Raw genomic sequence first — 72,089 nt, forward strand, 5'->3', positions numbered from 1 at the left:
GAGACCAGGACGGGAAGAAAGTGTAATATTACAAACCAAGTTTAAAAAAACAACATTATAAAGCATATTTCTGTATAATTTGTTAAAAAAACACCATTGATTGCAAATGAAAGACATGTATGTATACAATATATGCTTTAAAATGAATAAAAAAAGAAAAAAAAGAAAGTGGTCCGCTAGCCAGGCTGTAGCGCAAGCCGAGAGCCGCCTGCGACACAAAAACATTGTGGGAACAACGGCAGTGGGAACACAAGATCTGGGCTCTGCGGAGTCGAGGAGCTGGAAGAAGGCGGACAGTAGGACAAGGAGGGAGATGGTCCAGGCAGAGGTACGTCTGGCCGAAGAAGAAGATCGAGGCATAAGGGCAGTGGCAATGGGGTGCCAGGGTGCTTGGACAAAGTGGCAGACTACAGGAAAGAAGATGACATGGGCGGATATCTGGCGTAGCGACCCTCTGCGCATCAGTTTCCTGCTCAGGTCAGTCTACGACCTTCTACCTTCACCAGCAAACCTGCACAGATGGGGAAAACGTGACGACTCAACCTGCCAACATTGCGGAAAGATGGGCACGCTAGAACATACACTATCATCTTGCCAGACAGCCCTTACATAAGGAAGATACAGGTGGAGACACGACAAGGTCCTCCAAGAACTGGCAGACATAGTGGAAAGGGAGAGGCGAAAGAAGAGGACTGTGAAAGAGACCGGGAAGATGCAGTTTGTAAAGGAAGGGGAAACCATCAAGAAGCAGCAGACGCAAGCAGCATCGATCCTAGCATCGTGCGCAGTCATGGGAGATGGTTGTTGACCTGAAACGAAGGCTGGTTTTCCCAAGTGTAGTCCAGACAACACAACGCCCCGACATGGTGATCTGGTCGGCAAAGGACAAGTGTCTGGTGATGGTTGAACTCACATTTCCTTGGCAGTCGCGCTGTGATGAGGCGATGGAGAGGAAAACGGCAAAATATGCTGATCTGCAGAGAGAATGCAAGTAGAAGGGGTGGCACACGTGGCTATTCCCAGTGGAGGTCGAGGTCCGAGGCTTTCTGTCAAAGTCTCTCTGGAGACTTATCACTGCATTTGGCCTTACAGGAAGAGACAGAAAGCGAGCGGTTAACAGACTTGGGGATGCAGCGGAGAGAGCATCGAGATGGCTTTGGCTAAGGAAAGAAGAGAGGAGCTGGCAGCCGTCTACTGACACGTAGGGATTGATCAACCCCTGCGGACCCACCACCAGGAGAATGTATCGAGATTAATGGGTCGAAACATTCAGTGATCGGTGGCTCTTGACTGAGGATGTCAGTAGTCCAGGCAGTTTAACGACTGTTCACATCTCATTAATTCGTCCATCGGTCGAAGGACGAAAAAGACGAAAATTAATGTCTATCGAATAATAATGGTTTCACAGTATTCTACGGATTTTTTTTCGCACACATTGAAAAGTTATTTTCATGTTCATCTTGTTGCAAAATGCTGTTATCCCTTTACCAAATGACAAATTTCAATCGTCCCAAATTTTATGCGGATGCAGATTGGGAATGAAATTGAATAAATTAGGTCATCCTCTAATATATAATTAAAACTCATTCTATATACTCAAGTCATCAAAGATTGGAGACTATAAGGAATGCGTCGAATTCGGATATTGCAAGTGTTTCACTTTGTGTTTGTCCATAATAATAATATTGATTTTAAAAATACAAATGTAATTTACTAGTATATTGACACACGTTACGAGTCTAAAAAACAGCATTGTCACATTGAAGTTGCATTAACTCAGTTATCGTGATTCGAATGTAGATTGTTAATAATAGTAATTGACAGTTCATGAGCTCCAACCGGGGATTGAATCAGGGTCTTCCGAGTGGTAACGTCAAACTTTAACCGCGTCGCTAAACAGCTAGCTTAACAGCAAGGCTGTTGGAAGTTACCTTATTTAACAACAATAGAAAATATATTTTCTTACAACACTTTATTTCACTCCTTTACTTATGGTAAAATGGTTGACCGTTTAAGTGGATCGCGAAAGTATATAACAATATCAAAATAATATTTTACTTGCAGATGTGTGTGTGTATTTGCTGTTACCCAGTCTTCTTTTGTATGCTAGTCATTGGGTAATTTACTTTTTCAGAAAATAACTAACTCTGCTGCTTAAATTGTGATATTCAAAGATACAGCAGTAGTATTTTCTCATTATTTATAGTGACACCGGAAGTAGGTATACTGTCCCGCACGAACGACAACTCTTGTCAAGACGGAATTACGAAATCAGGCATTGTTGTATACAAAGACCTATAAATATTTGGGTAGATTTTGGTATTTCATAGGTCTTTGTTGTATATTTACTCTTATTTGGTGATTATTGACTTATATCATTTATATGCTATTTTATTGTTATCCCCCGCCATATGCGGAGGGATATTGTTTTGGCGTTGTCCGTCCGTCCGTCCGTCTTTCCGTCCGTCCGTCCGGAGCAATTTCTTAGAAGTGCTTTGGCGGATTTCATTGAAACTTGGTATGAGTATATATATGTATAAGCGGATGATGTACGCCAAATGGCATTGGTACACCATCTGTTAATGACGGAGTTATGGCCCTTTGTATATTGAAAAAATGCTTTTTAATATAAGCTTAGAGCTTTATCCCCATTAACACATGAGCCAGAGCCTTGAAACTTGCCATAGTTGTTCTCAATCATCTGGGGGTGCTTCACATTCAACATCATAATCCTAGGGGCTAAGGTCAAGGTCACATATTGAGGTCAAAGGTCACAAATTTGATGAATTATTCATTATTTAATCATTTCTTTACTATGAATCAAGGGATTATGTGATAACTGTCCACAATTGTTCTCCATTATCTAGCTGTGTGTCAAATATAAGATCCAGATTGCTAGGGTCATAGTCAAAGTCACACACAAAGGTCAAAATCACACATTTTGATTCAATATTACTTTTTGGTAAGGATTCTACCATACTAAAATGAATTCTCAAAATGTCCGGATGCAATTGTTCTCAATAATCAGGCACAACCCTTCACTTATACCTTTTCTTTTAGTTCTACACCCATCCATAAACAAAATTTATTTGGCGGGGGATATTAATTCAACGAAATTGCTTGTTTAGCCTGTGATCTTATAGGTTAAAATTTGCTCTTAATGGTGAACATATACTCAAATTGGTGAATATTTGCTATTTTCGGTTAACAACTGCTCTTATTTGTGCAGATTCGCTCTAATTGTTGAACATTTTTTCTCATTGTTGAACATTTTGTCTTAATAGTAACCAGTTGCTCAAATTGGTTAGCATCGGGTCTATGTGTTGAAAAATAACTTGTATTAGTGAATTTTTGCTATTTTTGGATTTGCTTAACTGGTGGAAATTTGCTCTTATTTAGTAAACATTTGCTTTTTTAGTGAACGGTTGGTCTTATTTGTAAATAGCCTGTTAGTGCGGCAGCATTGTTAATAAATGAGAAGTCAACAGAAAATCATCGATGTACAGAATTTTCACATCGACTGATAAAATATGGCTGGGTTAACCAGGCTTTATGTACACATAATTACCTTGTCTTGCCTCTCGATATATTGCTCAATTTTTTTGTTGTTGTTTTTTGTTTGTTTTTTATACCAAATTTATATAGCGCCCTTTCCATACTCGAGATGTGCGTTCAAAGGCGCTTTACAGTTTTTCCCTGATCACTGGGTCATAAGTCGTCCGTTAAAGGGGCCTTTTCACTGATTTTGGCATGTTTTGAAGTTTGTCATTAAATGCTTTATATTGATAAATGTAAACATTACATTTTAAAAGCTCAAGCAAAAAAAAAAAGTAGCTTGTTGCAGGGCTCGAACGAGTGACCCCGGAATCATGAAGTAAAAACGCATAAGCCAACTGAGCTATCCTGCTAAGTATACATTAGATGCGTATTTTATACGTTATATAAGCAATCTTCGTAGTTTCACAAATTTAAACGACAACAACAGAACTCTCCAAATTATTCAATCGTTTCGCGTTGCAACGCTTTATAATTTTTAGATTTTTGTATCGTCAAAAGATGCATATAATGGCTATATTAGACCATGGCAAATGTTCAGTAATACTGTTTCCTCACAAATATCATAACTAAACCGAAAATTTGCGAATCTGAAATAACTTTTTTCAATTTTGTCAATTTACCAAACCGTGAAAAGATCCCTTTTACATCTTAGCGCAGTATGCATCCACGGAACATTGGCTTATTTCCCTCACAGGTACCGTACCCATTTATACACCTGGGTGGAGAGGAGCAGCTGTGGGATAAATTTCTTGCTCAAGGAAATTCCAGTGGTCAGGGCGGGATTCGAACCCGGGACCTTTCGATCCCTAAGCCAGCGTCCTACCATTAGACCACTGCTCCCAAGTTCATCAATTTCAAAGTAACATTGACAATCGGGACTGATAAATGTATGGGCACAGTTGACGAACAAAATGTGATCCTCACTGATAAATTAAATCCAATGATTCTAAGTTTTGTAACGATAAAAACCCAAAATGCACCATTTTATTATAATTTTATCAATTTCAAAACAATTATAACCACCATATTTACGGACAAGACCAAAAACACGGTTTATGACTTCCGCGTTATTGTACATTGCGAAATATACGCCTATAATAGGTCTGTTGCAAATATAAGGACCCGAATAACATACGGAAGAGCTGGGTCGGACGCCTAAAAGTCATTTGGTCGTTAAATGAGCAACCGGACGATTATAGGCATACGTATTCCCTGCTATACCAAAAGCGGGATTGACGTAGTGACTTTGGACGACAAGCTTCAGTCTTTGGTGTTGATCCCGTGTGGTTTAAACATTTAAACCCCAGACCCATAATTCGGAATTCCTCCACGATATGGCCATTTGTATATTAATATTCGGCTATCGGTCACTGTGCCTCGTTCGAATGTGGGGAAGATTAAATAGGTGTCTCTTTTATTAGGTACTTTTTCTCGCTTACCTAATGTTCATGGATGGTCATTCGCCCCTTTATCTGCTTTTGATTCTATGACTGTATCCGGAGCAGACGACAGTTTTCATGTGCATAGACTATTGTACAACTTTATATGTAGGAAAGTTATATGTATAGGTGCAGATCTCGTTAAAGATGTAAATCTGTGTACCCAAGTAATTTAGTGATATGTGTTTATACGAGTCTGAGAGACGTTGCTTTTGCAAGGGTAGCAACTGAGGAAGATTTAAAACAATGTTCTTTTTACAGTTGTCTTGCTTTTGGTGAACTATTCAAAAGTAGTTATTTTGTATCATGATTTGAAATGTTCGTTTAATAAAAACTCAATGTGCAACACATTAAATGGAATACCGAACAACTTTAGTGGGACGAATTAAAGACGATAATATTAAAACACATCCAATTTAAAGGTTGTAAAATAATAATAATATGCTTAATTGATTTATAACGTGTTTTGAACATCATACTTAAATTGTTGATGTTAATAGACATTATAAATTGCGTTCTTTAAAACGATGTATTATATCATATCATCTTCTTGCTATGGTATTTTCTAACACGACTTTATTTAAATTACACAAATATGTTTTTATTTTAGTATGTCTTTACAATAAACGTGTGAAAATGTACTAGTAGATTGCGAAATGCACTATTTTACATATAAACAATACTCTTAAAAGCACCTAATTAAATCTCTCCTTAAAGCATTAAGGCCCCCGTCCAACAGATGGTAAATTAACAATATTAACAAAAAGTTGTTTCAAATTCGCTAAATTTTCGTTTTAGTAATGATATTTTTGAGGAAATAGTAATACTGGCCATTTACCATGCTCTTAAATATCTATAATATGTATTTTTTGATGATTTGAAAACCTGAAAATTATAAAGCGTCGTGCGACGCGAAACGATTGAATAATTTGGAAAATTCTGTTGTTTTTGGGGGGGAATACTACGAGGATCGCATATAAAGGTATAAAATTCATCCGCTGCGAGTGGTCTAGGCAGGAGACTTTTTACTCCAGGACTCCAGGGGTTAGTGGTTCGAGCCCTGTTGAGGGTTACTTTGTTTCCTTGTTTTTAAATTGTATCCTTGTGTTTTTTACTGGAGTTTTTTTAGTTTAAATGTTTAAATTTATCAATATAAAGCATTTAATGACAAGCTTCAATACATGCCAAAATCTGTGAGAAGGCCCCTTTAAACCACAGTTCGATCCCTGGACTGACGGTAGTGGACAAGCGCTCTCGTTTTGAATTGTTAGTGAAATAATTGTTTACAAAAAATGTTTGTAATATTTGTTTATTAATTATGTCCCTTAAAACAGCTATAAGTTAGGAAAAAATATTGTTGAATTAGCATATTGCTTTGGAAATCTCCCTCTTATTTTGCAATAAAAAGAGAAGGATAAGAAGAAGACACAATACTTTCCATAGTAGTACCCACAGTTTTATCATAGTTTTTAGCATAGGTGCGTTTACGCACCTATGCTTATGGTATATACCACATTTCGAAAATCCACATCCATCGGTTGCCCTTTATGAAGCCTTACCTGATCAAAAATCAGACGAAATATCTATTTAATTTAGTATATGGTCATTCTTACAATTTTTTTTTTGGAAACGTTTTTCTAACGTTTTCTTCCAAGAATATTGCTGACACCGTTTTTAGTGAATTTTTCTAAGACCGTTTTATGTCAAAAAATCTTCTTATAACCTAAAACAAATTTCGTTCGTAAAACAATTCTATCTGCACTATAAATCTCAATCTCCTACGCAGTGGCCTCCCTTATACTAGAAGTTACTGACCGGGCGAAGCAAGGGAAGTAACTGCTGTGAGTAGTTTCTATAAAATCTGCATTCAGAAATCTGTATTCAGAACTCAATCTGTTGTGCACGTCTGCATCTAACGCTTACCACAAGTTTTACGACAAATTCTTGACGCAGACGAATAGGGTAGCGTCTATTTTCATTTGTGAAAAGAATAGAGAAAAGAATCGATACAGATCTGTTCGTGCTTAAATTTTGAAAGGCTTGGGTAATTATTTTTCATAAGCGTTTCAAACACTGATGTAAATGGAAAGATTATCTATTTAAATAGTCGGTAATTGTTTGAAATTATTGATTTGAGAAATTCGCGGATGGCGATATCGAACTACATTATACCACGTGACGCCATTCTTCCCTGTATCTTGCACCTATGCTTTTAACGCCATCGGCGCTCTCGTTATTATTGAAGTCAAAAGCTAATGTCAAGAACAACGCTCAGTAATTTATTCAAACTTATCAGATTTAACAGTCTTATTTATAGTTTATTTTCTTATAAGCATTTACCAGCATTCATTCCATCACTATGTCGACTGTTACTGTATAAAGAAGACACACCAAAAATATGAGAAAAGATTTAAATGTGATATTCGTTATCTTGTTAATAACGTATGTGGTATCTTTAAAAGTGCAAACGCTAACTAGTGAAACTATTCATGTTCTCCCTTTGCGGAGAACAAAATCCACTGTATTTCAACCTGAGTTTACGAAGAGCATCTATTTACTATACTAGTTTCACTAAGCATGGTAATTCAACTTAAGTACACGAATAACCTATATTTACTAAACTTTTATTCACTAGGCGTATATTAAGTGTTTGTAATTTTCAAAAGTTATTTTCACAGTAAAACAAGTGACATTAGTTTATTAATTTATAAAAATGATATAAACAAATGCAGAAAAGTACTTTCCTCATAACTCATACTGTCATCATGGAAGTTATTCTCAGCACCAACTCTAAAAAACTCTGCTATACTTTTATACGAAGAAAACTCCTCTAAGAGTACGATTCGTTGGGAATGCTACAAGCGTCGAAGTCTCCAGTATTTTGGTAAACTTGTTTTCGTCCTTAATGTGATTATCGATTTGTTGCATATTAACTTTAGTTGTAAAGAAATATTGTTTATGCCCCCTTTAGGAGGGCGTAAATATATCGGACTAATGCAATAGAGGGGCAAATGTCTGAAGGGGCAAATGTCCAACTTGAGAATTTGAGTGAAGGGGCAATTGTCCACCTTGAGAAATTGAGTGAAGGGGCAAATGTCCACCTTGAGAATTTGAGTGAAGGGGCAAATGTCCGTAAAGTCCTGATTTCATGAACGGGCAAATGTCCGAAGGGGCAAAATATCCGTATACCATGTCCACAAGACTAGCACAAATTTAAGGAATTAAATGTTATAATTTATGAGATTTACGGCCTTAAGTATGTATTGTACATCACTAGCGATATTTTTACTAACAGATGTCTTGACGAAACAAATGAACAGACAATATAACACTTTAATGTTATAAATGACTAAGAAATGAATAAAAAATCATTTAATATCGCAAAATATGCATGTATTTGCCAAAAAAACATATATTTTACAGATTGAGCATCTTCAATAAGAAATAAATCAATGTGAACTGGAATATGTGAATGAATAAACACGCGTTTATCATCTGGTTTGCCTATAAATCGTTTTAAATCATTTATGCCTAGCGTCTAGAAAAAAGGCGTGTCATTAGGGTCTACGCTGTTTGCTTTAAGGAATCTCTGTAAGAAATATTCTTATATATAGAAATAAATATACTAGACATCCCTAATTTTGGAAATAATTGATCCAATTTAGAAGGATGGCAGAGTCCACTAGGCATAAATGGGTAAAATCTAGATGCATCGATGTTCTGCTTATTACAATCACTATGATAACAAACAACTACATAAAGTATTTAGCACCCACATGCCCAGTATGGTGCCGCAGATGACACCTTTGATGTCACGTGCATGGAGGCGGCGCGCGCTCTGTCCACATTCCATGACCATACTGCCACCGTTTCTGATATCTTGTAGAAATTCTTTCTCTATCGCTTTCTTCTATCATGACTGCGTATACTAGTTATTGCAATTTCAGATGATACAATCACCCCGATTATTGCTGTACCGAATTCGACTCTACTACAAAAGAGTTATCGTATATATTATTTCATTATATACAATCGATATTTCACGCATATGTTCATATACATGTAAATGATTTAGTAGACGTAACTGTAATATTTACAGTTTTCATTAAAACTACTAGCCTTCTAGTTCTCTTAGCCTTCTAGTTCTCTTAGTGCATAAAATTTGTTCACAATTTTCTCTCACACAACATTACCTGTATTGAAACATTCACACGTTTAAAAATATTTTGATGTTTTATTATGTAAACTGTTTGTATGCAATATAATGTTTGCATATGGTACATTTAATACAAACAGACAAGAGATTCACGATTATCGAGGGGGGGGGGGGGTAAACTATAATAATTATAAATCATGTGTTTAAGCTTCTTATCGTGTAGCTTACTATTAGGCCTTGCTCTGTGAAAATGGTGTTTAATGCATTTCTTAGCAAAAATCCAGTGTAGGCGGAGACTGTCGTCCCTGATTAGTGCGGACTGCACAGGCTAATCTGGGACGACATTTACACACATGCATTAAACCCCTTTTTCACAGAGCAAGGCCCAATTGATTTTTATTAGAGATAAGAATATGACATATAACGTTTAAATTAGCCTGCCAAAAAGCATGCGTGGTAAAGCGGTAGCGTGTAAGCTTTTACTTCGAGATTTCCCGGGTTTGGTCATCAAGACAGGCATTTTAATTTAATAGAATTCCTTATAATTAATGAAAACTATTTCGAATATTTTACAGATTTGTTATTAAATTCGTTTAATGACATTTTTTTAAATACGAAAATCTGTTAAGTCCTTTTCAATCATTGAAACGGCCATGTGTTCCTATATGGGTTCCTCGCCCATGAGTTGGCAATTTCTTGCTCTGTGCACGTCATAGTAGTTAACAATAAGGGATTAGAATTTTGATGACGTTCATATATAATATATATATATATATATATATATATATATATATATATATATATATATATATATATATATATATATATATATATATATATATATATATATATATATATATATATATATATATATATATATATATATATATATATAGGTGGACACGTTTCATTATTGAAAATAAGCAAAAGAGTCTCGTTTAAAAAATGTAAATATAATTATTCTTAAAATTATCAAATGGATTTGACCTTAAAACTGCAGCCCAAGTTGGTTCACAAAGGGTTCCCGGAAGCATTATTTTCCGAATCGGGATGTATCTGGCTGTCTTAGCGACGATCTTGGACAACTAAACGTCTTATTGCTTCTGCGATCATCTGGAACGTGTCTCTATATGAATTGCTAATTAAAAACATATCTTTAAATTTACCCACTGCTATCTCAGTATTTAACTTATTATTAGTATGATATGCAGATTTATAAAATAACAGTTTACAAATAATAAAATAAACTGGGGATGATGGTTTACCTTGCCGTACACCCAAAACGGCAGTCATAATATATCATCCTTAAAATAACTTAACTTGTTACACACAATATACATTTTAAACAAAAGCTCACACAGTACATCATTCTTATGACTGTTGACATTCTTATGATTCTTCGTTCGTTTTCACCATTTGCGAATTTAACTATCCTTTGTTAAGTCTTCATATGCAAAGGCAAGCATCACTTACGGTATTTGCATTATGTATGTCTCTATGTAATGCTTTACATACTGTTCTGTACAGTACATACTGCACCAACCTTGGTGTTTTTAATGTTGAAGGTAATATTTATTTTAATTATTTTTATTTTTATTTTTCAGCAACATACACAAAAATGAAGACGACCTGGGACCAATAGCTACTTTTTTCAAAATGACATCTTTAGAGGAAGGAAATGCACTAAAAAGCGAGATTGCAATATTTGTCGCAGCGAGCCTCGACGATCGGACATGACAGCCACGTGACCTAACGAGCGCACCATCTGGCGTGTTGACAGAGACAGCATAGTAAATGCAGCAATTAGCAGCCTCTAAATTATTGAGAAGAAATTTCCAGCGGCAGTTATGTTGTTTTTCCAACGTAAATACGTCGTCACTTTTACAATCTATGCACAGCCGATTGCTTATAAATGAACCTTGCCTCGCCGTGGATGAGTTTAGCAGTTTCGCGTTATTTGTTTACAAGGGTTTTTGAGAAGTTGATACCATTTTACAGGCGAGATCACAGATTTATTAATGGTCCATTTAGCTCCAAAGGCACTTGTCGTAACGGAAAGTATTAATCAGAGGGATATACCGCTGTGAAAATATGTATGTCAGTAAATATCCCACACGCTTACCATAGCAAAAATTAATTTTCCTGTGCGTGTTTTATATTTTTACTAGGGTATTCACATGCATGAAAAGTTTTTGCAAATGTGAAGATGAAATGCGCGAGACAATCACAATTATAATTTATCGCAAAGACTTTGTGCAAATATTGTAATTTTTGTTAATTATTAAAAAACTTAATGAATATTCATAATTTGTAAAGTATTTGGCTTAAAAGATACATTACAACAATCTTCTTATATTTTAATAAAATGGCGTTTGTATAGTTTGTATTTATGTATTTATTTTAGTGTGGATTTGTAAATAAAATAATAAAGTGCAGAGTATTTTGTAATTATTTCATATATATCTTTGTATTCTAAAACATTTAGCGTTCTCCATCGCTATCAATAGAAATGTATGGAAATGACCTTGTGAAAACTATAATGAATAGAAGTATTTTTCCATTTACTTCGCTTAAATATAGCATAATACGTTGTTAAAAAAAAATATAATTGAGAACTGTCCGCGTGTTAATTAATAGATGAAATATTCACCAGTACTTACAGTAAAGTATTCTACAGATCTATTGTCGTTGTTGTTGTTGTTGTTTTCTTTTCATAAATTTAAGCTATGCAATATACCGTTCATGTGTCAATATCCGCTTGTCTTGTATACAGTAACTAATGATACCAATGAAATTCCCATAATGCACTGAAACAGAGACCATGCCATCATCGCAACGGTCAATTATCTGGAATTATAGTCCCCTGACACTGATTGGTCCGTTTATAAATGGCGTGGTGAAGTTCTGTTTACATTTCTGACATCACTGTCCGCCATGTTTATCTATCTTACATCGTGTCACGTGAAAAGTTAACGGAGCAGGCGAGGAAAAGCGAGATATGAATTTGAATATTGTTATAGGCCATGTGCGATATATCTAAATGGCGTCATCAATACATGTCTGTCCATGCAGATAAAAATAATGTTGATTCGAATGGTGCAAAACTGCAATTGTTAGAATGTCATGTAATTAATAACAAAGGAAATGGGATTGTGATGTTTTGCAATAATGTTGAATTTCTTTTAAATAAGTGATAAATTACGTTTTGAAAATAATCAAATAATTAAGGATTTCTCTGGCATTCCAAAGTGTCTACCTCAACCTTTTTCCGAATTGTTTCATAGCCATTACAATATCTACTTTAACCTAAATATTGCTAAAATAAAACTTGTTGGTCTATATTTATCCATACACGCATTAATATATACGAAATCATGTTCGCAAACAAGTTTAAACAATTGGAATAAAGACAATATTTTGATTTATTGTCTCACATCAAATAAAACCCAAAAAAACAAATGCAAATCTCTAGTCGTAAGTTATTTTACATATAAACAACTTACTTAATTAAAACAATAAAGGCCGACAGAAAATACAAAGATAGAGCATATTACTTTGTGTAGTATGTTTCACTGCCATACGTTCCAGCTTCATTTGCATGAGTACCAAGGTTTGAACAAATAAATATGCCATTATCATGCTGCAATTGAAAATTTTAGATGTTGCAAAAAATATTAAACATATCATTTATATATAAATCTATCTTTAGCTGCATCCAACTTTGAACAACATGTAATAAATATTTTGTTAATAAAATAAATCGTTCTCGCAATAGTCCATTTTGATCAGTTTATATATCTGGACTACGAATATATTTTCAGAATAACATTGTTCATAAAAGAATAAATGGTTCAACCTGTGAAAATGTATGTTTTAATATATACATTGATGGAAAGTCCATAGTCTGCTCTAATCGTACAAACAATTTGTTTGCACGGTTCCTACACAGATCCGGAAAGAATACTAACCAAAATATTGGCATTGAAAACATGTTTTATGTACATGTATAAGACAAGGGGAAATTTGACCAGGGAAATAAATGGACTTGTTCATTTTTTTCTTATGTCATTTAATTTATTTATTTACAACACTACACCATTTGGAATAGTATAAAATAAGTGCAAAACGCAAAAGAAAATCGTTGATACAAGATAAAATTAATAGTTTGACTACCGTGGGAATAAAAAACGGGAATTTCAATTCGAAAGCCTATGTTTTTGTCTCTTCTCCACGGAGGCATCTAGAATTGTAAGGGAATATAAGAAGATATATATTGTTTTGTTTTTGACCATTAACTACGCGAAGACCATACCCAATAATCCTTTCAGTTACAGCCAGTATTTTCATTATTTTATTTATTGGGTGTTGCTCTTTTCATATCATTTTGCTGTATCCAGTTATTTAGAGTTGGATCTTACACAAGATTGACATATACTGAATTATACTCCATGTAATGATATATTTATTTTTAAGCTATTTTATTGTTTTATACATGTAAGTGCAATGGACTAAAAAACTATAACAATTTTGTCTAGTACGACTAAAATCATAACTCAGTCTTGATAAAATATTGATAATTATATTACTTGTGTATCACTTTAAAACTCTACATATTCCTGCGGTGTTGACTTCCATTTTACCGAGTAAAAGAAAGGGCTTTAATTGTGTCATTCTTCTTAGAGTGAGCTTAGCATTTTAAACAATGCTGCTGGGAACCAGACACCAACGAGCGCATGTCGTAAACTACGAAATGCATAAAGTCGATAGCATCTTAATCTAACTTATATTTCACTGATTTCATATCACCAATTTGTTTCTGCCAAAACTTCGGCGTGATTTCGCCATAAACTGGGAAATAATTAAGACAACTTGCGCTGATTCTTGGCATATATCTGTTACGCGACCATAAAGCATGTAGCGAAATGAAGGCAGCCCCGCAATGCCATGATAAGCCACCTTGTTAATGGATCGTAAAGGGTCAATTAGAAATGTTCACTCGCTGTGAGCATGTATCAGAAATGGTTCGGAAAGTCATAAAGAAAGTCGCTTGCAACCAGCAATACGTTTAATTTCCTCCGTCATTATAGGGCTAGAACATTTTATGCATTTAAAGTTATAGTTCAGACTTGTTAAAAACACCATGCTAGACCCCAGGTACTGCTTATTTAAAAGCGGTTAGTCTTATAAGCTGCCGTTGCATTTGTATGCAACCATTTAAATCAATTTAAATCACTTCATACATTCATGGCTTTTGTAAAATTGTGTTCGGCGAACAATAGAACCCGGGACTCTTCAATTCGAACGTCTATGTGTGAAAGTTATTGGTTGGCATGCCTATATCAAGCAAAATTTTCATCCATAAAACTTGTATCCATATAAAATATTGGTCATACGACTTGCGTCAGAATATAACTTTCAAATTAAATTTGAAACTCGCATTTGTTACATTTGTTGTTGCCCATGAGTTATTACGCGCGATAACGCATATAAATAGGAAAAGTAAAATAATAGTATTAGTTTCCCATGTATAAAGTACCAGTATGTAATGATATCACATAAATGGAAAAAAAAACTTCCTGTGTGTGTATATGGAGGGACACATCGTGTTTGAGTTACATGGTGGCTAAGGAATAACGACTTTGATCTGATAAGCCAGTGAGGCGGAGCATCCGTGCCTGGCAGAATGTGATAGTGACGCTGACGTCTCAATATCAACATCAATGTCTCCTTCCAAAACACTTTATTCATCTCGACATGTCTTGAATATGGCGTTGTTTTAGCGTTCGTAATGTCTGTTGGTGTTAACATCATGTAGCTTAGGCTCTTTCAATATAGTATTGCTATTTATTTTCTTATTTATTTTCGTACGACGCGAATGAGCGGTTTCTGTGTAAAATATTAGCACAAATAAGTTAGTGGCAGTTATAAAACATGCGGACAAGGCCTGCAATCTTCGTTTATCCATTCGCTTAATTTCCCATACAGTGGTATGGAATGTTCAACTTTAAACTTTCACAAGGTTCAAACACATCGCAAAACAAACAAAATGGTTCAAACTGATATTTATACGGTTCCTAATAAATGTATTCACAGAAAGTCATGTGGCACGTCATTTATTCACCGTTCTGATACGCTGTCATATGTAAATACCAACGACGTTTCAACTTTTCAAACGGCAACCTCATCCGACCCATGACATTATTTACAAACAGGCATACAGAAACCACGTGCGGCAATTTCAAACATTATTTTTCAATCCCCATACCATGATCTAACATGAATCATCTTTCCTAAAACTAACATACAAAAATTTAACTCAATCGTAAAGGTATCGAAATTTACACAATATAAACATGAGTGGATTGTAACCAGTCTGAATTTTCTTAAAGGTTATTTGGGTCTTTTTCTGCTCATTTTTCACAGTCGCTTTTGCCAGATTTAATTTTATCTATATCCGTCGGCCATGTTTGATTGTTTACAATGTGGAAATTGTGTTTATATAACGTGCTAATTTGTGATGCCGTGGGCCCGTGGAAGCTCTGTCAGTCGGCTATCAGTGATGTGCCGTCGACAGATGCCTGAGACGTTACATATGCGCTTCCTGTCGGCCCTCGCTCCGCCCCTTGTACGCTTTACTTAGCGCAGGCTTGGAATACATGCTCTATCGCTCTTAATCCGTTTATGCCTGGTGGACTCTTCCATCCTTCTAAATTGGATCAATTTATTTCCAAAATTAGGGATGTCTAAATAATTATTTCTATATTAAGAATACTTCTTACAGAAATTCCTTTAAGCTAACAGCGCAGACCCCGATGAGACGCCGCATTATGCGGCGTCTCATCTGGGTATACGCTGTTTGCCAAGGCCTTTTTTTAGACGCATGGCATAAATGGGTTAACACGTTGTTGTTTTTTATTTAATGGTGAATATTCACACGCGGATACTGCTATTACAACAGTCCCTCATATGAAACGCAGTTTCTAGATACACTGAAACTACGAATTTTGTTCTGGACATGTTTGTTGTTGTTTTTTATTTAATCTTTGCAAAAACAAATCACGTATCGAACACATTTATCAAACTCGTTTATATTTAAATTTAACTTGCAACTAAACAACCTTAAAATTCACTGTATTTGCCAAATTAAACTAAGAATTTGAGTTGATCTACCTTATTTTTGACGTTCAGCTCAAAAAGGACGGCCATATTAACTTGGTTCTCGTTTGTATTCACATGAGTGGGTTTCAATGTTAACCAAATATTTAATCAAGTATAATAAAACAAAGACATGTTCTTTCTATTTTTTTCTGTATTGGGTTTTCAAATAAACTCTCATACACTGAAGAACCATTCTTATACTTTAATATTCTGCCTCCTCGACACGAACTTGGGGGGGGGGGGTATTTAACAAAAACGGGAATATATGTTTGGATGTTAATTTCAATTTGACGTTTGCTTTGTTCCGACAAAATAATTTATTCAAAGGAAGGAGTTAAAGCTTTAGAAATTTCACATTTTATTATTTGATCATCAATAATAAATATCAAAACATTCACCATGACGACGAGTGATCAGTGCAACAACATAACAAATAAGAAATCACTTACTAGTAATCCAGAACATCAACAATGCACTTTGTAGCATTGAAATAAATTAACACACAGTGGAATAAGAACATGACGACTATCTTAACAATAATGTAATAAACCCATTTATGTCTAGTGTACTCTCCCATCCTTCTAAATTGGATCAATTTATTTCCAAAATTAGGGATGTCTAGTATATTTATTTCTATATTTAGAATATTACTTACTGAAATTCCTTTAAGCAAACAGCGCAGACCCAGATGAGACGCGGCATCATGCGGCGTCTCATCTGCGTCTACGCTGTTTGCAATGTCCTTTTTTCAGGACGCTAGGCATGAATGGGTTAAGTATGAGCTACGTCATGCGTCTTATACAAAAGCCATGGTCTGGCCTGCCCTGGCCTGTGCGCTATTAGGTAACGTGGTATCATATGCGGAAAGGGTAGCTCCTGACCAGACTACGAGGATGAGTGAATTTCAGTGATTGACGTGTGAATAGAAATGATTGACCTATTTGAGTTACGCAGTTGCAATCGTGCTCATAACATTATATGAAAATAAAAATAACATATTTAAACAAATATCACGAAAATTAAAGAAACCAATGAATGTTAACCCATTTAGCATGTTCATAGTACAAGATTTAAAGAACAATCAATATGTTCTTACACACATTTAATTATATATGTGCTTTAAATAAAACAATGAAAATCTTTGTTAATTATAGCAACATTTCAGTTGTACTCTGTCAAAACAACAAACGAGTTCCTGTTTAAAAAACAAACTATTCAATAACACACATTTTACGTGTAAGTTTAACGATTTGCTCATTCAATGTACGTTTATTTTCTTAAACGGATGTAGATTTAAACATAACATGGTGTTTATATTATCAAGACGAAGTCTTATTTGTTAAGTTTCCATACAAGTTTATATCAATGATGTTTACCATTACAACATTTGATTGGTTTTGGAAAGAAAATGTCCAAGACAACAATCGCAATCTAAAGTCATGTTTCAAAATAATTGCAGACATGTATTGACTCATCTAAACACTAAACTAGATATTGTATCAAAACGGTTCTTGTGGTGCATCCAGTTAAATATTACGCTTCTGAAGCAACCAACGCATTAATCTCTTAATTGTAACCGCGTCATGCGAAAACTGGTATTCCGCCATATGCGGCCAGCGTAGCTCAAGACAAGCCCTCGAATCGTAATGAGACTTCGAAACCTTGCATGACTTTGTATAGCATATGTGGGAGCTCCAAACAAGACTGAGCAAGGTGGTCTGGGGTTGCGCTTGTCGCGTGTGGTATACAGCCCATTTTCGCATGATGTGGCTGATTTGTACGCGGGTACATAACACTTGTAACTTTGTGCAATACTTGATCACATTTTCAGGAACGAAATAGATTAAATTATCATTTATTTATTTAATGACGGACACTTGATTTTCGCGCATTTATTTTTAAAAGAACAAAACCTTCTTTCAACACGTCAATATTAAGGCAAATAGGAACATGTTTAAACAAACGTCATTTTACGAAATTCATGAAAAGTACTGCCTTAGGCGGTACATGTGGCAAGAACATTTTATTTTAAAAATCTGATTGGCAATGTAAAGCTTTAGGAGTTGCAATTATTTTGCCCAATATATTTGCTTTTGAAATGTGTTACAAAAATATAGTATAATTACGATAAAAAATACTTTTTATTGTTTGAACTCCTGTTTAGACACTTTTGTTCTTTGACTATGTAACAACAAGACTGAGCGATCGCAATAAAAAAAATAAAGTATTTTTATTAAATCTTCGATGTAACCAGAAGTGATCGGAAATAGCAAACTCAAAATATATATTGCGTACATATTTGCTGAACACGTAGACCAAACGGCATATTAAACGCTGCCATTTTGTACCATTAACTGTTTAACGAAGTATAAAAAAATTAACGCTGAGGAATTTGTAAACATTCCGCTATAAAATTAACAGATGCGGGGTAAAATGGACATTGACTATTAATTGTGAATGCTTGTATGATTTTATATATGAGCCGCGTTCTTAGAAAACTGGGCTTAGTGCATGTGCGTCAAGTGTCGTCCCAAATCAGCCTGTGCAGTCCGCACAGGCTAATCCGGGACGACACTTTCCGCTTTTATGATATTTTCAGTTTCAAGGAAGTCCCTTCTTACCAAAAATCAATTAGGCGGAAAGTGTCGTCCCTGATTAGCCTGTGCGAACTGCACAGGCTAATCTCGGACGACACTTTACGCACATGCATTATATTCAGTTTTCTCAGAACACGACACATATATTTCCATCTTATTGAAGGCAATCCCGCCAAGTCAAGTCTGCAATTATTGTCAAGGACGTAATATACTAGTATGTAATTTAAATCAACTTTTAATACAACTACAACTGGACCGACATCGCTAATGAAAATCGATGCCAATCTGAACACCTACATTCAATAAATGACTGTTCAGTTATAAATTCCGCAAAGGAAAAGTCCCAACATAACTTAAAAACGTTCGCTCGATTGCGGCCAACACTTATCCACTGCAACGCCTTGAGTACACCGCCATGTGAACTTTCGACACATACGTTGCAATATCCGAGTACACGACACTTGCGAGTCCGCGAAAGTGACACCGCGTCCGAAGAAGTTTGTCCGCTAAATTAATAAATAGGTATCCCATGGACAGTATTTCATCTTGCATCAAACGAATATCCAAAGCCAGCTGAAGTTTGGCCGTAAGGTATTTTTAAATTAGACGCTCTGTATGACGATGGATACTCCATAGGGCGGCTATACGGGGTGGGACGGGATTTAGTGGCCATCAAGTAAGTCTCGTGCGCGTACTGCGCATATGCAAAACTTTCTGCTGAAGGGTAAGACGCCTGAAGTCGCATCGACGGGTTGTAGTTCGGTGAGGTGAAACCGGAAGTGGCCATGGTATCCAGTTGTTGGCTATCCTTGATGTCGTCTTGGGCTGAAATAAAATTTACCAATGACCTAATTCTTCAAATCGGTGATTACAAAAATGAGAATAAATAAGTTGCATTCTGAGAAAACTGGGCATAATTCTTGTACGCAGAGTGTCGTCCCAGATAAGTCTGTGCAGTCCGCACAGGCTAATCAGAAACGACACTTTACGCATTTATGACATTTTCCGTTAAAATGAAGTCTCTTCTCAGCAAAAATCCAATTTGGGCGTAAAGTGTCGTCCTTGATTAGCCTGTGCGGACTGCACAGGCTTATCTGGGACGACACTTTACGAACATGCATTATGCCCAGAGCAGGACTCAATTGATTTATGTACACTATGGTAAACAGAAAACAAGAGCTAAATAGCCTTGTGGATACAAGAAATGTAACCGATCAACGTCAATAAATTAAGCTTAAGCCAACGTTAACAATACACCAAATAGATCTTAACTTTTTAATTTACATATATTTTGAATAGAACGATGTTGCACCTTTATATCAAACTGCATTTCGAATCAATCACACGAATGCATTTGGGTTTGCCGTACCTTTCGATGTAGGCGAGTCCTTCCTCGATGACGCCATCAAGAGGGAACTGGGGCGGCTGTGGTTGCGCTGTTGTTGTCCGTGTGGACTCATCTGTGACATCACGTCCGCCATCGTACTAAAGTGCGCCAAAACAAATGCGAGTTGGACGTGAGTTATCATAAGTTATTGGCAATACCAATATTCACAACATAAAAGGGGAATCATACACTCTAACATATATATTTGAAAACAAAAAACCGTGATTGAGTAACAACGACAGACTTTCAAAAATGTAAACCAATATACAGTAGTCTAGATTCAAATAGCCGAAGTTTTTACCGGGCTTTGCTACATATTCGAGATGTTTAATTATATTTAAGACGACGATTTAAAATATTAAACTCACCAATCGTTTGGATCTACATCTCTAAACCCTTTGGCGAATGGATTGCTGGCTATTTTCAATTGAGTTATCTGAAAGAGATGTTAGGCAAACCGATCAAGGTCAATACATTACTGTTGTTGTAGTGTGTTTTAGTATTTGTATACAAGTATAGATAAAGTAATGATGGTGTAACACGGTGATTTTTAGTAAATGTCTATACCGATCAACACATGTTGTTATTTGTTTTTTAACAAGTGCACCAAAGGCTCGTAGGCGTTCACCTGACACTCCATGTAACTTAACTGTGTCTTGTTCTGAGAAAACTGGGCATAATGCATGTGCGTAAAGTGTCGTCCCAGATTAGCCTGTGCAGTCCGCACAGGCTAATCAGGGACGACACTTTCCGCTTAAACTAAATTTTCGGTAAAAAAGAGACTTCCTTTAAACGAAAAGTACCATTAAAGCGGAAAGTGTCGTCCCTGATTAGCCTGTGCGGACGGCACATGCTAATCTGGGACGACACTTTACGCACATGGATTTTGCCCAATATTCACAGAACGAGACACATTACTATTCTGGGCATGTAATGGGGACTATGTTTCGTGAAACAACTTCCCCAAACAACTTGCAACCATGTTTTTTTAATAAATCACAATTTGTTTCCACCTAAGCCCAAATATCATTAAAAAACAACATTTTTGTCTGTTTATTCCCTGATCAAGTTTAAATAGTTTTACTACACCTTCAAAAGGAAAACTGCCCCGCTCCATTCCGTCAATCTTATTTTCACTTGACAAAGAAATCACAATAACACATGTTCAGACTAAGTTTCATTAAGTTTGACAATAAATGTGGCATAAATAGTGCCTACAAGTTTTTCTTAAATATGATCTATTGACCTAGTTATTTAAACCACGGTACCCAGTGACGTAACAGTTCGCGATAACATAGAGACGAAGGTTCTGACCAAGTATCATTATAATTTGGCAATAAATATGTCATATAGAGTGCTAACAATCGTTTTCTTTAAAATGACTGAATAACCTAATTTTAAAATTGATAGAACCACCATTGGGAAACGTATTTTGTGCAAATTTCACGAAAATGTGGCAAACCATAAGAAAAAGAGTATTCACAAGTGTTTCGTTAATTTGACCTCGTGACCTAGATGTTAATTTCACATGACCCAATTTCCAAGGTTCTGACTCAGTTTCTTGAAGATAAATAATAAAAGCTTTTCCCTCAATTTGACCTTGACACCTAGTATTTGACTTCAAGCGACCAAGATTTTAAGGTGCGTGAAGTTGGCACTGACATCGGCAATCGACATTCACCATTCGAATATCGAGCTGGGACTGACATCGACATTCGGCAAAAGTCCCGAATATCGAGTTGGCGCGAATGTCGAGCCAGCTCTGACATCGACATTCGGCAAAAGTCCCGTATATCGAGCTGGGGCGAATGTCGAGCCAGCTCTGACATCGGCATTCGGCAAAAAACCCGAATATCGAGCTGGGCCGAATGTCGATCCAGTTTTGACATCGACATTCGGCAATACTCGCGAATATCGAGCTGGGACGAATGTCGAGCCAGGTCTGACATCGACATTCTGCAAAAAAAACGAATATCGAGCTGGGGCGAATGTCGAGCCAGCTCCGACATCGACACCGACATCGACATTCGGCAAAAAACCCGAATATCGAGCTGGGGCGAATTTCGAGCCAGCTTTGACATCGACATTCGGCAAAAACACGAATATCGAGCTGGGGCGAATGTCGAGCCAGCTCTGACATCGACATTCGGCAATACTCGCGAATATCGAGCTGGGACGAATGTCGAGCCAGATCTGACATCGACATTCGGGAAAAAAAACGAATATCGAGCTGGGGCGAATGTCGAGTCAGCTCTTACATCGACATTCAGGCAATACTCGCGAATATCGAGCTGGGACGAATGTCGAGCCAGCTCAGGCATCGGCATTTGGCAAAAATAAAAAAATCGAGCTGGAGCGAATGTCGAGCCAGCTCTGACATCGACATTCGCCAAAAGTCCCGAATATCGAGCTGGGGCGAATGTCGAGCCAGCTCTGACATCGGCATTCGCCAAAAAACCCGAATGTCGAGCTGGGACGAATGTCGAGCCAGCTCTGACATCGACATTCGGCAAAACTCGCGAATATCGAGCTGGCACGAACGTCGAGCCAGCTCTGACATCGGCATTCGGCAAAAAACCCGAATGTCGAGCTGGGACGAATGTCGAGCCAGCTCTGACATCGACATTCGGCAAAACTCGCGAATATCGAGCTGGCACGAATGTCGAGCCAGGTCTGACATCGACATTCGGCAAAAAGAACGAATATCAAGCAGGAGCGAATGTCGAGCCAGCTCTGACATCGACATTCGGCAAAAAAAAACAACGAATATCGAGCTGGGGAGAATGTCGAGCCAGCTCTGACATCGACATTCGGCGAAAACGCCGAATATCGAGCTGGGGCGAATGTCGAGCCAGCTCTGACATCGACATTCGGCGAAAACGCCGAATATCGAGCTGGGGCGAATGTCTAGCCAGGTCTGACATCGACATTCGGCAAAAAAAACGAATATCGAGCTGGGGCGAATGTCGAGCATTATGTAACGATTGATCTAAATTTGTTTAAATTTTTAGTCTCAATATATTTTTTAATAAAAGATGTATTCATAAACAGTCTAATTATTTAGTCATGTGTTTAGACCAATGTAGACCGATTACTTTACTAATCGCAAGAACACCCATGCGCGGAAAACGTCGTACGTATGAACAAGAGGCGGTCACCGACGGCTAATGCCTGTTGTATAATCCCAAGAAACCAGGCTTTTCATGAGAACCTAGGTTCTCATTAGAAACTAGGTTTTTCATGAGAACATAGGTTCTCATGAGAAACAAGGTTAATAAAATCCCAAGAAACCAGGTTTTTCATAAGAACCTAGGTTCTCATTAGAAACTAGTTTTTTTCATGAGAACCTCGGTTATCATGAGAAACTAGGTTTTTCATGAGAACCTAGGTTCTCATTTGAAAACCTTAGTTTACGCTCGATAACCTAGGTACTCGTGAGAAACTAAGTTTTTCATGAGAACATAGGCTCTCATTTGAAAACCTTAGTTCTCGGTTGTACTATTAAATTAATTAGACCTAGGCAGTGCATACCAATTCATCGAATTTGCTTGTTAACAAAACGACAGTCGCTTTACGTACCCTTTGAGTCAAAAGAAAATTTACCCACTTTACCTTACTGATTAAAATAAAGAATGTTTTGTGAGTGTCCGAAAAATATAAAGTGTATCTTGGGGAAGGCTTAATGAACGCTACCAAGTCTCGAACCAAATTAATCTGTCCCCGACATTCACATAATATTTTTGTCTTAGTAGATCTCGATTGGTCATTGTCAGCTTTGGTACTTCTTACATGTACCCAGGGTACTCTTCAGTTTACTTACATGTACCCAGGGTACGGTAAATATACTAAAACGTACCCGGGAAATTTAACGCTAAATCGGTTGGTGTTGGCTATTTTTTTAATTGATTATATGCACATTTTGTCAATGTTCTGCAAAATGGCCTCTTATATTATCGAAACTCAAACTCAACAAGCATGTTGATGCAGTTTTTAAAAAAGAGAAGTTTGTGTAAGATAATCGGTAGCGCGTTTTATGACATTGGATTTTGGGCGAGAATACAACTCGGGTACAGTCTAATATCGACCGGGTACGATAAAGTATATTTACCGTACCCTGGGTACATGTAAGTATACTTAAGAGTACCTGGGGTTCATGTAAGTAGTACCTGAGCCCACCGTGACATATCGAGTCCTAGTATGTTATGACATAACCTATGTTTCATCAGTATCAAATTAGATCATCTGTTAAAAGGCTACTTAGTAGAAGCAACACGATTTCTTAGTTTTGATGCAATTAATGGACTAATTTATTTTGCAGGATCACAGCTTCTTGCAAAGGGCTGAGAACTGTGAACAGACAAATAACGCATTCTTCACCAGTATTGATTTTGAGGTTAGTTGAACTTGCTGTGTGCCAAAAACTGTGCCTGGATGCTCTTTTGAACAATTCTGAAATGTCCATTGATGGCCAGAGGTATAAACTTATTGGACTCACATTGCATCGTGAAAACCATTACGGTTCGATTGTGGTTTCCCAAGAGCATGGATTTTTGTGGTATGACGGGCTCATTGGTCGGTTACAACCGTTCAAGAAGACACAATCCGATTCCTGGACAACCGCGCATGCCATATATTGCTTAGAGTAAACAATAATGAAATGTACAAGTTTAGAGTCATGTAATACAACGTGATAAATTTCAAGACAAATGTACCGGTAGTGAATGTGGAAACAAGTATCCAGATTAGATACCACAAACTCGTGTATCCCTCAGTGATTCAGTCGAAAGAAGTGCAGATCACTTAGGAGTTCCCTTTCTCTTCAAAAACATTAAGACCATTTATTTCATCCGTTTTAGTTTTCATGTTTATTTATGAAATCCTAGGTCTATATGCAACATTTCAGTGCATTTACTGAGAATCGGGGCTTTGGTCGAAATATGAGTGTCCATCGCCAGTTATTCATGGGTGCCTGTATTCAAGTAATATGACATATTGTTTTTTATATTTCAATTTTCAACAGATGACATAATATCTTCAAACTGATACCAGGCTTGCATAGTCTGAAATAACGGAAATGCTCGAAAAATACTGCCTTGAATCATTGCCGTTTTATAATGGGACTCTTTGGGAATTGGAATTCGTGGTTTCTAACCTTCATGCTTCATAAGAATAGATATTGTTTTCTGAATTTTATTTGACCATTTCGATAGATTTGAGTTTTAGTAAAACATAGAGCCTTTCAGTGTGTATTTAGTAGAACTGAATCTGATCACAACTGTTGTATTGCCTATGTACAAGAAACATTTTGGAACACATAGTGTACCGTAGACGTACAAGTAGTATTAAGGATATCTATGGTTTACTAAAAATTACTTTGTTATGAGAAGAAATGTAGCATTTATTGCATAACGGCAAATTTTTATGTATTTATACCCCCACAAACGAAGTTTAGGGGGTATATAGAAGTGAGCTTGTCTGTCTGTCGGTCTGTCTGTCGGTTGGTCGGTCGGCTCGACATTCGTCCCAGCTCGATATTCGGGACTTTTGCCGAATGTCGATGTCAGATCTGGCTCGACATTCGTCCCAGCTCGATATTCGCGAGTATTGCCGAATGTCGATGTCAGAGCTGGCTCGACATTCGCCCCAGCTCGATATTCGGATTTTTTTGCCTAATGTCGATGTCAGAGCTGGCTCGACATTCGCCCCAGCTCGATATTCAGGACTTTTGCCGAATGTCGATGTCAGAGCTGGCTCGACATTCGTACCAGCTCGATATTCGTTTTTTTGGCCGAATGTCGATGTCAGAGCTGGTTCGACATTCGCCCCAGCTAGATATTCGCGACTTTTGCCGAATATCGATGTCAGAGCTGGCTCGACATTCGCCCCAGTTCGTTATTCGGTTTTTTTGCCGAATGTCGATGTCAGAGCTGGCTCGACATTCGCCCCAGCTCGATATTCGGGACTTTTGCCGAATGTCGATGTCAGACCTGGCTCGACATTCGCTCCTGCTCGATATTCGGGTTTTTTGCCGAATGTCGATGTCACACCTGGCTCGACATTCGTCCCAGCTCGATATTCGCGAGTATTGACTAATGTCGATGTCAGAGCTGGCTCGACATTCGCCCCAGCTCGATATTCGGGACTTTTGCCGAATGTCGATATCAGAGCTGGCTCGACATTCGTCCCAGCTCGATATTCGAATGTCGAATGTCGATTGCCGATGTCAGTGCCAACTTCACGCACCTAAGATTTTAACTCATTCTAATTATCATTGGGACAAGCATCTTTAATATTGGGCAATAAATATGATAATGAGAGTGTTCACACGTTAACGGTACACGGCGACCGACGGAAAAATATCATAAAAGCTCCCCATGATCACGTTTTGTACATGTAGGTTTTAATGCACCAAATAACAAAAAGACAATACGCAAATAAACTGGCGCATACGCGGTACCGACCCTGTGGTTCTGGTAGGCGGTGACGGCCATGAACTTGGTCTCGGGAAAGATGAAGGTCTTAAAGTTCTGAGTCTTGCTGCAGTCCTCAGCTTTCGGGAATACGCACACCACGTGGAAGCGCGGCTGGAACTTGTGCATCGAATTCAGTATGATCTGTTGGTAAAATTAAGTCGTATGAGAGTTCAAACAATCTAAAGTTATTTACGGCTTTACACAAATATACTAAAATATTAATCTCATACATAAATTAGGATAGTAAATTAATTTACATGTAATCAATTCACTTGTTCCGATAAATTAATTGTGCTGTTTTTCTGATATTGAATTTGTTAATCATTTGTGCAAGATGTGTGTTGTGTCTTAATAAGTCAGTAAGCATGTAAGGTATACTGTAAATTCTGTGGTAACGATTTTCACTTGTTATTTTAAAGTATCACGCGATTTCTTTAGAGAAGCATGATTTTCACGATTTTATTCATCCAAGCCATTGGGTCACATTTAAGAATCAGCATCAGAGAACAACGAACGTTACCCATCAGTAAAAGTAAAATCAATTGTATATATACTCATGCAGAGCACGTTCATGAATGTGTCCGCGTCACAAACTACGAAATAAGAATTGTAATATGAGTGCGAGGATTAATGGACGCATTCTTGTAGTTGCGTTTCGCATTCATTCTGTATAAATTAAGTCTCGAACTTTTTCGAAACAAAACGATTGTTGTGTTTTAACGTAGCGTTTTATGATTTGTATGCACACTAATCCAAGCTTTATAAAAAAAATACTGAAAAATGAGACCGACTAAAACCGGACTTTACACAATATTTTAGACCCTATATAGATACTGAGAATAAAAAATTCATCAACAATAGAAAGATTTCAAAACACATCGGGAAGAGTTTCGATAACGCAATTAATTAAGAGCTTCTCACTGATGGCTTTATCCGTTTTAACTTTGAACGCTTTACCTCTATAAGGCATATATTGTGCCGATTGTGCTCGATGCCAGATTGTGGATTCTTAGAGTGTCATTAAACTCTTTAAGAAACTGCAAATAACGGTGTGTTGAATCTACAGAACATGTATAATTGTATTTCATACATTTTAGAAATATATTTAGTTAAACTTTAACCTATCAAATATTGTCAAAATTATTTTATTTTTTAGTCCAAATTTGGTAATTGGCCATTTTCTCCTTGTGGGAGTATTTATCATTGTCAAAGGCGGATCACGGGTCGATGATTATTTGCGTTTAAATCGTATATGGAGCTTTATTCTCATGTACAGTGTACAGTTTTAAAGTAATGGGCATAGTATATTTGCTAATTTCTCGCTAAAAACAGATACGTGATAGATGCTATTGATTCATATTCGTTCTTTCACGCTACAGTTCATTCTTTGATTTAATATATCAAGTCATGGTGATTCCTTAACGTGCGAAGAAATACGACATTTACCATGCATTCTAATTCACAGTGACATATAAAGCGTGGATTTCGCGAAAAGATGTTAATCTTCGTGACCGTTTAATTCTAAAACAGGCGTGAATCAATCACGCGCCCGAGCACACGTGCGTATCTCGACCAATCAGAGATAATGGCTGCTAGAGCGAGCCTGGCACAGAATTCATTAATCCGGCGATGATGGACGGACAGGTCCGCGATAACTGACACATTCACCCGTTACTGGCTACTTAACATCACTTCGACCTGCTACAGTGCTATTCTTTTTACAGTCCATTGCTTATACCCGAACACTTTTAGCTCAGAAATGGTAATCGCCAGTGTATCTTTGTTGTTGAACACAATGTAGTTGTTATTTTGTGTATAACATTAAAAATACTGCATCTTATAAATTTATTTAATTAATCTAAACTAATAAAATCAACCACTCTCAATTGCTCACAAACGAACACTGTGAAAGAAAAGATACAACTTGATGTGTTCACAATATAAATTTTGAGGACGTAAGACGCTCGACGAACAGACGGCAATCACAAAAGATAAGCATACGCACGTAGTGCTCAGGCGAGCATAAAGTACATTCGTGTCTTGCAATAACTGTTACAAAATTATGTGAAACGTTGTACATTGGCGACAGGAAAGAACTTGTTTGAAAAAGAACTACTTCATTTATATCGCATTTGATAATACATGCATAAAGCAACTTCCGTTATATCACAACTCGACACGGTTTAGATTTTAACGAACCTAAGAATAATGGACAGAAACAGTTACAAATTGATACAAATGTCTGGTCTAATTCAGTCATGAACGAGTTTATTTTAAGTAAAATAAATATAAGTCACTCAATTTACGAAATTTGACATTGATATATTGCAGAGAGAAGACGCCTTGGGCCTATATACAAAGATATCGGAATTCAACGGAACGTGTATCAAGCATCATAATGCCTGATAAGAATTTAGGCTGGGGTGCTCTATAAATAAAGGGCCACATTGACGTGTTACATAACTTTCTAGAAGGTATTTTCGTTTTGAAGCAATCACATGCGCGAAGAGCGTGGGTATATGTGCCACGTGGTAGAGCGTGGGTATATGTGCCACGTGGTAAAGTGTGGGTATATGTGCCACATGGTCGTGGGTATATGTGTCACGTGGTACAGCGTGGGTATATTTGCCACGTGGTCGTGTGTATATGTGAAACGTGGTAGAGCGTGGGTATATGTGCCACGTGTTTGGATGATCATCGACTCGAGAAACAGACAAAGGTTAACTTTACTATTTTTAAATTGACGTCTAGTGGTGTACTTTACGGTAAAAGTTGTCCGTCCATGACGTAAAAATATATATTTGAAAACGCTTTATACGTTCCATGTCAGAATATGTATCGTTTTAGATCTTGGAGCAAAGACAAATGTTTAGTTTTGCCAAAATTTACGGAACATAAATGTTGAACGTTTTTATTGTAATATACATATATAGAGAATAATAGGTCAGTGTTGATTATAGGTCAGGTTTATCATGCGAGGCTTAGAAAACAAAAAGCACGAGCCTATACGAGTGCTTTTTCGATTTCGTGCCGAGCATGATAAACCTGATCTATAATCAACACTAATCTATTATTCTATGTATCACACTGGTTATTCAGTAAACCTTTTTATATAAACAAAATTAGTTCTCATGAGTGTTTGTCGTAATTTGATAATGACTGTAGTGTAACCAAGGTCAGTGTATTACTCCGCGTTCCAAAAATAACCGCGGATCAAATATTCATTTTTTTAAATCAGAATATCGTTCTGTGACAAAGAGTCGTGCGTTATTAATTACAATTTTATTCATATTGAATTGCAAATCTAAAAGTTTTATAACATCAATATGACATTTAGTTGTTATATACAAGGAACTACATTTGTTAACAACGTAGCCTAACGACGTAACACGTGCCGTTGATTATAGCAGAAATTTAATAAACGGGGCTTTAATCAACCGAATTCGCTGTACAAGTGGGATAAAATATCATTCTATATACTGTAAACGTAGTTTTTATGTATATTGACTGAATATTAATTGACATTCACATATTTATTTCTTTATTCTTTATTCTTTTATTCACAATTAATTCTAACGGTTTACATGTTCGGTCATTTCTAATACTATTTATCAATAAACTGGCAAAATAATACTTCAACACGATTACAAGACATTGGACTACAATAACTGCTCATTCTTATTATTCACTCAATTTATTTGTTTATTTAATTTTGATATTCAGTTTGTTAAATAGAAAGTAATTATAAATAATAAATAAAAAAATATAAACAATGATTGACAATGCCATTATTTAATAATTAACACAACCGCAATATTCGTGTTCAAGAAAAGTGAATATGTCAATCGTCATCAAATATATTCATACCTCGTGAAAAATTTGAGTCTATATATTATTCGTGGAATTTCGCTTACTGATTCATAGTGTTGGTTCATTATTATTTTTTTTAATTTAAGGCAAAAAGGTGGAAAATTATCATTTCTACGACCTGCGAACAAGTGCATTTAAGAATATCGCATGATTTACATGATCTACAACATTTGAATTTTTGATCGTCGAGATGGTACATTTAACATTTTATTCTTATTAGGACGTCTATGATGCGAAAATGACGCATTACATGTACGAGTATTTGTTTAAATAGTGGTGAAAATAGACAGTGCGCGCGTTAGCTCCAAACATTGTATAAATATTTAAAGTTTTACAAAGAAATGTATCAATACGTAAAATTCTAATTACAGCGGCAATGGATAAATTTACTCCTGATTATATTCCATGGTATTTTCGTGCTAACAAGTTAATAGCTAAATAGTTTACACACTGGTTTGGAACTTTTGTTGTAATGTTATTTGCCAACAATTTCTAGTGGTAATGTTAAGTATTTATAAGATTTAGATTTATTTTCTTTTTTCTTGTAAAAACAATTGTGTATTCACACAAACTGATAAATACAGCTATTATATTTTTAAACAGGGGGTGATTAATACGTTGAAATATTATAAAACAATTCATTCAAGTATCATACAAATAGCATTTTATTACATTTTAAGCTCACATTCCCACAAATTGTACAGTGGTCAGCTTATATATAAAATTCAAAGGCATTCGTCAGCTTAAAAATGATAAAATCCATTTGTCTTGTCACAAAAAAATCATATATTTGTTAACTGTTGAAAACTCTTAAGAGGATATGTCATTTTTTGTATGCCCCAAAGTTGCATATTTTATCATACAATTCAGTTTTAATTCGCCATGACATTGAAAAGTCAATCAAATAATTTATGTCCTGAATATATTTCTTAAGTTTCATAATTCATTAATTTTTGAATAGTCAATACTTGTACGATATCTGAATAGGTCGACTACCCCCGGTATATTAAATTTAAATTACAACGAATTTTTTTTTATTACCTCGTATAGCGTTTTGAGCCCTGAATACCTGCCTAATACGTATATGTATATATATGTATATACCAAACCCATTGATCCGTTAGTGAACCCATTGATCCGTTAGTGTTATATAAATTTTGTATGACGCAATATTTGTTTACCATCGTTAATTTGCGTGTCCTTAAAAGCAGGGTTTGTCAGCCCGCCAAACATGACTGTCTTTGTTAAAATCTCAAAGGGATCATTCTTTGAGACAATTATTTTCCAAATGGGGATTTTTTCTTTCTTATATCTGCTCTTAAAAATGAAGGAAATGTTTTTAAAGAACCCCTCAATACCAAACCATGGATTGTTTTATATACATTATGACATATATTAATATGTGATTATCAAACCCAGAGATAAGCGTATATTAATTTACTAGCAAAGTAATTAGGTATAAATCTGTGACCTTTGTTAATACTGAGCTTAACTTACGTGACCGTTATCGTCCATAAGGTTATTGGTGAGCTTGAGCTTGTCGAAGGAGACGATCTGCTTGGTCCACTGGGCGCCCTTGGCCGGCGAGTCCGGATGCACGTGGATACGGCCCGGCATGACGGGGTCAGCCTTGCCGGCAACCACCCAGCTCGACGAGTGGAAACTGTACCTGGGGCACATCGATTAAGCGTGGGATTTATGCAATTGACCAGGGCAAAGTTAAGTCAATAACTAAGTTGACAATTAGGGATTTTATATAAGAAGCGGTAAATAAAAGCACATGGCTGCAAGATCCGATAATTTCTCTTGAATCCTTTGTACGATAGAAAGGCGTGGCTCTAAATGTATGTTGACTGGTTAGCTAGTCGGTATGCAGATCCGTCGATTTGTCTATATAAATATAGTTGCATACAAGTCTAAGTATAATAAATACAATGTTTGCGGAATAATTGCTTGCCACCACCCAGCCCGACGAAGTCATGGGTACCACGTATTTAGAGCATGCGCGGTTTAATGCGCTATAACGATTTTATTATGTATCATGTTATGTTATCTCTGCTTCAATTCGGCAAGCGGATCATTTAATTACAATTGCTGACATCCATTATGGTGACACTACGCCATCGTTCTAGCAATTCGGTACAGAAAAAATGGCGGACAATATATTTTAGTAATTATGATAGACAAACCAAAAACACATATACAGTGCATACTGAGTTTCAGTGTTTTTCATTGATTTATACGATATCTTGCAATGTGCACTATTGCCTGAAGGATGCAATTCATATACTAAAGAATCATATACCGGTACATGTGCACATTTGAAAAGAACGACCTATAAACCCATTTATGCCTAGCGTCTAGAAAAAAGGCATTGGCAAACAACGTAAGACTCAGATGAGACGCCGCATGATGCGGCGTCTCATCAGAGTCTGCGCTGTTTGCTTAAAGGAATTTCTGTAAGAAATATTCTAAATATAGAAATAAATATATAAGACAGCCCTAATTGTGGAAATATATTGATCCAATTTAGAAGGATGGGAGAATCCACTAGGAATAAATGGGTTAATAGGCATTCTTGTCAATTCTGTCTCGTGAGCACGCTTGAACACCACGCAATCTTAGATGTTAAAATGTTCAGCATACACGCTTTATAATGTAATATGTATTGGAATTCATCAAAGCTATTAATTACGTAATGTCAATGTGTTTGGAAAAGATTTGGTTCGTGTTCGCTGTCAAACCATTGGTTGTCTCCACAAATGAGCCATGTTCAATCCTGGTCATTATGGCTAAACTGTAAACACCTCCAAGTTGTAATCATGCAATTAACCAACCATCTTCACTTTTGGAAAGTTTTTGGAATGATATGTACAGCTTAGAACAGCTTTTATTCACCGTTAGTTAAATCGGTCCGCCTTAAATATTACATGAATTTCTGTTCTGAGTTATTTTACAGTGGACCGGTGGGTTATCACATACCTGTATCTTTTATCATCACATTGGACAAAGTCCATCATCACCATGTAATCTGCCGCACTGTCCATGCCGAATAACCGTACTTGAAATGTCGGAAACATCCGCCTGGAGGTAAAAAAAAAACAAATAGTGAAGTACAGTTTTTAAGTATTCATGGGTTACATTATAAGCAAATATCCGAAACAAGCCAACCGATGCGCTTGTTGCATAGACTGAACGGCGTTTCGACGCCAGTAAGTAACATAAGAGGGTGGTTCCTTGTCGTAATTCTTGTAAATTTCCGGCAAGTTCGAGCATGTTAGACGAAACATGTTCTTTGCACTGTCAAATGGTGAATGCTGATGTTTTCCCCGAATTATTATCTGATATATGTTAGAACATGCAAATTAGTCTTGCATGCAATGCTTAGCTATCGCAGGCATCATGATATAAGGCGAATTGCAGGCTAAAGCGTTTGCTTATGAGATCGGCATCACGGTCATGAAATCGACGTGTGAAGCTTCTGTTTAACACAATTCGGCATATCTCTGAATTTGTACTCGTTCTTACCATGATAAACTCAAATGTCATTAATAAATTTAATAAATATACGTGCTAGGCAAATGTTTGTCGATTATATAAAAGATCATTCGATTTATTCACGATACAAATATGCAAGGTCCGCATTTGCTTTATTCACGATACAAATATGTAAGGTCCGAATTGATATCTATAAAAAAAAAGTAAATACGTATTTTTATTAAATGAATAAAATAAACAATGGGTTAAATAAAAACAGCATGTAATCATTACAGTATCTTCACATTGATTGTCTGAAATAATTCGATTTAGGATAAAGGATATCTCGTCCCCGTTTTTTTTTTGAGTCGCAGATAACAATAGTGTTACGAAAAAAATGTTGCTTAACTACATAATGAAGCTTCTGCAAAAATATAACATAATCGGAAAGTAAATAGTTAATAATATAATATTAATTAACACGCAATATTTTATTTCAATGGAGAACGCTTTGTTATTGTTATCTCACACTAAAAGTACGAGCTTCCTCCTCCAAAATACCGAAATAAATTACTGAAACTAATTTAAAAGAACGAAGGTTTCGGACGGGCGAACGATTTATGCCCCTGTGTGTATATATTACCGTTTCCAATGTTGTGTTTTTCAATCAACGTCCGATGCTCCAGGTGCATTTGTTGACATTATGGTGCTAGAAAGAAGGAAACTCGCTAATTGGAAACCAGGATATACCGTCGAGTGCAAGCGATTGCATTATACAAGGGCTTTGGGTCGTACGTATGTGGAACGATGCTATTTTATACGGCTCGTATGGAACGCCTTCACGTCTTATAATACCAAAACTTGTGATATTACGTCAATCTGACTGTGCATGAATGCCTGTAACCATTAAATATATGCATACTCACAATATATAAATACATAATTTGAATATATACAGATAAAGCATTAATATATAAAGATATTATTTTATTATATATAAATAAAATGTTAAAATATACAGATACGATGTCGAATGTATTATACACAGATAATCTTCCATTGTATATAGGCATTACTTCTTTAAACTAGAGCTTTGTCACAGACGTGACGTATACTCCCACGTGCCGCATTGACACACACTATTTTGCACGCTGTCTTCACAAAACAAGAGAATCTAATTTATGGCAATTTTTAAGAATTATTAAGCTATTATCATTTATAGCCATTTTGACCTTTGAACACTGGAATTCTTCCACATGACACGCCATCCTATGACTGTGAATAAATTAATGTACAGAGTCATTTAAAAATCTCGCAATGAATAACATAGTTATGGTCCAGACAAGATCATTTTATTGCCATTTTTGACCTTTGAACTCAAGTTGTGACCTTGACCTTAGAGATATCAACGTAATTCTTTCGCGCGACACACCGACCAATGATGGTGAACAAATGTGCCAAATGGTTTTTTATTCTCACAATGAACAGCATAGTTATGGCCCGGACAAGCTCATTTATGGCCATTTTTGACCTTTGAACTTTAAGTGTGACCTTGACCTTGAAGATATCGACGTAATTCTTTCGCGGGACACACCGTCCAGTGATGGTGAACAAATTTTACAAATGATTTTAAAATCTCACCATAAATTACAAAGTTATGGCCCGGACAAGCATTTGACCTTTAAACTCCAAGTGTGACCTTAACATTGGAGATATCAACGTACTTTTTTCACACGACACACCGTCCCATGATGGTGAACAAATGTACCAAGTCATTTTACAATCTACACTAAGTGACCCCATAACCTATTTTTTGACCTGGCATGACCCATTTTCAAACTTGACCTAGACATCATGTAGATACAACTTGTGACTAAGTTTGGTAAAGATCGAATTAAATTTCGGGACAGACCGACGGACCGACCGACCGACCGACCGACAGACCGACAAAGTGACTCCTATATAGCCCCCATTACCAGTAATGGGGATATAATGAAGGCAAAATATCTTTATATGAACATAAATCGTTATGTAATAATGATAACGAATATTTGTTCATTATATATAAGCATAACATGTATATATAAAGGCAAAAGACCTTTACATAAACATAAATCGTAATTATATAGACACATATCGTCTTTATATGCAGATAACATTTGGGGAAAAAACACGTTAAAATCTAAAATCAATTCATGTAAATATGTAATCTCAACACGTAAAGATAAATTTATAGTGCATAAAGATTTTAATGTTTTGTATGATGCGTCGTCTGCCATGTTTTAGACTATCGCGCGATTATTCGGTGCGTGCAAAAATATTTGGCTTGTAAATTTCACTCCTCCGTAGTATTAAAATAATTAAAGCACTTTATATAATGATAAGTGACCAATATATAAATAACGAATAGCTTCGTATATTAATGTCTAAACTTCGTAGAAATATTAAAACACATATATCTTCATATCAATACATAATATATATGTATCGAGATATAATGCATATATATAATACAATTTTATCTGTACCTCTCAATGTTTATGTACATATAAGGATCCTTAATATTTATTACATAACGATTTATGTTCATATACAGATCTTTTGCCTTGATATTAAGAAGTAATGCCTTTATATAATGGAAGATTATCTGTGCATAATACATTCGAGTCTGTATATTTTTACGTTTTATCTTCATATAAGAAAATTATATGTTTATATATTAATGCGTTATCTGTATATATTTAAAGTATGTATTTATATATTGTGATTATGCATATATACAATGATTACATGCATTCATGCACAGACAGATTGACGTAATATCACAAGTTTAGGTATCATAAGGCAGTCAAGGCTTTTAATAGTATGGGGCTATTTAACTGATATACACGTGACTATCGGAAAAGCACATACTCTTTTTTCTTTCGAACAGAGTATTTTTCTATTAAAAAAAAAATTAATTAAGATTTTTAAAAATATTAAAACAACTAATTTTGGCGGATTAATGGTTAAAAAATCGAAATATGGTTATGATGACAAATAGCTGACTATTCAAGAATTCGCTAAACAAATTTAATAAAGGGGAAACGCAAAAATAGATGAAATGTATAAGATAAGATAACGATGATATACGATGATATATAGTTTTATCGAATTTATTGTTAATGGAATAGTGCACATCTTAACCAACCAAACCATCTGCTGTACCTAGTATTTGTTGAACAAATAATAGAAGAATCGGAGATTGTTACTATTACGTCCATGCATGGGCTGACCGTCAATGTATAGTCAAGATCGTCAAGATGCTATTGTTTATTTGGGTCCTCACATCACGGTGCCTAACCAATTAGATAATTAAATACCTGAAACTTTTGTGCCTTTCCAGCTAATACGCGAAACGGCACTGTATCATATCAGAACATATTGAATACTTATAGATAAGTGTGTTCTTTTGTTTTCAATATTCTCTTCTTTACGTTAACATTTTTCACCAAACCAATATTCCACGGAACAACTGAGTTATTCATTCAGTGAAGTGTTTACTCGTTTTCGGTAACAAAAACGTCAATGTGCAATGGGAACCTACATTGCCCAACAGTCTATGCACAAATCGTGTGGAAACGGAAGTATAATGCAGATATTGGTCCATATATACAATGAACTTCTGAGCTAGTTTCTTGATGAAAAAAGGCAACACAATTCTTGTGAAATCCTTGTCATGATGAGTAACGGTTCAGTTTGTAGAAAAACAAGTATGTATATGTCGATTGCTTGCACCGGATAATGCATGAAGTAGGCACCGGATAATAGCCGAAAGTATAGTACGTTTAAAGAATATATTGGATTCTGTTAATATGGTAAACATTTAAAGAATTTCTTTATTTAAGATTGGAACATGAATGGGTCTGTTATTTCTCGCGCTCAGCCCCTGACCACTCTGTCTTGACGCATGAAAATGTCTTGACTTTACCATGAAAAAGATTATTATAACTAGGCATTACAGGTTACAAATTGTATTGGTTCATACAAAATCTTATGTAGAACGCGTGCTATTGTAGAACGACCGATTCATGAATAATATGTATAACATATAACAACCCTTTGATAGTTTAAATATAAAAACTATATAAACGATTTGATAACGATTTGAAAAAAAAAATTGTTAGACCAGTTCAGCAGTGTTAATTGTAAAATATAAGTGTTGTTGTATTGTCAATCGTTTTTTTATTAACATTTATGTTTACTTTGTGTGATTATAATTATTAAGTATTATTATAAGGAATATTATGGGAAATTTGTTCTGTGTAATCTTCTGGTTAGATTTAGAGCTACTTGCCTTGTTTGCGCACGATTGGCCATCGTCGGATCGGGTACTACTTAAATGTATACCGAGTACTCTTAAGTATACTTAAATGTACCCCGGGTACGGATGATATACTAATACGTAGCCGGCCAATTTAGACATACATCGATACATGCGAATCGACAACACATATCAATTTGAGCACAAGCTTCAAGTACTATATTAAGCGTGTCACATACGATGTGCACATGTTGTTTATTGAACGTGCTAAAAAACAAGTAATCATCTTTACATGTAACAATTGATTTCGTGTATTATCCAGTGTCGTGTTTTCGGAATTTATCCGCTGCCAGTATTTTATGGTTTCGTATGTTATCCGGTGCCCATAAAATATGCGAACATTTTAAAACGCAAATGCTCACGTTTTTTTGTGTTGCTTGTTATTTTCTATGCTTTTATTATACATCGGAATGATTCTTACAACATTTAAGCACAAGTAGTATAATATATTTTCTCTCCAGTTACAATAAAGCAAGTCTTTTAAACTATTCCATCACTATGAGATAGGTATGGTTCATTTACTTTCGTTCGTTTTGAAAAACAATTGTATTTATTTTCATATCGAACTTTGAAGTAAACCATTAGCTGAAATAACCATTATGTTCCGTGATCTATAGTATTTCGCATGCGGTTTTGTTGCAATTTTCACTTTCAATACTAGGCACAGGCAGCATTTCGCCTTATTTATATTCTGAAATGATCCGGTGCTGTTTCGCGTATAGGCCGAAGATGACGACGACTTCACTTGCACGGGTCATGATACACTATATCCCGACGCTAATGAAGTGACAATAAACAGTAGCCCGTTTATTCGATAATCTGGCCACATGAAGATAAAAACACAGATTCCCAATAGACTTAGAATTAGTGAGTAAAATACTGTATCATTATGCTGATAAATTCGCCTTGGATTAATTAGACGATCTTGCCGGTCATTAATGGCCTCATTATTGATATAATACGAAACTACCGTCTGGGTTTGCAAGTGTCAAAATGCGGGGAAGTAAAAGGCAAAACTGTTTGTAACGTTACTTCTCATTAGCGTCAGCAATCATTATTATGAAGCTTATTATTATTTTTTATTATTATTGTTATTATTATTATTATTTAATTTATTTATTTATTTATTTATTTATTTATTTATTTATTTATTTATTTATTTATTTATTTATTTCTTCTTCTTCTTCTTCTAATTCTTCTTCTTCTTCTTCTTCTTCTTCTTCTTCTTCTTATTATTATTATTATTATTATTATTATTATAATAATTATTATTATTAGAAGTAGTAGTAGGAGACCGAGTAGTAGTAGTAGTAGGAGTAGTAGTAGTAGTAGTAGTAGTAGTAGTAGTAGTAGTAGTAGTAGAGTAGTAGTAGTAGTAGTAGTAGTAGTAGTAGAAGAAGTAGTAGTAGTAGTAGTAGTAGTAGTAGTAGTAGTAGCAGTAGTAGTAGTAGTAGTAGTAGTAGTAGTTGAAGTAGTAGTAGTAGTAGTAGTAGTAGTAGTAGTAGTAGTAGTAGTAGAAGAAGTAGTAGTAGTAGTAGTAGTAGTAGTAGTAGCAGTAGTAGAAGAAGAAGTAGAAGTAGTAGTAGTAGTAGTAGTAGTAGTAGTAGTAGTAGTAGTAGTAGTAGAAGAAGTAGTAGTAGTAGTAATAGTAGGAGGAGGAGGAGGAGGAGGAGGAGGAAGAAGAGGAGGAGGAAGAGGAGGAGAAGGAGGAGGAGTTTTAGTAGTATTATATTAGTATTTTTGAAGTATTATAATATTAGTAGTAGTATTTATAGCGAGATTATTTATTGTTTTAAACTTTTAATATTGATTGGAATCAGTTACATCGATTTCATATAATTAGTTAAAAGCCAGTCATCGGATTATTATAGTGAACATATAGAATATATTACTTACAATTCTTAGCCACAAAAGACAGTCGCTTAAAATACCACAAGTGTTAATCTTGTAACAGTTACAGATGTTTATAAATGCATTAAACGGAAGCAATCTTTGAAAATGTCTTCAAAACTTCGCTACTAAATAAGCCATGACCATAATTAATTGAACCGTGAAGTTTTACGCTGAAACTGTCTGATCCTCGCGGGGTGCAATTGATTTATCGTCCGGACATCGTCGGGTGTGCTCGATTTCGCAGTTTGTTTACACATTTTCATGGTGATTAAGACCGAAAATGCAGTTGAGGGGCTATCTACACTGCAGACCCGGCAGGAACTGATACGAGGCCCCGGGAGAGCCCCTAATCACGCGCGCGCAGTAATGGAAACGCCGGCACAGCCACTGATGCGCGTGTCAAAACCTCTTTTTTTTAGATCTGCGGTCGCGGATCTGATTAAACCATCAATAATCAGCTACAACTGTGTATTTACTATAACCAGTAATAAGCAAAATGTAAAAACTATTATCAAGTTGGTTTTTTTGCAGAATATTTTGAAAGTTACATATAAATCTACTCCTATAATTCTATAATTATTTTCGCATTCATAACGTTGTAAATGGTCTAGAAACAACAACACGCTCGAACTATAAATCTGACTTTATTTGCTTACACGAAACGATAGTTCGAAAATTCTCTTTTTCTATCAGGATTGGGGTATTTATTTTGTATTATAGAAATGAGGCCGTTATTTATATACCTATATATTGGTAGACTGCTATCAACGTCGGAATATTATAAAATTTATAAATAAAACAGAACAGTTTTTTTAAACATAAATTGTTATTGTACGAAACAGAGCCTTAGGAAACAGTGTCGACAACTGGAGGATTCATCGTAATTTCTTAATAGCTATTGACTGCCATATCAATGTTTCTTCAGCTATATTGTCCATACGTACTATGTTTTTTTAATATTGTATTTGTTTTGTTGTTTTAGAAAATCTGAGTGTAGTAAATCCCATATAAATACCCAGTCATATAACTTATTGTTCGAACATTTTAAATATATACATATAGAAATTGTCTTTATAGTGCACCTTTAAATGAATGCCGTTATGTATCACAACTTAAGTACCTGCATGTAATTTGTACTAACATGTGAAAATACAAGTAACTAAGTTCCCACACATACTAATATCATGCGTAGTGTACTCTGTCTCTCTACATCTATCTAAATAACAAGTGTGTACTGCACAATGTAAAGAACACAAACATATCGTACCGTCGTATTTAATATAAATGGCTTATCTCGCATTGTTATTATGTTAATGTGTATTTAAAGACAAGACAAGACAAGACATATTTATTCAGACTTGCACAGTGTACATCGTCTAAACACTATAAATTTAACAATCAAATATGTCACAGAAATAAACATAGTAAAAATATAATCATAAGCAACATCGTATAGGGTTACGAAAATTCAAGGTAAAATACTTCTTTTAAATATGGAGGATAACTTTTGAAGTTAGGTAACAACATTAGAAATATTATTTCTTAAAATCATAGCATCTTTTACAAATTTTGCTAATTTAATTAGTTTAAATTTATTCGTTGTATTCAACAATTGGTGGAATTTATAAACAGACGGCCTAACATAGTAACATTTCTTAAGGTAATTTCTTCTAATATCAATGTACAAAGGGCATTTACAAACAAAATGAAACTCATTTTCGACATCTAATTCGTTACAACTAAGGCAATAACGTTCGTTTCGAGGTATATTTTGACCAGCATATCTTCCAGTTTGAAATCTAAGTGGCAGACTCGAAGTTCGAAGCTTTGTGACGTAGTGTCTTAGTGATTTAGGTAGTAAATCTAAATAATTTTCGTAAACAAACATAGGCTTAAATACACGGTACATATCTAAAACAGGGCTATTTTCAACAGATCTAAACCACTCTTGTTTATAGGTATCAATAACAACATTTTTAAAATGTGGTATAAATATTTTAACATCAACAGAGCTTGGATTATTAAACACGTATGACAAACCGTAGATGTCTAACAATTTTTTTATATTAGATACCCAATTAGAACGACCATTTTGGCAATCATTTAGAGCTTGACTATAAATTGATTTTAAAATTATGTTATCGGTTTGAATAAGTTTAAACCAGTATTTAACCATCCTAACATATCTATGAATAAATAGTGGGTATCTTCCTAATTCGCCGTACACTACAGCATTACATACATTTTGCTTAACATTTAAAACTCGTTTGCAGATTTTTAAGAGTACCCTTTCCAATTCAATCGTCTTTGTTTTACCCCATAACTCACAAGCGTAATTCAGTATGGATCCAACAAAGGCATCAAATAGCTGACATTGTGTTTTAGGTTTTAAGTCAAATTCTTTATATTTGTTAAATAATATATTCATAGCTTTAAGTGCTTTTCCACATAACTGTTCTTGATTTAGCTGAAAATTTCCAGTATAATTAAAAACAGTTCCCAAATAATTAAAATCATTTCCTACTTCTATTTTCTGACCTTCAAACGTCCATGTTTCAGATGGTAATAAATTACCCCGCTTGCGAAACACCATTATTTTAGTTTTATCGTACCGTACCGGCGTTTAAGTTTATGTTGGACATATGGAAGTAGTGAAAGATGTTCGCAACATATAGAGTGCTTAAATTGAATTTGCAAAGGTGAACTACGGTTATAAGTCTCTTTCATAAAATGGTTTGACTACTTCACAAACTATATTTGAAAGGAAATTGGTTTTAGTTAACTCGTGATCGGATTTCAAAACGTAGTTTTTGAACATTTTTATAAATGTATATTTTTAATTACTTCTTTATCACTTGTACGAAACTTAAAACCGCCTATGACGACAAAGGCAGTAACATAAGCATACTTGGTGATGTACATATCGTTCTTCATAATCTTTTATTGAGGGACTGATGCTAACTTTGGACAAACGCGAATACAAACAGGAAGGCATGTTGTATTATACAACATGAAAATAAGATTATATAGCTAATGCTTAAAAAGTCATTAGTTTTCCGACCATTAACATAATTACATATGTTTAACACACGTTTTTGTGTTGTTGTTTTTTTAAAGGGGCCTTTTCACAGAATTTGGCATATTTTGAAGTTTGTCATTAAATGCTTTATATTGATAAATGTAAACATTGGATCTTAAAAGCTCCAGTAAAAAATCAAGAATAAAATTAAAACAAGGAAAAAAAGTAGCTGGTACCAGTGATCCCCGGAGTCCTGGAGTAGACACGCATTAGCCCTCTCGGCTATTCCGCCGAGTATACACAGTAAAAGTATTTTATACGTTATATAAGCATTCTTCATAGTTTCGTAAATTTAAACGACAACAACAGAACTCTCCAAATTATTCAATCGTTTCGCGTTGCAACGCTTTATAATTTTTAGGTTTTCAAATCGTCAAAAGATACATATAGAGGCTATATTGGACTATGGTAAATGTTCAGTAATACTGTTTCCTCACAAATATCATAATTAAAACGAAAAATTGCGAATCTGAAACAACTTTTTTCAATTTTGTCAATTTACCAAACCGTGAAAAGATCCCTTTAACGTTTGCAATTTTATCAGGTCATAAAGAATGATGCATGTCAGGGCTATAATATATTTGTTGTAATGATGATTATCAAATACATAAACAAATAAAACAGCACTAATCTCTTGTGCAGAACTCCACTCTTTCGTAAATAAACGAAATGAACATGTAAACGTTCACAATTTGCCTTGCACAGAATATTTCTCTTAAACTATGAATGAGATTCTAAACAGAATCGTGTAAATCGCATGTGTTCGATGTTATGATTTTCTGGTTCAAACCATGATGATTTTGTTTTTATTTAATTCTTCATCATTTTATAAATACAAAAAAATGACTGCAATGTAGTTTTCTTTTCTATCCTTAATTTTTCAAAGTTGTTCTAACCTTCAAAAAGTGAAATACTTGAACTCATATTATAAAAAATAAAAGTAACAACTCGCATGTCGGTTTTTATAAAATAACTTCTTACAAGGGAGTATTGCGAAACAGCGCCCTTTCACGAGTATCGCTAACACTACTGCATTGAACCCTTCTATGCCAAGCGTCTAGAAAAAAGGCCTTTGCAAACAGCGTAGACACATATATGACGCCGCATGATGCGGCGTCTCATCAGGGTCTGCGCTGTTTGCTTAAAGGAATTTCTGTAAGAGATATTCTAAATATAGAAAAAAATATATTAGACATTTAGTCCACTAGGCATAAATGGGTTAATGTTACCTTCCGGCCTTGGTGACGATCATTTCCGTCCCCAGCTCGTCAAACTCATCCCAGAGCGACTTCATCTCGAGTTGGCAGGAGACGCCGGCAAGTTTCCCGTTAAGGGGCTTCGAACCTTCGTCTGACATATCCGTTTCACACATTGAACAATCCGCACTCGATTTCGGTTCATTTTGATTGTTTTGATTTATATCCGTGCTCTTGTTGCATTCCAACAAGGAGTCCGTCAGGTTTGCCCGGTGTAGGGCGTTGTCGCCGAGACTCTCCAGGCGCATAGGGTCGTAAAGGGGCCGGCCAGTTCCGGCGTTCATCAAACATGCTACAAAGGCAAGAAACATGTGAAATAGGTATTATGTGCAACGTTGGCTTATCTTTTTTTATTTCACTTACAAAATAGTCTGGTATATTATAAAAAGAATTCGGAGTAACAATATAGAAGTATATGTGAAAGGACTAGAACTTCATATTGTGCTGACTGAACTAAAATGTACAAGCGGGCATATGTCAATTTTTTAATTGTTCAGTTCAGACATTGGTTTTATATGTGGATATTCGTTATGAGTATTTATGATTTTGGATTATGCATATTATGAACTACACATTCTAAAAGGGAATCATTTGTTTCTTCTAACTATTCAAGTATAAAAACGGTTCCTCATTGTTAACTGCAATTAAGTAGGAGAACAATTATCATTGCTGACATTCAAACGTTGTGCCAAAATAGACGGCTTGAAAAGTGTAATTTATTTTCCGTAAAAACATAACCTCTTCCACATTTCACAGAAACCATCTCGGGTGCACTATTCACTATACACCACAACTGCGTGTGATATTTATGTAGTATGACATACTCTGTCTTACGTTACTATGAGTTACCACGTTACTGAGAAAACTGGTGGGCATAATGTATGTGCGTAAAGTGTCGTCCCAGGTTAGCCTGTGCAGTTCGCACAGGCTAATCAGGGACGACACTTTCCGCTTTTATGGCATTTTTCGTTTAAATGAAGTCTCTTCTAAGCAAAAATCCAATTAAGGCGGAAAGTGTCGTCCCTGATTAGCCTGTGCGGAGTGCACAGGCTAATTAATCTGGGACGACACTTAACGCACATGCATTTTGCCCAGTTTTATCAGAACGCGACAAATATGATGCAACAAAAAGGACAGACTAAATTTTACAGCGTTGTTGTGCACCGCTTATTTGATTATGTCACTTCTGATTTTAATACTTCACTAACATTTTTGAATGGCAAGTAGAATTGCAGTGGACTGAGTAGTTCCGATATCACCATTGTCATTTCAGTGTTTTCACTGAGGGTTTTCATGATGTAAAGTTGTGCCGTAATTATTTGCTGGAAACACCGGGTTTATTTATACGCAAATGACGATGTATATATCCTCGGGATTTATGGTTTCTGAGACACAGTTTGCACAATTTGTTTTAATTAACTTCAGCTTTATTTCTACAACAACAACTTCCAACATACGAAAATAAATAAATATATAATTTAAAACGCATTGTAAATAATCTTGAGAGTGCTATTGAATAACAGTCAACATAACACACATAATTAATAATATTTTATTATTTTTAAATACGCATTATGAAAATAATGTATCCTGTTATGTTTCATTAATGTATGCGCTTTTAACGTGATCAATAATAATGTTAATGTGGCTATGTGTGCGCGCAATGACTTGTACTAGTAATCACATGTCGACTAATTAAAAAATATTTCAACTATTACATTAGTATGTCAAATAATACATTTCCATGTCAGTATAAATAATATAAACTTTCATAAAGTAATTATTCATGTTATTGAATTCATAATTTAATATATAACAAAACTCACACATAAATACAATGTCATTTTATACATTATTTACGACACAATCTACTTTATTTAAGTAGAACTGTTTTAGACGAAAGCCTTAATAAAGTAAATCATTTATGACTATCCTCAATAATTGAAACAGAAATAATTAATCCTAAACTACAAGTTAATACAAGCCGCCGGCAATAAAGTCCGCTCACCTTCCATTGTTTTCATGCCACTTCCGTAGGGCCCATTCTGGCCCCAGTCGAAGGAGCAGTCCGTGCTCCTTTGCTGCGGTACGAACGGGTACCCGAACCCGGAGAGGCCGAGGTCGGCGAGGGGGCCGGACATTAGGCTGCTGATGCTGAAAGCGTTGGCACGCAGAGACATGTTCGTGCTGACATCCATGTGCGGAAAGACGTAAGCCAGCGCGCGCGATAACTGTTCGAGCGGCGCGCCGATAGTCCAAGAATCTTTCGGCTCCCGGAGCCCGCTTGATAGCCTCAATAAGAGGTTTTGGAATCCGAGGTGATAAAACACTCACTGAAGTGAAGTGATAGTTGAATCATTACGCGAACGTATGACAAGTGTGAAAGCGAAGTTTCTTATTCAACAGTATCATTTCATTTCCCGCCCATTTACCTAATTTCGACACCAGCGTTTGCGTCACAATTGAATACTTGGAAATAATGTTGGCACCTTGTGCCCAAGTAATCATTATAATTAACAATTACACGCCCCATTCGAATTAACAATCCATACACACTTTCGGTAAAACGTCCCGTACATCAACAGCTGCGTGGAAAGGCGGGGCCTATCAGGACCAGAACAGCAGGAGCCAAACGATGATTGGTCCGTGCCCTCATATGATCATGGTTCCCACAGGTAGGTAGGGGGAGCTGGCATGCAATTGTAAGGCGGGGCTTCGGCTTGGTTTCTGGAGCCATCAGTCTTTGACGAAAGGCGGAGATAGCGTGGTATTTCTAAGCGCGTGTCATGATGTAGCCGCGATGGTGAATATTATTTAAACAAATGCAATATTGTTTATGTTACTTCTTTCTTGTCTGAAGTAGCGCTTTACAGTGGATAAGCAAATGTTGATGGTATCATTTGCAACAAAAATATGTAAAATACATGGAAAAATGGACTTCATGCTGCAACATTTTTAAAAATACATTTTATGTTACTTCTTTCTTGTCTGAAGTAACGCTTTACAGTGGATAAGCAAATGTTGATCGTATCATTTGCAACAAAAATATGTAAAATACATAGAAAAATGGACCACATGCTGCAACATTTTTATGTAACACATTAGAAAAAAATAGTGATTTTTATGTGATATCTTATTCCTCGGACAAGCTTAATGGTGATTTATGTTTTAATTGTTTTGCCTTTGTTTTCATCTTTATAACAAAATTTTTTTTTTATTTAAACCCTGAGTTGTAAACACTTTACAGAAAAAAATCATAACACTGACTGTTTCGGCAGAAACTGATATTAAATTAGAACTCATGTTTAGTATGCATGTCACGCAATTCAAATAGTTATACATTAGGGAATGGCAAAACGTATATGTGTTTATAATACCGTGAGATTCCACATATTAAATGGAAATATCACCATTGTTATTGCATTTTACATTAAAGGGGCTTTTTCACGTTTGGGTTAATTGACAAAATTGACAAAAAATTGTTTCAGATTCGCAAATTAACGTTTTAGTTCTGATATTTGTGAGAAAACAGTAATACTGAACATTTACCATGTTCTAAAATAGCCATTTTATGCATCTGTTGACGATTTAAAAACCCGAAAATTACAAAGCGTTGCAACGCGAAACGAATTAATAATTTGGAGAGTTCTGTTGTTGGCGTTATATTTTGTGACGAGGATTGCTTATATAATGTATATAAAACGCCTGGCATTGTAACCGGAAGGATGGCCGAGTAGTTTAAGTGGTAGACTTTTTACTCCAGGACTCCATGGGTCAGTGGTTCGAGCCCTGCTGGGTTATCTTTTTTCTTTTTTTAATTTTATTCTTGATTTTTTGCTGGAGCTTTTTATATCAAATGTTAACATTTATCAATAAAAAGTATTTAATTAAAAACTTCAAAACATGCAAAATCTGTGAAAAGGCCCTTTTGAAACGAGAAGTTTCCATTTCTGATTTTCACAGACAGTAAGTTAAATTGACCGTATTCGGCGTTTAAGATCTTAATTTTAATCCGGTACATGGATGTTTGACACATGTATGAAGCCTTTATCGATTTTACACGATAGATCATTCTTTACAATAATAACTTTCTCATTGAGGTTACATCATGTATAGTTATTGCATATTTAAGTACACAAAATGAAAAAAAAATCGTTATATTGGCTTTCATTATAATTATATCATATAAGTTTTAATTCGAAATTCACATATCTAACGAATAAATTGTTTGAATCCTGTGTATAAAGTCGGGGTTTGTTCAGGAGCTACCATTAGCTCATAATCGGACGGCGTAGCTCCTAACCAATCTGGACAAATACTTGACGTACGACCCATTTTCGCATAACGCGGGTCTTTACAGTCAAGGCCAATATAGCGTATGATGGCTCCTGATTTACAGTTTAATACCAAAACAGCGTGTGATGGCTCCAGATTCACAGTTCAATGCCAGTACGTCATGCGATAGCTCTTGATCTACATTTCAAGACTAATACAACGTGTGGTGGATCCTTATTAGCATTTCGAGGCAAAGACAGCGTGTGATTGCTCCTGATTTACATTTCAAGGCAAATACATCGTGTGATGGCTCCAGATTCACAGTTCAAGGCCAATACAATATGTGATGGCTCTTTATTAGAATTTTAAGGCAAAGACAGCGTGTGATTGCTCCTGATTTACATTTCAAGGCCAATACATCGTGTGATGGCTCCTGATTTACATTTCAAGGCCAATACATCGTGAGATGGCTCCAGATTCACAGTTCAAGGCTAATACAACGTGTGAAGGCTCCTTATTAGCATTTAAAGGCAATGACAGTGTGTGATTGCTCCTGATTTACATTTCAAGGCAAAGACAGCGTGTCATTGCCCCTGATTTACATTTCAAGGCAAATGCATCGTGTGATAGCTCCTGATTTACATTTCAAGGCCAATACATCGTGTGATGGCTCCAGATTCACAGTTCAAGGCTAAAACAACGTGTGATTTCAAGGCAAAGACAGCGTGTGATTGCTCCTGATTTGCATTTCAAGGCAAATACATCGTGTGATGGCTCCTGATTTACATTTCAAGGCCAATACATGGTGTGATGGCCCCAGAATCACAGTTCAAGGCTAATACAACGTGTGATGGCTCCTAATTATTAGCATTTCAAGGCAAATATAGCGTGTGATTGCTCCTGATTTTCATTTCAAGGCAAACACAGCGTGTGATGGCTCCTGGTTTTACATTTCAAGGCAAATACATCGTGTGATGGCTCCTGATTTACAGATCAATGCCAATACAGCGTGTGATGGCTCCTTATTATTAGCATTTCAAGGCAAATATAGCATGTGATTGCTCCTGATTTTCATTTCAAGGCAAACACAGCGTGTGATGGCTCCTGGTTTTACATTTCAAGGCAAATACACCGTGTGATGGCTCTTGATTTACAGATCAATGCCAATACATCGTGTGATGGCTCCTGATTTACAGTTCAATGCCAATACAGCGTGTGATGGCTCCTTATTTACAGTTCAAGGCCAATACATTGTGTGATGGCTCCTGATTTACAGTTCAAGGCCAATACATTGTGTGATGGCTCCTGATTATCAGTTCAAGGCCAATACAGCGTGTGATGGCTCCTGATTTACAGTTCAAGGCCAATATAACGTGTGATTGCTCCGGATTTACAGTTCAACGCCAATACATCGTGTGATTGCTCCATATTTCCAGATCAAGGCCAATGCAGCGTGTGATGGCTCCTGATTTACATTTCAAGGCCAATACAGCGTGTGATGGCTCCTGATTTACATTTCAAGGCCAATACAGCGTGTGATGGCTCCTGATTTACATTTCAAGGCCAATACAGCGTGTGATGGCTCCTAATTTACAGTTCAAGGCCAATACATTGTGTGATGGCTCCTGAATTACAGGTCAAGGCCAATATAACCAGTGATGGTTCCTTATTTACAGTTTGACGTCAATACATCTCGTGAAGGCTCCTGATTTACAGTTCGAGGTCAATATATCGTGTGATTGTTCCTTGTTTACAGGTTAAGGCCAAAACAATGTGTGATGGCTCCTGAATTACATTTCAAGGCCAATACATCGTGTGATTGTTCCTTGTTTACAGATCAAGGCCAATACAGCTTGTGATGGCTCCTGAATTACAGTTCAAGGCAAATACAGCGTGTGATGGTTCCTGATTTACAGCTCAAGGTCAATACAATGTGTGATGGCTCCTGATTTACAGTTCAAGGCAAATACAGCGTGTGATGGCTCCTGATTTGCAGTTAAAGACCAATACAGCGTGTGATGGCTCCTGATTTACAGTTCAAGGCCAAAAAAGTGTGTGATTGCTCCTGATATACAGTTCAAGGCATATACGGCGTGTGATGGCTCCTAAATTACAGTTCAAGGCCAATACAGCGTGTGATTGCTCCTGATTTACAGTTCAAGGCCTATACAGCATGTGATGGCTCCTGATTTACAGTTCAAGGCCTATACAGCGTGTGATTGCTCCTGATTTACAGTTCAAGGCATGTACGGCGTGTGATGGCTCCTGAATTACAGTTCAAGGCCAATACAGCGTATGATTGCTCCTGATTTACAGTTCAAGGCCAATACAGCATGTGATGGCTCCTGATTTACAGTTCAAGGCCAATACAGCGTATGATGGCTCTTTCTTTACAGTTCAATGCCAATACAGCGTGTGATTGCTCCTCATTTACAGTTTAAGGCCAATACAGCGTGTGATGGCTCGTGATTATCAGTTCAAGGCCAATACAGCGTTTGATGGCTCCTGATTTACATTTCAAGGCCAATACAGCGTGTAATGGCTCCTGATTTACAGTTCAAGGCCAATACAGCGTGTGATGGCTCCAGATTTACAGTTCAAGGCCAATACAGCGTGTGATTGCTCCTGATTATCAGTTCAAGGCCAATACAGCGTGTGATGGCTCCTGATGTACAGTTCAAGGCCATTACAGCGTGTGATAGCGCCTGATTTACAGTTCAAGGCCAATACAGCGTTTGATGGCTCCTGATTTACAGTTCAAGGCCAATACAGCGTGTGATGGCTCCTGATTTACAGTTCAAGGCCAATACAGCGTGTGATTGCTCCTGATTTACAGTTCAAGATCAATACAGCGTGTGATGGCTCCTGATTTACAGTTCAAGGCCAATACAGCGTGTGATTGCTCCTGATTTACAGTTCAAGGCCAATACAGCGTGTGATGGCTCCTGATTAACAGTTCAAGGCCAATACATTGTGTGATGGCTCCTGATTTACAGTTCAAGCGTGTGATGGCTCCGGATTATGAAAGGGAGTTAAAGAAAATATTTGATTTGAGCCGTGCTCTGTGAAAATGGGGTTTAATGCATGTGCGGACTGCACAGGCTTATCTGAAAAGACACTGTACGCACATGCATTGAATCAACTTTTCATATAGCACGGCTCATTTATATAAAGTGAGATATCTTGCGTAAAAAGTTTTTATTCTTTTGTATATATAACGCAAATAACTCCAAATAACAAATCCTTTACTTATGTTATGAACCGCTATCAATCTGAGACCCTTTCAAGTTGAGTTAAGCAAAAATGAAGCCATGTACCGATAGGCGGTATTGATGGCATAAAAGATGAACCACTACCAACCTGCACCCAGACAAGCTTCCACTTGAGTTCTGACGCTAATCGAGATAATATTAACAATTGTCTTCTATTACTATGCATCATATTAACATCCACGTGAGGTTCAACAGTCGTATTGCATTATATAAGTAATACGTCCATATCAATCTGATAAGCTGATACGTTCTGTTTTGCATAAAATAAATGTGGATATCCATTCATGTGCGTCTTTACAAACGCCACTTCTTGTAAGGTTTTTAATATCATAGCGGCCTGATGAACCCTTCTTAATCTGTGACCAGGCAACCTTGAACAGCTTATACGGCTGATTACATGGTTTGAAGACATTGGACCCCTATAAATCTGCACCCATGGCACTTTATGCGTATACGGTCATAATTGTATTAGGAATAAATGAACCTCTTTCAATCTCCGTCGAGTCAACCTTTACCATTTGCGTCTTTACCATAGAATTATTACGGGTTCGTTTTTAGATTTTAAGTGCGTTGGAGAACAAACTCCAACTCAAACGAAAATCTACGAAACAACACGGTACCAATGTCACTGTTCTCGATTTTGTCGTCTCGAGATATCGTATCTTTAACAGTATAAAGAGCAAGAGAGTATGCACGATTTTTCAAATATTTATGAATTTATATAAAATGTGTAAAAAAATTATGATACATATATTTCAATATAAATTAAAATAAAATTTAAGAAGAATATGTGTCAAAAATGCAAAATAAGCCAGATATTTAATTCTGAGCTCGAAAATGACTGTACAGTTGAATTCGCCAGCATTTATATCATGCATGTACGGTGTGAATCTAAATTTAGTTTTAGTGCAGATTCGTTCATACGACACACAGGCACAATTTTGTTTTACGGATGATTTTAATTTCCTGCAACGGTATCTATTCATACGACACACGAACTCTTAACTCCGATCCTAATAAAAAGACGAATGCTTCGGTTATTGTAGGAAAATATGTACGAAATATCTTCGTCACAATCTGCTCGGGACGCCAATTTGTCTTTGCTGCATTTTATGAAATTCGTTTTCAATGTATAATTGTTCGTGCCTATTTTGTGTAATTGTAACATATTTTTCAATATATTACAATTTAACACATATAAAAATCGTACATACTCTCTTTAATAGACACGTTTGTGTTCCATTTTTTATTGCGTTAGAAGGAGATATATATAGTTTACTTTTACAAACGTTATAGATTATTCGGACAACAAAGTCTACAATTTACAAGAACTGTACACCACAAGTTGAAATGCCAACAAAGCGTTATTCATCTCTGCGATAAGATTTCGCGAGAACATGTTTACATAAACACCGTATCCGGAAGGACAGGTTCTCTATGGTTTTGACATGGAAATAATACCGTTCTGCATTGCACCGACTGTTTGTTAGTAAATGGCGGATAATTGAAAGTCATTTATCATTATCCAGTGCCATCGTGCCAGAGTGTTATGACGATTGCATCCACCTCCCGCGTTCGGTGCTTGTTGTTAGAGTGCAGGTTTGTTTGCTGTCAGTAACTTGCAGATAGATCAAGACATTTCAGGGATATAAAACATTGAGGAACGAGTACGTGCTGAATCAATCACATCATCATGGTTGTCAGAACGCCTATGTCACATCAGAAATGTATTGAATTGTTTACAAACATTGCAATCATATGAGCTTATTGTCTGTCTGTATGTTGAATCAGGTGCAAAATGACAGGTATGTATGCTGCTTTCATATACCTGCTATAAGTTGTTGATATACGCCAATTAAAAGTTAAAACAGAGTCGTGTTTTGAGAGAACTGGGCATAATGCATGTTCGCAAAGTGTCGTCCCAGATTAGCACAGGCTAATGAGGGACGACGCTTTCCGCCTAAACAATATTTTTTGTAAGAAGGGACTTTCTTTAAACGAAAAATACCAATAAAAGCGGAAAGTGTCGTCCCTGATTAGCCTGTGCGGATGTTCAATAAATTGATTAAACATATCGTTTTATTACAACATGCAGCACAACATGTAGCCATTTTAAAATAAATGTATTTCGAGCGTTTATTCAAGTATCAAACATATATTTAATACTATGCGCAATACAAGGACATGGGGCTAACCACTCAAGTGGCAACTGCTATTTAGACAATAGGGCTGATTATTGATGTCCGCCACAGCTCAGCCAAACGTTATCGTTTATAAAACATATACATGTAATATTGTATGTTTGTCATGCATAATTAAAAACTTTAGTGCCATCGTGGCTACACATTAAAATCCAGAGGGCGAGAATGCGATAACGCGAGAGTACGATGACGAGAATGCGACAATACGATGACGACAGTGCGACAATACGATGGCGAGAATGCGGAGTACGATGACGAGAATGCGACAAAACGATGGCGACAATACGATGGCGAGAATGCGAGAACGCGATGAAGGGAATGCGATAGCATTGTCGCATTCTCATCGTCGTACTCTCGCGTTCTCGCATTCTCGCACTGTCGCCATCGTAATATCGCAATGTCGCCATCGTATTGTCGCACTGTCGTCATCGCACTGTCGCATTGTCGTCATCGTACTATCGCGTTCTCGCATTCTCGCCATCCCGTTCTCGCATTATCGCTATTGTATTGTCGCACTTTCGTCATCTGTCGCATTCTCGTCATCGTACTCTCACGTTCTCGCCCTTTGGATTTTAATGTGTAACCACGATGGCACTAACGGTATGCCGTAGTATTCCGTATCAGAGCGATTCATTGTATTCCCATTGAAGTTTTCAATTATGCATGGCAAACACATTATATTACATGTATATGTTTTATAAACGATTACGTTTATCTGTGGCGGACATCTGTAATCAGTCCTATTGTCTTAATATAAAATAGCAGTTGCCACTTGAGTGGTTAGCCCCATGTCCTTGTATTGTGCATAGTGTCAAATACATGTTTGATACTTGAATAAACGCTCGAAATACATTTATTTTTAAAATGGCTAAGAGTAGTAAATGATCAATAACCAGTGCTTCAGTGCTTGTCAGTCGGATGATATAGTAACTTAAGTTATGAAATTAACATATCAAGAGCTTTTTGAAAAGAAATCTCAGATGATATCATCATTATGAATCAATTATCACCAAGCTATAGCGATTACGAATTTACGAACCCAGGGTGTAATTACTTCTCCAGTATTCTCTTCCGTCCATCAAACGGACCTGATTGGCAGTGTTCGCCCGACCCCCCTGGGCATACCCACGGGAAAATAAGCCCAAATAGCTTCAAGATAATACATACTGGTACAATGCGAACTTTGAAGTTCCAATTACCAACAGAAAAGCAGGGTGAACATCAACTAATTATCTGGCTAAAGTCAACAAAATTCACATGAGAGAGTGATTGATCTGGCTTATCATGCTATTTTTGTTAAATTTGAGAGTATCAAGCAAGAAACAATACAGACATAACGGGCTTCCCGTATATTAAATTGTACGTCTGGTGCTAATAACCGAAGGTAACAATAATAATAGGAACTGAACTTATAGTTCTAAATGAGTAAAGGTAAAATAACGGAGTATCAACATTGTCCGCGAAATCGTAAATAAAGAAAAACAAACATCAACATTCATAATTTCTGCTTGTCAACAAATAAATAAAAATGTACTAAAATGAACGTATCATGGTTTGCTATCATGTTCTCAATGACAATATTCTTAGTAGTCGACAATTATTGCATTCTTAAACTTCCTTATTAACTTGTTCACACACTTCATCGCTTAAGGTGCACCGGCTCCACACTAAATAAACCTCTATGGCTATTTCAGCAATGTCGATCAGTTTTCTCATTTCAGCAATGTCGATCAGTTTTCTCACATGTTCGTGCCCAGGAGGTCCCTGCTACATTGATATCCCGTGCAGTGCACGGAATAAAGATTACACTCTACTATACCGCGGCTAATCGTTACACTATCAAATTCGCATGATTGCTTAACCAGATGTAAGGCCTTTGTTAAGACATAGCTCTGCGATGTTAGGAAAGCCATACCGTTGAGTCTGGTAACCGATGAGGACAAGCTATAAAACACGAAATGCCGAAGGCGATGGCCCGACCGCTGATTTTCCCTTATCATGTTTTAAATACGGCGAATACTAGTGTGTTATCCCCCACGATATGCGAAGGGATATTGTTTTGGCGTTGTCCGTCCGTCCTATCGTCCGTCCGTCCGTCCGTTTGGCACTTTTGTGTCCGAAGCCATATCTTGGAAGTGCTTGAGCGGATTTCATCAAAACTTGGTATGAGTATAAATATATATATATATATATATATATATATATATATATATATATATATATATATATATATATATATATATATATATATATATATATATAGCGAGCGCGATGCTTTTACATCGAACATTTGCTCATCATGCAAGGAGAGGAACTTTCCGGAAAGAGGGTTTCATTGTGGGGTGATATTTTTAAAACTGGGGCTTGGTATTTTTGGGGGGAAGTGTCTTACAGATGTTAAAATGAAATTATTTACATTTTTAGCTCAACTGGCCAGAGGCCAGCGGGGCTAATGTCATGGTACTGTGTCCGTCGTGCGTGCGTCTGTGCGTGCGTCTGTGCGTGCGTGTGTGCTTCCGTGCGTTAACTTATCTTTAAACATCTTCTCCTAAACTACTGGTACAATTCTGATGAAATTTCTCAGGAATGTTCCTGGGGTGAACCTCTTTCAAATTTATTCAAATTATGCCCCTGGGGTCAAATTTGACCCTGCCCCGGGGGTCACAAAATTGAAAATTTGCTTATATAAGGCCTATTTTGTGAAAACTTTCAAAAGCTTCTCGTCCATAACCATTGCGCCTAGGGCTACCAAATTTGGTACGTAGTGACATCTTATAGTCCTCTACCAAGTTTCTTCAAATTATGCCCCTGGTCTCAACTTTGACCCTGCCATGGGGTATCAATGTTGAACATATGCTTAAATAAGGCCTATTTTGTGCAAACTTTCAAAATATTTTTGTACATATCCGTATGGCATAGGGCTACCAAATTTGGTATCTAGTGACATTTAATAGTCTTCTACCAATAATGTTCAAATTAAGCCCCTGGGATCAAATTTGGCCTTTCCCCAGGGGTCACAAAATTGAACATATGCTTTTATTGGGCATATTTTGTGCAAACTTAAAAATCTTATAGTCCATAACCATTGGGCCTATTTATACCAAATTCGGTATGTAGTGAAACCTAATAGTTCTCTACTTAGTTTGTTCAACTTATGACCCTGGGGACAAATTTGACCCTGCCCCGGGGGTCACAAAAATGAACATATTCTTAAATAAGGCCTATTTTGTGCAAACTTTAAACATCTTCTTGTTCATAATTATAGAGCCAAGGGCTACCAAATTAGGTATGTAGTGACATCTAATAGTCCTCTACCAAATGTGTTCAAATTATTCCCCTGGGCTTAAATTCGACGCTGCCCCGGGGGTCACAAAACTGATTGATTTTTACCAGGGGAGATATATGCGGCCGTGTGGCTGTGACCACCACCACCAACAACAACATCTTGTAAACATAAGATAAAACCCTGACATTTAGTGCCATTTAAGGTCAGATGGTGACTGCTTACAAAGGAATTGAAGTAAGAACATGTGTTATGCATGTTTTTCTTATAAACTGACAACAGTCGGGTTTTATTTAAATATGTCGAAAGTGACCATATATCCGGATAAAAATATTTCGGATGACATGTTAAGTTCATGAACATAACTTTTTCAAGAAAAGTCAATGTATGATACTGCAATGTAAACTCAAACTTTGTATCCAAGAGAAGGTGTTGAAATTAATGAAGTGCAATGTTCTTAACTATGGTATATGCTGCGATTTAATTACTTATGATTCATTGTTCTATTTGTGAATCGTGACTCATGAATTTTGGATATGATTGTCAATTGCTCAACGATCCATATATATGTCTGACCATTTTATATTTTTCTTTATATAAGTTATGAATTGATCTTAGAAGTCGAATGTATTACTCAATTAAATACATTTATAAATATAAAGAAATGATCTTTAGATTATCATAATATTCTCAGGTCTGTTGGTTTTAGGGATGTGTGGGTTGTTAACTATATTTTGAGATGCTTCTTTACAAAGAAAGATGCTACTATTGTATTTGTTAAAAATGTGTGAAAGGCTGTTAGAAGGAACCAGAGATTATTAACCCTTTACCAAACACTAACAGGATTTTACGGGTTTTTAGCGAAGCAATTACTCCTTTTATCACAATTATTTCTACCCTACCTGATAATTTCCTTCATATTCCATTACAATTTAATTGTCATCTGAAACCTCTTTCATTAAAGGCTGATGCACGTCGAAAAATACGTTAATTCGTCACTACACAAACAACACAATTTTTCATTTAATATGAGCATAAAATATCGTTTACATCCGAACATAACGAAAAAGGCAAATTTGTTCGAAACGACCCGGAACAAAAAAATCAAAACAAGTTTTTGTTGAAAGAAAAGGGGTGTTACAACCCGTTTTGTAATAAAAACCCGAATTGTAATGATTATTACAAAGTGGTTCGCGATGTATTATTACATTTCGGGTCGACAGTAACAACCCGTTTTGTAATAAAAACCCGAAATGTAATAAATTTGATCATGTCCATTAAATTAGAGATACATACTTTTTTAGAAGTTTTTTTTCATGTTAAAATTAGTTTTAGAGTAGGTACTGACTGTTCCCCCGACCTTTGTTCTTATAGACTCCGTCAACAAATCATGAATGTAATAATTTATTACAAAGTGGGTTGCGATGCATTATTACATTTCGGGTCGACAGTAACAACCCGTTATGTAATAAAAACCCGAAATGTAATCAATTGTACCATGTTCGATAAAGTCCGAGATAAGTCTTGTTTATATTCATTTTAAAGCTTAAATAAGTTTGAGAGTAGGTATTGACACTGTATAGAGTAGGTATTTAGAGTAGGTATTTAGGGTAGGTATTCCCCCGACATTTGTTCTTGTAGACTCAATCAACAAATCATGAATGTAATAATTTATTCAAAAGTGGGTTGCGATGCATTATTACATTTCGGGTCGACAGTAACAACCCGTTTTGTAATAAAAACCAGAAATGTAATAAATGTGATTATGTCCATTAAATCAGAGATACAGACTTGTTTAGAAGTTATTTTCATCTGTAAATTAGTTTTAGAGTAGGTATTGACTGTTCCCCCGACCTTTGTTTTTATAGACTCCATCAACAAATCATAAATGTTATAATTTATTTCAAAGTGGGTTACGATGCATTATTACATTTCGGGTCGACAGTAACAACCCGTTTTGTAATAAAAACCCCAAATGTAATAAATTTTATCATGTCTATTAAATCAGAGATACAGACATTTTAGAAGTTATTTTCATGTTTAAATTAGTTTTAGAGTAGGCATTGACTGTTTCTCCGACCTTTGTTCTTATAGACTCCATCAACAAATCATGAATGTAATCATTTATTACAAAGTGGGTTGCAATGCATTATTACATTTCAGGTCGACAGTAACAACCCGTTTTGTAATAAAAACCCGAAATGTAGTAAATTGACTCCACCAACAAATCATGAATGTTATAATTTATTACAAAGTGGGTTGCGATGCATTATCTCATTTCGGGTCGACAGTAACAACCCGTTTTGTAATAAAACCCCGAAATGTAATAAATTATATCTTGTCCATTAAATCAGAGATACAGACTTGTTTAGATGTATTTTCCATGTCTAAATTAGTTTTAGAGTAGGTATTAACTGTTCCCCCGACCTTTGTTCTTATAGACTCCATCAACAAATCATGAATGTAATAATTTATTACAAAGTGGGTTGCGATGCATTATTACATTTCGGGTCGACAGTTACAACCCGTTTTGTAATAAAACCCGAAATGTTATAAATTTTATCATGTCTATTAAATCAGAGATACAGACTTGTTTAGATGTTATTTTCATGTTTAAATTAGTTTTAGAGTAGGTATTGACTGTTCCCCCGACCTTTGTTCTTATAGACTACATCAACAAATCATGAATGTAATAATTTATTACAAAGTGGGTTGCGATGCATTTTTACATTTCAGGTCGACAGTAACAACCCGTTTTGTAATAAAAACCCGAAAAGTAATACATGTTATCATGTCCATTAAATCAGAGTTACAAACTTTTTTAGAAGTTATTTTCTTGTTTAAATTAGTTTTAGAGTAGGTATTGAATGTTCCCCCGATCTTTGTTCTTATAGACTACATTAACAAATCATGAATGTAATAATTTATTACAAAGTGGGTGGCGATGCATTATTACATTTCGGGTCGACAGTAACAACCCGTTTTGTAATAAAAACCCGAAATGTAATCAATTGTACCATGTTCGATAAAGTTCCAGATACAGTCTTGTTTAAATTCTTTTTCAAGTTTAAATTAGTTTTAGAGTAGACTTTGACACTGTTACGAGTATGTATTTAGAGTAGGTATTTAGGGTAGGTATTCCCCCGACCTTTGTTTTTATGGACTTCATCAACAAATCATAAATGTAATAATTTATTACAAAGTAGGTTGCGATGCATTATTACATTTCGGGTCGACAGAAACAACCCGTTTTGTAATAAAAACCCGAAATGTAATAAATGTTATCATGTCCATTAAATCAGATATACAGACTTTTTTAGAAGTTATTTTCTTGTTTAAATTAGTTTTAGAGTAGGTATTGACTGTTCCCCCGACCTTTGTTCTTATAGACACCATCAACAAATCATGAATGTAATAATTTATTACAAAGTTGGTTGCGATGCATTATTATATTTCGGGTCGACAGTAACAACCCGTTTTGTAATAAAAACCCGAAATGTAATACATGTTATCATGTCCATTATTTAAATTAGCGATACAGACTTTTTTAGAAGTTATTTTCTTGTTTAAATTAGTTTTAGAGTAGGTATTGACTGTTTCCCCGACCTTTGTTCTTAAAGACTACATCAACAAATCATGAATGTAATAATTTATTACAAAGTGGGTGGCGATGCATTATTACGTTTCGGGTCGACAGTAACAACCCGTTTTGTGATAAAACCCCGAAATGTAATCAATTGTACCATGTTCGATAAAGTTCCAGATACAGTCTTGTTTAAATTCATTTTCAAGTTTAAAGGGATCTTTTCACGCTTTGTTAAATTGACAAAATTGAAAAAAGTTGTTTCAGATTCGCAAATTTTCGTTTTAGTTATGATATTTGTGAGGAAACAGTAATACTGAACATTTACCATGGTCTAATAGAGCAATTATATGCATCTTTTGACGATTTTAAAACCTAAAAATTATAAAGCGTTGCAACGCGAAACGATTGAATAATTTGGAGAGTTCTGTTTTTGTCGTTAAATTTTGTGAAACTACGAAGATTGCTTATATAATGTATAAAATACGTTTAGCATGTGTACTCGGCGGAATAGCTCAGTAGGCTAAAGCGTTTTTACTTCAGGAATCTGGCAGGACTCCAGGGGTCACTGGTTCGAAACCTGGTCCGGGCAATGTTCTTTTCCTTTTTTTAATTTTATTCTTGATGTTTTACTGGAGCTTTTACGATCCAATGTTTACATTTATCGATATAAAGCGTTTAATGAATAAGTTAAAAAAAATGCCAAAATCTGTGAAAAGGCCCCTTTAAATTAGTTTTAGGGTAGGTTTTGACACTGTTTAGAGTATGTATTTAGAGTAGGTATTTAGGGCAGGTATTCCCCCGACCTATGTTCTTATAGACTCCATCAACAAATCATGTATGTAATAATTTATAACAAAGTGGGTTGCGATGCATTATTACATTTCGGGTCGACAGAAACAACCCGTTTTGTAATAAAACCCCGAAATGTAATAAATTTTATCATGTCCATTAAATCAGAGGTACAGACTTTTTTAGAAGTTGTTTTCTTGTTTAAATTAGTTTTAGAGTAGGTATTGACTGTTCCCCCGACCTTTATTCTTATAGACTACATCAACAAATCATGAATGTAATTATTTATTACAAAGTGGGTTGCGATGCATTATTACATTTCGGGTTGACAGTAACAACCCGTTTTGTAATAAAAAACCGAATTGTTATAAATTTTATCATGTCCATTAAATCTGACATACAGACTTTTTATGAAAAAGAAAAAAAACAGTATTTGACCGACATTAACCTTTACCTGAAGTGAATTTCAAAAATCTTAAATTGTTATTTCTGTAAAGATATTGAAACTGTTTCGCACCTATTTATAGAATGTCCTTTTGTAGTCCCCTTAATAAAACTGTTATATCTTTGTTAAATATTGGCTCAGAATCAAAAATCACTCTTTCTGAAAAGATGTTAAGGTTTTTTTATTTTAAAGCAGATAGTGCTGGACATAATTACACAATTTTAGTGATCTTATCTATTTCCAGATTGCTATTTGGCATTTGCAAAATCAAACAAAACATCATAAAAAAACAGTTTAAAGTTATCGATAGTCTTACTTTGTTTTTGTCATTATTTAGTTTAGAATTTTTGTTGATTTTAAAAGATTGAATTACTCTCAATTTGTTGAATCATGGGGATTGTATGATATTATCGCCCCTGTTAATAATGAACTTGTTTTCGGGGCAGATAGTTTTGTTGAATTTTATGTTGAAAGATTTAAACTGTACTTGTATTACTTTTGAATATGATTGATGTCCCATTCAGCCAGGAAATGTTGGAACTCCTGGGAACTGTAATAGCTAACGCCATCAGACACTCCCTCCCTCCCTCCCTCCCTCCCTCCCTCTCTCCCTCTCTCCCTCCCTCCCTCTCACCCTCCCTCCCTCCCTCCCTCCCTTGATTTTAAAAGATTGAATTACTCTCAATTTGTTGAATCATGGGGATTGTATGATATTATCGCCCCTGTTAATAATGAACTTGTTTTCGAGGCAGATAGTTTTGTTGAATTTTATGTTAAAAGATTTAAACTGTACTTGTATTACTTTTGAACATGATTGATGTCCCATTCAGCCAGGAAATGTTGGAACTCCTGGGAACTGTAATAGCTAACGCCATCAGAGACTCCCTCCCTCCCTCCCTCCCTCCCTCCCTCCCTCCCTCCCTCCCTCCCTCCCTCCCTAGTTCATCTCATCCCACTTAATAATATCTTTTTACATTTATCATTGTTTGATGAAAAAATATTAGAACTAAGGTCTGGGGAATTAATGGACATGAAACAATTTATTACATTTCGGGTTTTTATTTCAAAACGGGTTGTTACTGTCGACCCGAAATGTAATAATGCATCGCAACCCACTTTGTAATAAATTATTACATTCATGATTTGTTGAAAATAACTTTAAACAAGACTGTATCTCGTACTTTATCGGACATGGTACAATTTATTACATTTCGGGTTTTGATTTCAAAACGGGTTGTTACTGTCAACCCAAAATGTAATAATGCATCGCAACCCACTTTGTAATAAATTTTTACATTCATGATTTGCTGATGGAGTCTATAAGAACAAAGGTCAGGGGAATACCTACCCTAAACACCTACTCTAAATACCTACTCTAAACAGTGTCAATGCCTACTCTAAAACTAATTTAAACTTGAAAATGAATTTAAAAAGACTGTATCTGGGACTTTATCGAACATGGTACAATTGATTACATTTCGGGGTTTTATTACAAAACGGGTTGTTACTGTCGACCCGAAATGTAATAATGCATCGCAACCCACTTTGTAATAAATTATTACATTCATGATTTGTTGATGGAGTCTATAAGAACAAAGGTCGGGGGAACAGTCAACACCTTCTCTAAAACTAATTTAAACATGAAAATAACTTCTAAAAAAGTCTGTATATCTGATTTAATGGACATGATCAAATTTATTACATTTCGGGTTTTTATTACAAAACGGATTGTTACTGTCGACCCGAAATGTAATAATGCATCGCAACCCACTTTGTAATAAAGTATTACATTCATGATTTGTTGATGGAGTCTATAAGAACAAAGGTCGGGGGAACAGTCAATACCTACTCTAAAACTAATTTAAACATGAAAATAACTTCTAAAAAAGTCTGTATCTCTGATTTAATGGACATGATAAAATTTATTACATTTCGGGTTTTTATTACAAAACGGGTTGTTTCTGTCAACCCGAAATGTAATAATGCATCGCAACCCACTTTGTAATAATTATTACAATTCGGGTTCTTATGACAAAGCGGGTTGTAACAAAGCTTTTAAATCTGAGATGTAACTTCTCTTCGATCTAGAGTCAAAATGTAATCGCGCATTTCTGTCGTCACTGGTTATTCCACTTTTCAATTTATACTTGTTGTTTGCTTCATCGCACGTTCAGTTGAATAAATCAAAACATTAATCTATTGTCGTTCTTCTTCAAATACATTTACCGGAATACACATATATTATCAAGCTACATTATTCTTGAACATTTCCAAGCGCAAAGATTTGTAATGAACATCTCGACCTGTTAAAGATGAAAACGCTTTGCATGGTATTTTGCAACTGTAATGTATGAGTGAAAACTACTCGCGATCGATTTCCTTCCGTCGACGACGGTTTTGTATAGTTACTACTCGTTGTGCCTGGGGTCACAGGTAAACATAGCCAATTAAAGGTTTACTTGTCCATGTGGATCTTTCTGTAAGAGCTTTTTCGAAACATGCTATCCTCTCGTTCGCTTATTTGCAATAACTACCTTGTCTGTTAGTCTTCACAGATATACTGGCATCAGCTTGCCGTGTATGTTGTATTAGTCTTGGATGTATAGAGGTTGGCTTTTTTCACTAACCAACCCGTATACGCGCAGCCTTTAATAATTATAACTCAATATTCTTTTGAACCAAGCTTCATGTCCACGTGTCGAATTACTTTTCTCTCAAGTTTTAATTATGCATTGTATAATCGTACTAATCAATGTTTGTGTAGTTTACATTATATACGTTATTTTATTACAGAGAGTCACACTGAATGTAATTATTCAAACTTTTGACTATATGATGAGCACAGTCTATATAATTATAGCTTTTGAGCCGCTTAAGCTCCGTATGTAGACTCTGATTTCTGGTCTTCACTTGACATATAGTACCTCATAAATTGTAATTTAAATTCAATAAAAAAAGAAATTATTCGACTTTATTTCCAGACAGATGTCGAATAGTAATGTGATTATTGAAAACGAACAACACCATTGGTTGCATTTCACATATGATTGTATGCATAGTTGTAAATTTTTTATACAATATCCCATATGTTAGGAACTGCCATGAAAGAAAAGACGCTTAAAGAAGTATACCGTCGTCAAAATGAATTATTTTTGTATGTATTAATAACAAAATAATACTATTTCTAGATTTAACACACCATGGTCTATGCTTGTCTATGGAAATGGGATATACCCCATAATATGGCTTTATGGCTGAAACAAAGGGGTAAAATACCACTTTAACATGTTATATTCAATTTAATTATATGTACCAATCATAACAGATAACAGCAAAATTTAAGATGTGTTAAAATTAATGCTTTAACAAACAAACAACAATTAATCAGAATTGCATAACTAATAACTTACTTTAAAAAACTGAAAAAATACTTCGTGTTTACATGATTAAAACAAGTACAAAATATAATAAGCACATGTTAAGGAATATGATTTTCATATAAAAAATAGAGTAGATTCTTCAATTAAATACTTTTTTAAATAGTGATTGCGAAAAAATAACACTTTTTTAGAATACGAACGTAATACACAAACAAAAACAAGCAGTTACTGCTCAACTCTGCAGAATAATTGACATGCATAACATATTCTATTCTGGACCAAGAAGCAACCATGTCAAAGTATACCCAAGACCTTTTTCTGAAGTTGCTGCGGGTCTGAATATTTGAACAATCCCCAAAAATTATATGTTTTCCAATTTGCTTAACATTTTCCCAATATTAGATTTTACGATAACATTCCAAATACATTTTTCTGTAAAATAACAATCACAATCTTCTAAAAACATTCTCTGTCTAGTCTAGAGAGTTTTAAAACACATATGACGTCTGAGTTTCATTTAATGGACTTAAATATAATAACCTAGGTTGGTATGCAATATCTAAAAAATCACCCCTGCCCTTCATATGGTATCAATGTATTGCCATTTATAATATACAATTACAAAAAGAAGAATACATAAACCAAATACACTTATACTTAGCCCAAAATAGTACACTAAGGTTATATATTTAGTGCTGTGAAGACTGATAAAAGATAGTGTTGAAACTGTTTTATTTACTTTCAAAACTTCATACAAACAAATCTAAGACCTTCATATAATGAGTTATGTGTTAAATTTTGTTGGTTTGTAATAGAAGACAACGCTCAAATAGTATTATGCGCACAATTTTCCTAAAATATCAAAACTACCTTATTTATTTATTTTCCCTAATTGAAGGATTCCACCACTCGATATTTTTTTATTATATCAGGTACATTTCCCCGGTATAATAGGCTTGATTATTAGTCTATATAGTTCCATTCAGAAACTGTTACAGTTAGTCAATCAAACTTTTACATTTGCATTATGTAGCTAAATAATTTAATAGACGTGTTTTACATGTCCATATAAAGCAATTATCAAGATCAATTATTTATCAGCGAGTCGGTGACGAGGCTCTGAATGTAATGGCAGTGATATGAATTGCTTATACAGCATTTGTGAGATGTTCTTAAGATGTTTATTGATTTTAAAGCCTTTATAATAATGACTTATTTGTGTAATCAGAATAATATGATCTTAATTGCTAAAAGTAAAAAGCTTACCAAAATCATTTAGAATAATTATGTTGTTTGTGTCATTTGCGAAAACAAGGAATTGCCTATGTTTTAGGTCGGCCATTTTGGCAGGCATCTTGGATTTACGACCCGTGGGCATACAATTTATATCCGGAACAAACAATTTCGTTTACCCAAGACAATGCAAAACATCATCAGCATATTAAACAAAGGTTCCAATCATGCACCGTGGACCTCCGTTCCTACTTATACATGCATCAATCATAACCCGTGTGATAATAATTATCATATAGTACTATATTTGAAGTGCAAGTACTACACATTCCAACACATTCGCACTATGTATTGTTTTTATTTATATGTGACCATTGTTGATGACTTTGGTTTGGCTGTAACAGCAACACCAGCAACAGTATTAGTAACACAAACACTTATTCTTATAGCGCAGTGTTTTTTTTCCGCCATTTTGGGAATGGTGCCGGGTCTCTTTCGATAGGAAAAAATCGCGGCGTTTTGACCAAAATTGGAAAATTATCGTTGTTGGATTTTTGCTAACAAATGTTTCAAACATGAAAATATAAAAGTTTTTTAAATATTAAATTTTATAAAGTGTAACTTGTAGAGCTGGATGGGAGATTAACTAAATATTGATCCAATAAAAACAACATTTTTGTTTGAAATCTTTAAATAGGAATGTTAAGGCCCCATTTGGGAAAAATATGTATTTTTTCCATTGGGAATGGGGTCAGATACCGGCCCCGATTTTAAACAAAAAAAACAACACTGTAGTGATGACTCTTTTTAAATAGAAGTGATATTTTTGGACACCCCTCGCACTTTTACACACACTACAATAACTACTTAGCAAAACAATATTAAACATGTACACACATTTATTTAGAGCACTTTTTAAAATAATGAAAACCAAACAGACAAGAACACATCGTTTATTCAACTCAAGTATACACAATATACAAAAGGGCAATATAACAAAGCAAGATCATTAAGAATATTATAAACTTCTGGATATATTAACTATAGGGATTTGCATGAACACAATAAATGGAATATGGAGAGGGGTGGAGGAGGTACCATAGGTGGGTATTAGAAGTACAAAAATTAACGACAATTAGTGGTTTGTGGTCGGAGATGTGCGGTGTAGCAATGAGTTTTCCACACGGCGTTTATGCAGCTTATTTTCTACAGCGATAGTCGTTTGCTGTAGGATATCGATGATTATTTTAATTCTGGTAATAAATCAAGACACTAAAATCATGGAGAAAGAATTGTTGCGTGGAGATGGAACCATGTGGCTATTGTTGTGGATGTTTAAATCTACAAACAATCATTCTTTGAGCGTGGTTCACGGGGGCGCAAGACAACTCGCCCCAGAGCCAACTCGCCCCAAGACCACTCGCCCCCCCCCCAAAAAAAAATAGTAAACTCGCCCAAAATATATTAGACAACTTGCCCCAACCAAAAGACAACTCGCCCCTTTTTTGTTCTGATATATTTTATCTTAAAATATTTTGTTCATTAAATATTTGTTTAGTTTGATGTATTATATTCGTGATTATTATAACGGAAATGTAGTTTTATGCTGTTGTTACTTGTATTTCAAAAATAAGCGCCATTAAGTCCGTCTTGTTTTGAAAATAGGCGAATTGTTAAACGTGAATTTTAACGGCATGCTTTCATTTGCTGTTCAAATATTTTTTATAGAGACACATTTATGATAGTTTGGTTTGATTAAAGAATAAAGGAATGCCTTTGTGTAAGTCATGTTTTGAAAGCGCGTGAATTGTCGAAAATTAATTATGCTGGAATGCTTTCATTGTCTGGTCACATATGTATTAATAAGACATACGGTATGACAGTTTGGCGTGATTTAATAATAAATAAGGTAAACGAGCTTAATCAGACAACAATGCTGTTTTCAAAGTTATTATGAAGGCTGTCTATATATAAAGAGAGCATTTGAATGAGCCCAAAGTATGTTTTTTTTTGTGTCGGATATTACTATTTGTTATATCGAATATGATCGTTAGTTGTGTGGGTTTCAGTGCATCTGCCATGGCAGAGAAGTGAAAAAAAGGACCACATTTATATAAATAGTTCCAACTTTATATACATTGTTCCAACGTATTTGCTTTTTTGATGTCGGAAACAATGCGGCGTACGTCTCCTCTTTTAGACATTGCAGCTGATCGTAAGAATTATGCCGCCACCCTTACTTCGTTACGTCAACTTTCAGAAGAGGGTGTGGCTGGTTGAAGGTCCCGGAACAAAAATGAGAGTTGAGTTTCAGGTTATGCAATTTACCGTTCTCCAAACGGAGCTGCTGTCAAGCGACACGTACAATCTCAAGGCTTAATGCCACATTCAGCCCAAATTAAAGGGATAGGCCTCTTATTTTTAGATAAACAGAACAAATATCAAATTCACATGGGCTTGTTATAATAAATTCGTTTCCACCCTAAACCTTGTGCTTGTTTCGAATTGCGATCATGTAATTAGTACCAATGTCACTTTTGACGAACAATGAACGTCGGACGTAATTGAACATAATATATATCGAGGTCACCAGGTGATTGTCAAGGTCAGAGGGGTTTACATAAGGACATAAGGTAAATATGCTTTCTTTAGAGGGAAGTTAGACGACTTTTACATTTAGTTTAAAAGAGATAATGGATTTGCATGATTGTTTTAAGACCGACCGACCATCCAATGAACGGATGGTTAGATACAAAACACAATACCCATTATTTAACATGGGAACCATAATGAAACTGTATTTAATCAAACAGGGCGTTCAGATATAAGAGGCTAAGTATCTGATCACAACAATTAATAATTCGGCGCCGAAACAAGTGGCACATTAGATCATGACTTTTATGTTAAAAATATATTCAGCATCTATCTCGGTGTTCATTTAACAATACAAAACCAAAGAACGTCGACACTAGCTAGTAATTTTGTAAGGAATCCCTAACGTTATAACGTTCAACCAAATCAAAACAACCAGCAATTTATATCAATTTAATTTGTGATTGTTCCATAAATACATATTTTATATTATACTTATAAGTGTATGACGTGTACAGATGTATGCATGAAATAAGTTTAAATTTATCTTTGATAATTTAAGCAGTCTTAAAGGGGCCTTTTCACGTTTGGGTAAATTGACAAAATTGAAAAAGGATGTTTTAGATTCACAAATTTTCGTTTTATTTATGATATTTGTGAGGAAACAGTAATACTGAACATTAACCATGCTCTAAAATAGCCATTATATGCATCTTTTGACGATTTAAAAACCTGAAAGTATTAAGCGTTGCAACGCGAAACGAATGAATAATTTGGAGTGTTCAGTTGACGTCATTATATTTTAAGAAACTACGAGGATTGCTTATATAAAGTATAAAATACATCTGTGTTTGTAACAGGAATAATGGTCGAGTGGTCTAAATGGTAGACTTTTTACTCAGGACTCCAGGGGTAAGTGGTTCGAGCCCTGCTGAGCGTTACTTATTTTTGGTTTTTTAAATTTTATTCTTGATTTTTTACTGGAGCTTTTTAGATCCAATGTTTACATTTATCAATATAAAGCATTAATGACAAACTTCAAAACATTCCAAAATATGTGAAAAAACCCCTTTAACAGCTATGCAGACTCTTTGTGCTGTCAAACTTAAACGGTAACTTAATTTAAGTTTTGACGTTCAAATTTAAGTTGACAAATCTGTTCGACAAACTATTCTAGTCATCAACCTTCAACCGTAATTTTTTAGAAACATATCGAAAACTGAGCGAAAAATGTTCTCTAAGATCACTTTAGCCCTTTGTAAATGTATTTGTAGGTAAACCGTTTGAAGCGCATGCAAAGTACAACATGAGTTGAGAGTGCTATATATTAAAATATTATGACAATTTACAATTGCGGTGTAACGTTTATGCTTAAAGCTGCAATATAGGTAAATAAACAATAACTCCCTAATTTCCAGTTCCTTTTGTGTGGCTCTATTATTCATGTGTTATTGCGATTCCATCTTTAAGGCTTTGCATCAAATTGCTTTTTGACAGAGTAAAAGAACAAAAGTATCTCGTCCGCCATGTCATCAACATATGCTGACTATTGAATGATAATATCATAATTACGTGATGATGAATGTGCATGACTGGATACAACCCCTGAAAGTCTAAATATATATAACGAATTATATAATACACATGATGATACGTGGCGATATTAATACATGCGATTTCAGTCCATAACATGCATTATACAAAGAACTTAATGTTTAAAAACACGCACTCTTTGATAATTAATCGACATTAAATAAATCGACATATGTGGCCTCTTCACTTTCTCTCTCTTGCTCTTTCTCTCGCTCTCTCTCTCTCTCTCTCGTCTCTCTTTCTCACTCTCTCTCTCTCTCTCTCTCTCTCTCTCTCTCTCTCTCTCTCTCTCTCTCTATCTCTCTCTCTCTCTCTCTCTCTCTCTCTCTCTCTCTCTCTCTCTCTCTCTCTCTCTCACTCTCTCTCTCACACTCTCTCTTTCGCTCTCTCTGTCTCTATCGTTCTCTCTCTGTATCTCTCTTTATCTCTCTGCCTTTCTCGCTGCCTCTGTCTGTCTGTCTGCTGTCTGTCAGTCTGCTGTCTGTCTGTATATCTGTATGTCGTTCTGCATGTTTGTATGCCTCTCTCTCTCTCCCAGTCTTACGCTCTCTGTCTCCATCTGTATCTCTCTATCTCTTATTGAACCAACAACGTAACTTTGAAATTACTCGATATCCGTTGGTGCAGTGCAAGGGTTTGAGTACACGTAGTCCTGGATATTCAGGTATGTTTTACGGTATTTGTCAACATTGTTTAACATTTCGCAAAGCTTGTAATAACACTTGCAGTGTTCA

At 35.6% G+C, this 72,089-nt stretch overlaps 1 protein-coding gene across 1 annotated transcript; it reads right to left on the reverse strand.

Annotated features, from left to right (window-relative positions):
- Positions 1-16,652: 16,652 nt before the first annotated feature.
- LOC127856007 (T-box transcription factor TBX10-like) lies at positions 16,653-47,279 on the reverse strand. Its single transcript, XM_052391973.1, has 8 exons — positions 46,715-47,279; positions 44,680-44,998; positions 33,621-33,722; positions 32,136-32,307; positions 26,757-26,909; positions 20,664-20,731; positions 20,278-20,393; positions 16,653-19,733 (listed from the first exon to the last, which is right to left on the reverse strand). The coding sequence occupies exons 1-8, from the start codon at positions 46,902-46,904 to the stop codon at positions 19,450-19,452; spliced, it is 1,404 nt and encodes a 467-aa protein (XP_052247933.1). The 5' UTR covers positions 46,905-47,279; the 3' UTR covers positions 16,653-19,449.
- Between the last annotated feature and the right edge of the window lie 24,810 nt (positions 47,280-72,089).

The sequence above is a fragment of the Dreissena polymorpha genome, chromosome 1, assembly GCF_020536995.1.
Source record: "Dreissena polymorpha isolate Duluth1 chromosome 1, UMN_Dpol_1.0, whole genome shotgun sequence".
NCBI classification, from domain to species: domain Eukaryota; kingdom Metazoa; phylum Mollusca; class Bivalvia; order Myida; family Dreissenidae; genus Dreissena; species Dreissena polymorpha.

What these genes read in the sequence shown, in the direction of transcription:
- LOC127856007 (XM_052391973.1), bottom strand. Translation starts at nt 46,904, where the DNA reads ATGGATGTCAGCACGAACATGTCTCTGCGTGCCAACGCTTTCAGCATC. An exon ending in TGGCATGAAAACAATGGAAG is followed by an intron (nt 44,999 to 46,714) that starts GTGAGCGGACTT and finishes TTGCCTTTGTAG; the next exon opens with CATGTTTGATGAACGCCGGA. An exon ending in GGACTCGCCTACATCGAAAG is followed by an intron (nt 19,734 to 20,277) that starts GTACGGCAAACC and finishes ATTTTATTTCAG; the next exon opens with CCCAAGACGACATCAAGGAT.